The sequence below is a fragment of the Lipophrys pholis genome (genome assembly GCF_963383615.2).
Source record: "Lipophrys pholis genome assembly, chromosome: 8".
Classification (NCBI taxonomy): domain Eukaryota; kingdom Metazoa; phylum Chordata; class Actinopteri; order Blenniiformes; family Blenniidae; genus Lipophrys; species Lipophrys pholis.
The window spans coordinates 2,714,866-2,786,604 of NC_137630.1; the positions used below are offsets into that span (position 1 = coordinate 2,714,866).

The window sequence follows — 71,739 nt, forward strand, 5'->3', positions numbered from 1 at the left end:
GAGGTGCAGTTATTGATGTTTATGAATTGATGTCTCTCTGAGAGATACGACCTGAGCCAGCAGCGAGCGGTACCGGTGATAGAGGGGTGATTCCAGGCGGGAGAGGAGGATGGAGCGAAGGCTGCAGTGAGGTAGAGCGTGATGAGGATGTAGAGGCCAGAGTCGGTGGAGAGGAGGATGTCGTTGGTGACTTCTAGAAGGGCTGTTTCAGTGCTATGTTGTGAGCGGAATCCAGATTAATGAGGGCAGATGGGATCAAGAGCGAAAAACATCTAAAATAATAAAAAATCTAAATGTGTTTAAACCACTTTAGGTCATTTTCAAGGTTAAGCATGTGCCCCTGTTCTCCAGATGGGGGGTGGAGGTCCACTGTGCCCCCACCCACAGAACTCTAATCTGAAAGGAGTTGGGCTCACTTTTCCCTCCAACAACCTGAAACTGTACAACAGCAGCGTGCCGTGGATCTTGAGCAGGAGCGATCTGGGCGTCAGGATGATTCCTTTTATATTTCACAAAATTAATCCTGATGAAAATAACTGGGAGGGTAAAACTGGAACATAGCAAATTAAGACCATTTGAATGTTTTACAGGTGTAATGCAGATTAATTAAAATGATAAAATATGGTTAAAAACTCATCCTCCTGCTATAGATGATGCCGTTACACTGTTGTAAAAAAAAACTAAAAAAAACAAACATAAAAAGCTCCCTGAATGCCAAGTTGATGTTTGATGCAAAACAGAATCTTTTAAAATGGAATTACAGAGATACATTAGGCAGCAGGCTGAAATAAAGCAGAATAATCCTCCTCACTTTCAAGCACGTACTCACAATTCTTTATTTAACACAAAGTTAATCATTAGTGAGCTCTTCCAGGTACAGATGCTCAAAAACCTCAAACACAAAACGTTCACTGGGCATTTCTGGGCGGTTTAGAAATGCTGCGTATTAAATGTCTCCAGAATATATTTGCATGAGTCCAAACAGTCGTGGCTCAAAGTGAAAAAACAAAGCAAACACTGACAACAACAAATTAGTGGGATTTTACTATTTCTTTACTTTTCATTCTTCCGGATAATCACAAAAAAGCTGCTTCTTTTTACACTTCAAGATAGAAAAGGGAAAAGTCCAGTGTTGAAAAAGTTAAAAACCAAACACAAAAATACAACCAGAGACACCACTAGAATCTTGAGCATTGGTCTGGATGGAAAACCTAAAAAAAGTTAAAAAAAACAAAAACCAAAAACCAAAAAACCAACATCACACAGGATGGGTGACTGTGTCTGTCTGGTCGTAACATTTCTGCTGAGTCAAGTCTGTGGACTCCTGAATCGCCGTTATTCACACCAGCTTCTTGGCCTCAAAGAAACTCTTCAAGTGCTTCATCTGCCAGATGCCGGTGATGATGAGGATGAGGGTCTGTGCAATGGACCACCATAGGACGCGCTGGTTGGTGCTCTCGCTCGTCATGCGGAAACGCTCCTCACGATACTGTGGAAGGGAAGAGGCACTTTAATCCCTCACGCTCTGCTTGTGTTGGTTTGTTGTGCTTTACGAACCCTCTGGTAGTTCTGCTCCTTCTGAATCTGCTCCACCTGATCCAGCAGCTGACGCACTCGCAGCTGCAGCTCGCTCAGTTTGTCCTTTGCTGCAATCTCAGGGTAGTTGTTGGTGTGTTCTCCTACCTGAATGTCCAGGTGCACTCTCTGGAACACAGAGGGGCATTTAAAGTCACCGCCCACTCTATAAGTTCAACCAGCCAATCAATCAATCAGCAGGTTCATGATGATCCAACAGCTTTTACGTTATGGTGGCACAGCACAGGCCTGTACTACGAAGTGGGCTTGACATATCTGGGATATATTTCCCTGATCTGGATTGACAATCCTTGATAAGTGGTACTTTGACTATAGGTAATTCAGCTTGGGTGTTTCCAATCAGGATCAGTCCGCGTTCACATATAAGGGGAGGAGTTTGCAGCGTCTGACTAATCGCAAACCCTGCCGAGCAACTTATGTAGAAGAGGTGTAGTCAAAATAAAAAAAAAAGAAAGAAGAGGAATTCATCCAAAGCAACACTGTCGCCGCAGAGAAAGGCAGGAAGGAATGTTGGCAGAAAGTAGCTGATCTGTTATGCGTCATTTTGTGAGCTTATACTATATAAATTCATGGGACATTAAAGACGGAAAGCACTCTGATCACTCTCTCACTTTATGACGGCAGAGATGTTTCAGGCAGAGCTTCTTCACGCCCTTCCTTTAGTTTATATTTTCCATGGAGTTATTTTGAGGCTCACCCTCCTGGGTGAGCGCGTTTCGTGTGGAAAGAATAATTCCTCACCGTGACGGCACGAATAGTCCATAGATTCATGTGTCTGCAGTTATGTCAGGTGTGACCATTATTATTAACTTCAACATTTCAGTTGCAACCAAGCAGACTTGGGAACAAGTACGAAAACACATTTTAAGGCGCTCAGTAATAAATCTTTATTCTATGATGTCAAAAAGATGGAATCCATCTCTAAACTCTGAATGCTCCTCTCACAATCTGTGTACTAATCAGGGTCTTCAAAGAATGGGCAGGTCATTTCCCTGGAAATCTGATTGGTCAGGAGGCGGAGCCGATACATTCACTGTGATCTTATCCAGAACATAACCTGATCTTATCCAGAACATAACCTGCTCCGAAGCAGGTTAGCCTTTCACCATAAAGGCCTCTTCATACTCCATAAGAACAAGACGAAAGTTCGGCAGTGCAGGTCCTGTCGAACAAAATGACGTCATTTCCTTCGGCCAGCTCCTTCTGGCCGAACAAATTAGTTTGGGCTGTGCCAACCATCCTGCCGAACTCTGTAGGAGCCGCACTGCTGAAACTTCTGCACTGCCGTGTGCTGTGCATGCGTGTTCTAGTTCGCTCATGACTATCGATAATATTTTAATCATATTTAGCTTGTAACAGCGCTACTGTACGAGCGCCGCAGCTCGTTAAAATGTCGGAGTGTAGGCTGACGTGATGCACCTGAACGCATCACGAACAGCTGTCAGCTCCTGGAGTTAAAACTGGACTAACATCGCGCTCGGACAAAAACTTTTTTATAACTGAAAAAGTTTAGAGAAATGTATTTCTGAAAGCTCTGGAGGCCAGAAATAAACTGCAGTTGAAAAGTTTAAACACCGCTTCACAGACTTGTGCCTGCTGCGAGGGGGCGTGGCCTGCTGTGAGGGGGCGTGGCCTGCGAGTTCGGCAGCTTCTTATCGGAGTATGAACAGTCCTGCCGAAAAAGCTTTTTTTCCCCGCTGCTGGCGGACGTCACTGCCGAATTTTCTTCTTGTTCTTATGGGTTCAAAAGGGAGTATGCAGGGGCCTTTAGTTACTGTGGAGATTCACCTCAGTAAGAAGTGAACCAGCATCGTGGTACAGAAAGGCCTGGCTTGATTGGTGAAGCTACAAGAGAAACTCCTGCTTCACGTAGGCCTCTGAATAGAGCCACTTCTCATTCTGTATATCTGAAAATGTTTGGGTTTGGTCGCTCATGTAAAAGAGATTTGTGTTTATGAATGAAGCAAGTGGTTTTTGTGTTTGTGGATAGTTGTTTTTTTCTCATTGGAAGTTACAGCTCCTGGAGCTGGTGCACTCACCTCACCTAAGAAAAGAGCTCCACCTTAAAAACACTCTGTTTGAACTGTTTACAGAAACTGTTGACATGTGTCTTCATGCTTGTCAGACTGCTTCAGTCATGAGTGAACCTGAAAGACCTGTCTGGTCCAGCTTGATGTGCATTCACTGTGGACAAATTAGCACGCCAATCTCAATACATACTAAATAATAATTATTTCACCTGTATATCAGCCATAACATTATAACCCCACAGTTGGCATCTTTTACTGTGTCGGACAGGGGTCACCAACCTCTTTGAACCTGAGAGCTGCATCATAGGTACTGAGTCCTACAAAGGTCTATCAGTTTGACACACTCCTCTGAAAGAACAACTCTGCTCACTTTATCAACAATGACTTAACGATGTAGGAAACGGATATCAATATTCAACACTTTATTTCTATTCATCTCAGCCAAAACAACAAAATCAACATTTCATAGAAAACAATGTTCACTCGCCCAGGGGTCGGCAGCCACTAACCACTGGGAGCCGTTTGGACCCGTTTCCCACTGAACAGACCCTCGAGGAGCCACAGAACCCTCAGGACATAAAAATGAAGATCAATTTCAATATTGATTTTAACCTCTGTGCTATGTAAAACTACTGGGGAAGAGCGGATCTAGAACAAAAAGAATAAACAAAACTGCGACTTTAAAATTAACTAAAGATATCTGCATCAATGAATGCACCGAGGAAGACTCGAACCTCCGTCTCCCACACAACAGGTAAGGATCAGAACACTGTGGTGGCATCGTAGATGAAAAGGCTTTCTCCAAAGGTTTTATCACCGCACCACTCAGTCCAATCTTTTCCCTTTACAACAAACCCTACATAAGTGAGGAGGGGCAGACCGGCGGCGGCGGCAGCAGCTCCTTTCCAACCCAGAAGCATCTGACTCACCCCGAACAGACCACCACCCTCTCCGTGTTACGAGTCGTACATCCTCCACTGCAATATTCTTTATTTGGGAGCTATATGTGGGAGTTCAGGGTTTTTAGAACCATGAGTGTGAGCCGTGTGGCTTCAGTGTCATTCAGTTGTTGTGTAGATCCTGATTGTTTAACGTTCAGTGAATAATTGCCGCTGTCTGTGGGGGTGAGGTGAAGAAGTGGAGGACCATCATCAGCGTCGTTTCTCCATACATCTTAACTTTACTTATTAGAAACATATTCTTATTTACTTTATTTTTAAATCTATAAAAATACAAGTGTGATTAAAAAAGAATAGCATCAGAATAAAAATACATTTTATTTTAATAGCGCAACTCATTTGTGAGTTGCGCTATTTATAGACCAGGCCTGCAGGCGAGTCCTGTGGTCCTTGGGGGTGACCTGGTGGCCCGGGCACTGCGTTGGTGACATCTGGTGTAGAATATTTTCAGTATCTGCTTCTAAATGTGCCATTTAGAAGCAAAACATGGCGCAAAAGTTTGAGTTTGGTGCTGCTCTGCAGTGATCAGGATGATCTGGCTCGTCTGTGAGAAGTGAAGGTTCTGTTGCGGAATGCGCAGGAGGGACCGACACCATGTGGGAGTGGTCATAATGTTATGGCTGGCACATTTGCTGAACTGCTCTGTGAACACGTGAATTCCCTTCAGCTCAGTAAATGACAACAATACTTTCTGAAGTGAACAAACAGGCTGAGTGTGAGTTTACAGTTAATGCCGGGCTTTGAGAGCCGTCAGATCCTCAGATTAAATCCCAGTGTAGTATTCGGTTCAGAGTGCACAAAGTGTTCATACCAGCTTTCCTCCAGCAAACAGAGCCATTTTGGTGGAGTTGGAATGTAAACAAATCTGATGTTCCCCGGGAGTGTGCGAGGTGAAGGTGAAGCGTCCGTCTGAGCCGTACTGACGAGACAGGATGATCTGAAACAAGACTTCAGATTACGTTTCTCTTCAATCTGAGGGCTTGTTGAAGGGAGTGTCTCCTCTGAGTTTACCTTGGTGTCTGGATCCTTAATCTCCACATGCATTCCGAGACCAGGAGTGGACGGGAGGAAGGAGCTGGTCTGTTTGTCCCACAGCTGAGTGCGGTACTTCCCTGTCACACATCACAACCACAGAGACACAGAGAGACACAGAGAGACAAAGAGAGACAGAGAGACAAAGAGAGATCACAACCACAGAGACACAGAGAGATCACAACCACAGAGACACACAGAGACACAGAGAGACAGAGAGACACACAGAGACAAAGAGAGATCACAACCACAGAGACACAGAGAGATCACAACCACAGAGACACACAGAGACACAGAGAGACAGAGAGACACACAGAGACAAAGAGAGATCACAACCACAGAGAGACAGAGACAGAGAGAGAGGTCACAACCACAGAGACACAGAGAGACAAAGAGAGACAGAGAGAGGTCACAACCACAGGGAGACACAGAGAGACAAAGAGATATCACAACCACAGAGACAGAGAGAGACAGAGAGAGATCATAACAATGGAGACACTGTCTTTGAGGCACTGAGCAGCCAGCCGTCCAGCCGTCATTTGGATCACTTTTCGAAAAAGGTGCCCCAAAACAAAGTGGCCGTGTTCCTCAAAGCATCTAAAATATGTGTACAATGGCCATCACTACTCTTCAGCGTCTAATTTGGTCTATTTCCATCTTCTTTTGCCAAAATATAGCAAATTATTGTCTCAAGTACACAACTGACATCTCCGGTTTTGCATTACGCCCAGTAACGAGCAACGTTATTGGTCAATTGACGTGGTCTATCCCTTTCTCAAGGCGTCTGATTGGTCAGTAATGCTGTCTCTCATTTTGATGCCTTCCAATGCTGGAGCAGAGAGGAATTTTACTGTCCAGAATCGAATCAAGACACGGCTGCGTTGCCGCTCCTCTATAGAGTGATCTGACCAGCACATTGGACTTTCATTCAGGCGAGTCCCTTTGGAGGGATTTCATTTCCAAGATGCTGTGGAATTATATCTGCAGAATCCAGACATTTTTCATTTCCAAAATGTTGACTTGAATGTTGTTTGGATATCTGTATATCATTCATTTTTTTTATTGAAGAATAAAATGTCTCCTCTTACTAGTTTTTAGATCTTATTTGTTCTCTACAGGCCTCCTATAGAAACTTGTCCAGTCTACAGCCTCTCAGTTTAGGCTGTGATAGAAGCAATGTGAAACTCCAGGGGGAATAAACAAGTACATGTAGTGAAGTTTGGAGTGAGGTGAGTCAGGTACAGGTACAGGTACAGGTGGAAACCATCACCAATGAAAAGAAGCCATTACCTTAAAAGAAACAAAGACAACATTTAAACAAAGCAGGAGAGGATATAGGAAGCATCAGCAAAATGCCAGGCAGAGATGGAAATGTATTACTGTTAAGAAGCAAAATCTACATGTCACAATGTAGTATTCAGTCATCCAGAAAGCATTACAATGCACCATTTAAGGTCTATTTTTTCAAAATATTCTCAGGGGAGGCCCCTCAGACCCCCCGGCGCTGGTTGCACCCCTAATATGTTTTGGACACCCAGATTTTCTGGATTGACACCTGAAACACCACTTTTTGTCTAAAACCATTGTCCGAGGGGACTAATCAGAGGCCTCATTGATAAAACTTTGTGTAGGACTCCTACAAACTATTTACTGGGTCTGACACTGTGGTCAGCAGCACCGGAGCGCCACAGGGGACTGTCCTTTCTCCGGTCCTGTTCACCCTTTACACATCAGACTTCAAATACAACTCGGAGTCCTGCCACGTGCAGAAGTTCACCGATGACACTGCGATTGTGGGGTAGTAGTGGACGGGAGGGGGGGGGACAGGAAAGTGATTGAGGACTTTGTCACATGGAGTGACTCCAACCACCTGACCCTCAACACCACCAAGACCAAAGAAATGGTGGTGGACTTCAGGAGATCGAAATGGCGACTGGTGCCTGTCACCATCAAGGGGGACGAACACCTGGGAGTTTAGTTGGAGGACAGACTGGACTGGACTGGACTGCAAACACAGATGCCCTTTGCAGGAGAGCACAGAGCTGGATGTACTTCCTCAGAAGGCTGGCATCCTTCAACATCTGTAAAACGCTTCTGCAGATGTTTGATGGCTTTGTAGTGGCGAGCTCCTCTTCTACGCTGCCGTGTGCTGGGGGGGGGGGGGGGGCATTAAGAAGAGGGACGCCACATGTCTGGACAAAATAGTGATGAAGGCAGGATCTGTGGTGGACACAGGACTGGACAGTCTTACATCTGTGTCTGAACGACGGGCGCTGGACAGGCTCCTGTCAATCATGGACAACCCACTGCATCCACTGTCCAGCACCATTTCCAGGACAACCCACTGCATCCACTGTCCAGCACCATTTCCAGGACAACCCACTGCATCCACTGTCCAGCACCACCTCCAGGCAAAGGAGCAGCTTCAATGACGGGTCGCTGTCACTGTCCTGCTCCACTGACTGAGGAAATCTTTCCTCCCTCATGCCTGGAGGATGTTTAACTCCTCCGAAGGAGGTACAAGTTCAGAAACTGTGGACAAGGGTACTAGAGGGGACCCTGGTACCCTTGGGTACCAGACCCTATTGTATGTAAAGCTTTTATTTTCTTTATTCCTGTGCAAACCAATTGTTTTGTTGCTGCTGAAACTGTGAATTTCCCCATGAGGATGAATAAAGTATCTACAGTATCTATCTATCTATCTATCTAATCCATCTATCATCGTACGTGCACCACAAAGCTGAAAATGGCGTGCGCCCAAATAGATTTGGATCAATAAAACCATGCATACGCACATCTGCACGCACTTTCCTTTTATAGATCCCAGTCCACCAGGAAGGTTGCGCAGCTCATATCCCTCCTCAACCACCCACTTTCTACCATAAATGGTCAATGCAAAGTGCCTCGTCAATATTTTTGCATCTCAATCAGCTGATCGATGGCATCTGATGCTAAATTCTGACAGAAAAGAGGAGGAAAAGGAATTATACGGAAATAGTTATGGAGGAGGTGGAGGTGAGGAAAATGATCTCATTTGGTGTCACAGTAGTGGAATCACTAATAAAAGAAAAATAAGTGATTGGCAGAAAGATCAGTGTCTGCAGAGGTGGAGAAGAAGTGTTTGATCTGAAGATGGAGGTCAGAGGAGAGTGACCTCAATCTTTCTGCTTTGCTTATTTTCTTTGTGTTTACTCTGACAGACTGACTGTTACACACTTTGTCACAATTGATAATCAATTAGTTCTATCCACCACTCTATCATTTGAAGATGAAAGTTTGACATATGAACATGGTGCTGCTGATTCAGCAGTAACGGCTCACTGAGGAAACGTCTAGAACACTGCAGCTAGAACACTGCAGCTAGAACACTGCAGCTCGCCTGTTTATGATCACGTGGATCAATAAGTCTGAAGATATTAAACGTATGAGATGAATCTGGCTTTAATTCACCACTTCATCATCAGCGCCGCCAGTTTGTGTGAAAGTAACTTTTTTCTCACCGATGGTGCATTAGTGTAGCTCGCCTCTCTCACCATGCAGTGTGTATTGCATTAGTGTAGCTCGCCTCTCTCACCATGCAGTGTGTATTACATTAGTGTAGCTGGCCTCTCTCACCATGCAGTGTGTATTACATTAGTGTAGCTGGCCCCTCTCTCACCATGCAGTGTGTATTACATTAGTGTAGCTGGCCTCTCTCACCATGCAGTGTGTATTGCATTAGTGTAGCGCGCCCCTCTCTCACCATGCAGTGTGTATTGCATTAGTGTAGCTTGCCCCTCTCTCACCATGCAGTGTGTATTGCACTCACTCTACTTTGGCATTCAGTGGTGACACTCCACCAGAAATAAAGTCTTGCCCCACCAAGTATTTACATTTAGAAACGCCACTGGATATCTGGTCTGAAGATTTTATATTGAGGTTGTTTGTGGATACTCTTTAGCCAAGAGCTAACTAGCCTAGCCACCATGGGCTAAATGGGCGGGACTTCCTCTTTCGGTCCATACCAATCAATGAGCCGTGTTTGTTTCAGGCGACAGCACCCCCAAACCAGCAGGTGGTGTAAATGTGTCACATTTTCCAGGCGGTTTGATCTAGTCTATAAAGATAATGTGAACGCCACCGAACCAAATGAAGGGGTGAATATTCCCGGCTCCCCTCCCTCCCAAGTGAACAGAGTACCGGACTATCCCAACGTGAAAGGCCCCTATGTTTTAGGGGGCGGTAACCTGAGCCTTTTAAAGGAAATAGTCTGAATCTTGGGGGGGGGGTCAAAATATAATCAGGGGAGTTACACCAGTCTTTGAGGCAAGTGATCTAAGCACTTGAGGGGAGTAATTTGAGTCTTTGAAAGAAGTAATCTGAGTTTTTGAAAGAAGTAATCTGAGTTGTTGGAATTAGTAATCTGAGTTTTTGAAAAAAGTCCTTTGAGCCTTTGGAATTAGTAATCAAACTTTTTTAGGGCAGTAACCTGGGTATTTTGAGGCGAGTAATCTGAGCTGTTGGGTGAGAAATCTGAGCCTTTGGAGTGAGTAATCTAAGACTTTAAGGGGACTAACCTAAATATTTTGAGGTGCGTAATCTGAGCCTTTGGTAAATGGGTTTTACTTGTAAAATGCTTTCCCACTGCTTGAGCAGTCCCCAAAGCTCTCTACTTTGTTAATCCCATTCACACATATTTGCACACCAGTGGAAGTGGCCACCATGCAAGGCAAATTGGGGTGAGTAATCAGAGTAATTGGGGTGAGTAATCTGAGCCTTTATGATGAGTAACGTATTTTAAAATTTGATAAACTATATTTATAAATATAATATTTTATAAACACAAAGGCAGCAGGTAGGACGAGTTTCTCTCCCTCGCCGTTTGGGTGAGTAATCCGAGTTTATGATTGGAGTAATCTGAGTCTAGTGAGTAATGTGAGCCTTTGGAAAAAGTAACGAGTCTCTGACGGGAGTAATCTGAGTCTTTGAGGGGAGTAATCTGAGTCATTGAGGACATTAATCCGAGTATTTCAGGGGGTAATCTGAGTCTTTGAGGGGAGTAATCTGAGTCTATGAGAACAGCAATCCGAGTATTTCAGGGGGTAATCTGAGTCTATGAGAACAGCAATCCGAGTATTTCAGGGGGTAATCTGAGTCTTTGAGGACAGTAATCTGAGTATCTGGAGCCAGTGCTCGTGCTGTCGCGGTCTCCGGAGCAGCTGGGAGCTCACTGCTCGTCAGCCGCTGGAAGAAGCTAGCTGTGCTCACCGATCACCATCGTCTCATCCGGGATCTCCTCGATGAAGCACTTCTTCTCCGTCTCCCCGATGTGGAAATACAGAGCGCCGTTCGGATAGATCCATGTCAGGAAGAGAAGCACTCCGGCGGCAGGGACTGAGGGCATTGTGGAGCCTCCGACTGGCGTTCACATCAGCAGAGGAGGCGGTGGAGGAGGAGGTGCTGATAGGGGTGCCGGTAGAGGAGGCGGTGGACGCTGCTGCCGCTGACGCGCTCTGTCCGTTGCGGAACCCGGAAGGGGATTTCCTGAAAATTGGGTATAAGACGCCCTGAGCATGGGCTCACAGGCTGACGTTCATGCTCACTACTGAGGAGAGTTCGGCTACACAAAAGTCTTTAAAAAACATTTGGTTGACACTCTATTTGAAAATAGAATAATGACATTATTCTCACAATTTTCATTTAGTTTAAGATTTTTGAGAAATAAAGTAGGAGTGAACGTGTGGTTTATGCCTGCCAGACTGAACTCACGGAAGGAAGAGCTCAGGCATTTCCTGAGCTAACAACAGCCGCCTCGGCTCTGATACTGAAGCTTATCCCTCTCTAACAAACTCACTGTTTGGACTCGAATTACGGAAAGGAGCAGCGTGTCTTTGTGAGGAGTCCACGCTTCATTCACGTAGAGGACTGTTCCTGTCAAGCAGCGAGAGACCGGTGGTTTCTCTGACTTGTAGCTTTGTAGCCCAGCCGCTAGCAGTTAGCAGTTAGCATTAGCCTCCCGTGAGGCTGGATAAACACGGTCAGTGGGGAGAGTGACAGGCAGCTGCCCGGAAAGGACGGCGGCAGAAATAAAGACACAAAGACAGCAGGTAGGACGAGCTTCTCTCTCTAACGGCAGGTGTTTCAATGTGTGCTGAAGAAGTGGGGGGAATACGGGGTGTTTGTGTGATCTGGGGGTGAAATGAGGGCTGCGGCTGCGATACGGGTCTTTGCTGACCCGCAGCCTCTGTGGTCAGGTCCTGTGGTCAGGTCCTGAGGTCAGGTCCTGAGGTCAGGTCCTGTGGTCAGGCCCTGTGTGGAACCTGGGTTCATACACCTGAACTGCGACCTGGACCTAAAGTGAAAGTGAATCCTCAGCTCGCCTCCGAGGCTCAGGACCATCTCTGATGCTCCACCGTTGGTTTGTAACGACGGTACATCAGTGTAACGTGTGCTTGAGAGCTTCACTGTATTAAGGCTGACTGAGCATTCTAACACACCAACATGCAGGGTTACTGCCTCCTCACAGTTTGAAGCATACATTCACCAATGTATGATCAGAAACCACCTCTGAAGTAGGCCAAGTTCTCTGGAAAAGCCACAAGAAAGAGGTTTATTTGAGGCTGACAGGGCTGTCTTCTGCAGTGCCCCTGTGCTCACCCAACCAAACTTCACACAGATATTCAGATAGGAAGTTGATGCCAGTGCGCTCGTGACAGGAGCAGTGCTTCTGCAGGAGGATGAACATGGCATTGATCATCTGGTCTGTTACTTTTTATTAAAGAAACGCCAGCTTCACTACAGCACTGTTGGGGGGGGAGCATTGGCCATGGCGTTTGACGTTGACTTGGGTCCAGTTCAGTGCCAGCCAGTCTTCTCTGATCACAACCCTCTTGCGTTCCTAACTCAAATGCAGAATCGCAACCAACGCCTCATGCGCTGCTCCCTGTTGCTGAAAGATGTCAATATTGTCATTTGGTACGTAAAGGGTCTTGATAATGTCATGGCTGATGCTCTGTCGAGGTCTTGAGTCAAACATTTATTTTTAGGGGTAAATGTTTGATTTTCAGGTGGGGGGGGGGGGTGTGTTATGACCCAGGTCATAATTGTTTTGTGTAGATCTGCTATCTCCTCCTCAGGTTTCCTCTCTCCTCCTAAGGCCACATTTACACGTACCCGGGTATGACAGGACTTTCTTTTTTATTCCAGGATTCTGATTGGCTATCATGGCTTCATGCTTCTCGTTAAACTGCCCCCTACAGGTCTGGCTGCTTATAGCAGCTGTGAACCAGGTGGATATGGTGGTCCGTGTCAATGAAGATTTGTTTGTGAATAATTATAATCACCAGCTGCTAGAAGCCCGTGACTCCCTTCAACATTTCCTCCAGTAAGGCCAGTGTTTAGTGTGTTTGTGATATTTTATGGGTGATTACCAACTAGTTATAGTGTAAGTAGATTTGAGGTACCTGTGTTAATCAAGAGACAGTAGAGTAGTTAAGTTTTCTTTTTTATTGACCACTGTATTTCAAGCATGCGAGCAGTTCTCGTAGGAGTGAGAAATTTGGCACTGCCAGGTTTTTTCTGTCCTGTGTTCGAGAAGGACTTGAGTGAAGAAATGACCTCTTGTTTCTTTTTCTTTTCTCTTGAGAGGTAGCTTCAGGGTCCGAGACTGAATTTATGTTTGTTGTTTTGGGCACTGCTCATCTCTGAAAATAATATAAATTGCTCTTTTTGTTATTTAAAACCTGTGCTGCTGGCCTTCTTGGGTGTGGGAGGAGTGGGGGGCCCACATTGTGTTGTGTCCAGGGGCTCTTAGACCTGGGACATACAGTTGCAAGAAAAAGTATGTGAACCCTTTGTCATTACTTGGATTTCTGCATAAATTGGTCATAAAATGTGTTGTGATCTTCATCAAAGTCACAACAATAGACAAACACATTTGGTTGAGGTTATTGCTGCCAAAAGAGGGTCAACCAGTTATTAAATCCAAAGGTTCACATACTTTTTCCACCCTGCACTGTGAATGTTTACATGTTGTGTTCAATAAAAAGATGAAAACCTATAATTCTTTCGGCGATATTAGTTTAAGCACACTGTGTCTGTCCATTGTTGTGACTTCGATGAATATCAGATCACATTTTATGACCAATTCATGCAGAAATCCAAGTAATCCCAAAGGGTTCACATACTTATTCTTGCAACTGTAACAGCTCAGAAAACGAAACTGAGGCAACACTTCACACGGCCACAAAAACAGGACCAGAGAAGCCTGGGATTGTTATGGTGGCATACCATACTACCAGTTCCCACTCAATGCATTTTTAAATGTTTGTTTGCTTATTTGAAAGATTTCAGTCTGAGTTATTGGAATGAACAGGTAGTTTCTGTCTGGGTAGTTGAATGTCTCAGAGGAGGTTACAGCTCTTTGAACTTCAGCTTCTAAACACAGAATTGTTCAGAGAAATATGAATAAGAATGAAAGATTGTAAAAAATATCGAAAGTTCTGAGGAGTTTCCATTTCTGCTGCCACATTCAGTTTCTGAAGCAGTTTGAACTCTTTTAGGGGCTGTCCACACGAGAACAGAGATTCACGTAAACAAGCTGTGTTTGGCCTATCATCCATACGAGGCGGCGTTTAAGAAGCATGAAAACTGGGTTTTTTGAACACGGGTCCCAGAGTGGGGAAATTCTAAAACCCAGCCGTGTGCCGTTCACACTCCGAGGTGTAGACCAAGGATACGGCAAAGACAATCATCTGTGGAAAAAAGATGATGTAATCGCCCCCCACCGCCGTCCGCAATGTCATCAAAGAACCACAACAGTCATGGACTACAAGCTCTTGTCGAGCTGCAGAAGCTATTGACGCTTGCAGCAGGAGGAGCAGGGCCATAGACCTATATAGTCCACGGGCCAGAGGCCAATATGGAACCATCTGGGTGGGCGAAGGCAACCATATATTTTCTGAAAGCTAACAGTCTCAGGTGTCTGAAAATGCATTAGAACCTTTTCAACGTGGTAGTTTTTAGAAATTACAGTTCGGCAAAGATCAGAAATTGTGAAAAAATATGGCAAACTGTGAAAATGTAAAATTGCAAAAGCTCAGCATACAAAAGTAATATACATTAGCAATATATGCCTACTTATGGGTTATTTGATATGGGGAATTCATTAAAGGTCATGGTCCATGTCAAATAACGTGCACAATTATGGATCTGACTTTATTTAACATGCTCTAGATACCACCACATATATTTTATAGCTTCAAAAGTAATGTAAAGCAAGGCTATGGGCTTTCAGGAAATGTGTAATATGCGGTAATATGTGAAATATTTCCGATCTTTGCCGAGTTGTAATTCCTAAAAACTACCAAGTTGAAAAGGTTATCATGCATTTTCAGACACCTGAGACTGTTTTCAGCTTTCAGAAGATACATGGTCGCCTTCGCCCACCCAGATGGTTCCACTTTGTCAAAAATTGGCCTCTGGTCCATGGACTAATAGTACTCAGAGTTGTATGTGGTTTATGAGCAGGGGTCTACTTCTAAATTTCAATGTGCTCTTTCTCTTCTCCTGCATTTTTGGTTTGTTTGGTGAGTCACAGCGCCCCTAAAGGCCTGGCATATGTACTACATGCCCTGAAAGCTCATATTGAGCTGTGTTCAATAGAATTTCTTTTGAGAACCCCGGCGAGAAAAAAGTGTGTTTTGGCTCATGTGGATGTGGCCTTAGACATTTTGTCAGTCTTTAAATGAAACATCTGTCTCCTTCAACTGAGGGAGTAATTTTTAATGACTGGCGTGTAATTAAAATGTTTATTCAAAGGTGAGTTTCTACTGCAGAGGGGTTGAAGAGCCACATGTGGCTTTCGGTCTGCAGGTTATAACATACTCTATGTGCAACACTTCAGATTTTATCTATGTATATTGCACTGTCCCTGATAAATAAAAAAATAGAACCTAATTTTAAATGTTTGTCCAATGTTAGAGACAACCTGAAACTCATACCTTTTTTTTCACCATCTTCACAAAAACCTTTATTTTGTCCATCTTGTAGCCTGACAGAGTTTGTTCTGTTCATTTATTGAGGAGATATTTTAACACGGAGAGATGATTCAGCCCGTTTTGCTGTGTGTTTCTGCAGGGATGGTGCAGCCGCAGCCTGATGGCCCCATGCCGTGGGGAGAGGACATGTCAGGAGATGACAGTGGTTGGGCCCTCAGAGTGCCGCCGGAGCTGGCTTCCAATGAGGTGGTGACGAAACTGCTGGGAGACAACCAGCAGCTTCGAGGTAGGAGTGCACCAATGTCTTTTAAACCAGCGGTCTCAATGTCCCGGCCTGTGGTTCTCTTCCAGTCTACTCCTTGACAACACGCACACGCACACGCTTGAAAAAATCCAAAACAATTCTACAAAAAAGACAGACTCTGCAAAAGAAGCAGTGAAAGATGAATTTGTGATTCTTCTCTGAATGAAGAAGCAGATTTCACCATAAAAGCAAAGCCAAACTTTTCAGGACCGGCATGGGTCACACTGTTCTGTGACCCCATCTGATTTGAGACGTTTGTGTTCCTGCAGATGCTTTACGGCGCAGTAATCTGGCCCTGCGTCAGCGCTGCGAGGAGATGGAGGGATGGCAGCGAAGGACACGAGAGGAGCGAGAGTTTCTTAGCTGTCGCTTTCAGGAGGCCAGGGCGCTGGTGGAGAGGCTGGCGCAGGAGAATCACTCTTTACAAGGCCTGGTGAATGTGCCGGTCTCCTCCTCCACCTCCTCTTTCAATCACTGCTGCAGCTCGAGCCAGACCGAAGACCCGCAGGCACGGCCAGCAAGGAATGGCCCGCTGGATGGGTCAAAGGTCAGTCCTCTGAACATCCATCCATCCATCCATCCATCCATCCATCCATCCATCAAGTTGAGTAGAGCCGATCAAAAAATAAAACAAAACAAAAGAAAAGGCTCAGGCGGGAGTTGAACCCAAGCCTCTTGCATCAAAGTCGAAAACACTACCATTTGACTACCATTGATGATCATGATTCCGTCTAGGCTTTAGTCACTATGTCACTCAGTTTAATCTTGTCAATAAAACCTTCGGCCCAATTCAAGTTTGAGAGGGAAGAGTGGCAGCTCCTTTCCATTCTTCTGTTATGAGTGCATGTAACTCTTTAAGAAATGTAACCGGTGGAAGTGGAGAGCGAGAGAGACAGTGTTGCATGGGCAGGTGAGAGGCAGTGCAGAGAGGAATGCAGTTGCGATACCACACAACAAACACTGGTAGAGAAGAAACGCATGGTCAAGCTGAGCATGGTCAAGTATGAAGCTGAACTCAGGACATTTCAGTGCAGAGTGGGAAAGTGTTCTTTTTCTTTGTTGAACATATTGGAACATTTCAAAGTATTGTGGCAGAATGTAGTTCTGTTTCAATGGCACACTTTATGTCAGATATTCTTCCTCTTCCACACAGCTCGCCACAATACTTTGAAATGTTCCAATATGTTCAACAAAGAAAAAGAACACTTTCAAAGTATTGTGGCGAGCTGTGTGGAAGAGGAAGAATATCTGACATAAAGTGTGCCATTGAAACAGAACTACATTCTGAATTATTTACTTTTTCTTTTCAAATATAACAAAACAATATAAACACAGAACTTTTACATCAAATTCTCAATAACACCCAACAGTTACTGGACCATCCGTAAGCTTACTAAGCATATTTGTAAACATATTGACGACAAAAAGGAAAATAAAAAATAACAGGTACATAGTCACTTGGGTTATGTTTCAATATTGGCAGCTGCCATGTTTTCTACAAAAGAGATAAATGGTTGCCAGGTAATATAGAATTTTCTGGTGGACCCCCTAATGATATATCTAATGTTTTCTAAATGACTATGACACATGACTTCTCTTATCCATTGGCCACATGTTGGAGGCCGGGCATCCTTCCATTTAAGTAGAATAAGTCTCCTGGCTAGCAGGGTGCAAAAGGCCATCATATTTCTAAAGTGCCCAGGGTGAGGCCTGGCCCCCGGGGCCACACCAAACACTGAGATCATTGGAGGAGGATCTACTGTTGTTCCACATATTATAGAGAACGTCTCAAAAATAGACTGTACATCTTTGGGCATAGCCAGAACATGTGTAGTAATGTGGCTGAAGCTTGTTTGCAACGGTCACATGTAGGATCAATCTCTTTATTAATCCTAGTCAGTCTTTCTTTGGTCCAGTGGAGACGGTGGACTATTTTAAATTGAACCACAGCATGTCTAAGGCATATTGAGGAGGAGGAAATTCTTTGTATTATTTGTTGCCACTTTGCTTCTAGAATGTTTTCATTTAAATCTTTTTCCCATCTGCGTTGGAGAGAGTCCAGATTATCCACATTAGATGTATTTATTATTGGTTTTGTTTTGGCATTACATTTGAAAATGGTTTCTAGTAGAGTTTCAGGTGGACGTAATGGAAATTGAGCAAAGTTAGAGGACACAAAATCTCTGGTTTGTAGGAACCTGAAGAAATGGGACTTGGGGAGGTTACATTTCTGTGATGTTGAAAAGAGGCAAACCTGTTCTCAATGTAGAGGTTAGATATTGCTCTTAATCCTCTTCTTGACCAAATAATATCAATAATATCAAATATCTCATTCATCATTGATGGGGTAAACAAATGGTTTCTTAATATTGGTGCTGAACATGAAACGCCAATGAGGTCAAAAGACTGCCGAAACTGATACCAGATTTTGAGCGAATGAATAACAACTTGATGTGAGGTAAAGGATGAGATAGGCTCATTTAGTGGTAACTTGGAACATAATAAAGCTACTGAGGAAGTAGAACCAGTGGAAGTTCTCTCAGCACCGCCCATTCAGGGTCATTGACATCAATGCCATCATTTTTCACCCAATATAACAATGCTCTTATATTGGCAGCCCAGCAGCAGTACATAAAATTTTGAAGTGCCATACCTCCAGTTGACCAAGAATCAACATGAATATATTACAGAGGCCCCCTCTGTAATATATTCATGTTGATTCTTGGTGGTTTTTTAATGCCATATGAAGGATGATATCTGGCTGTTTAAGTTGTGGAAGAAAGACTTTGTCAGGAAGATGGGTAGACACTGAAATAAATAAAGAAACTTAGGGAGTACATTCATCTTAATTGTGTTGATCCTGCCCCCGAGGGAGAGAGGTGGAGGGTCCCACCGTTCGAAGTCTTGCTTCACATTTAATAGCAGAGGTTGGTAGTTGGCCTTAAACAGATCTTTGTAGTCTGAAGTAACCCATATGCTTAAATATCTGAACTTTTGGGGGCTTATTTTAAAGGGGACTGACACAAAATGCTGTTCCTCCACTTTAGTAATGGGCATAAATTCACTTTTATGGAGGTTTATTTTGTAGCCTGATATTTTTCCAAATTTTGAGAGTAAAGCTAATAGTTTAGGAAAGCTTGATAGAGGGTTTGTGATAAACAATAACATGTCATCTGCATAAAGTGAGACTTTTTGCTCTGAACCTGCCCGATGTATACCCTTGATAGAAGTGCTCTGTCTCAGAGCTAATGCAAGTGGCTCAAGTGCAATAATGAATACTAGTGGTGACAGAGGGCATCCCCGCCTTGTACCTCGTTTGAGCTCAAAGTAGGTGGACAGATTGTTATTCGTGCGCACTTGGTAGAGTATATAGAATTTTAACCCAGGATACGAATTTTGGGCCAAAATTTTAAATTTCCAAAGTCTTGAAAAGGTAGTCCCACTCCACCCGGTCGAACACCTTTTCACCGTCAAGCGCGAGAATTACCTCAATATCATCGGGATCGCGCAGAGTGGGACCATAGAGAATGTTAAATAATCTCCTAATTTTCTAAAAAGGGAATCGGTTCTTTGTGAACCCCGTTTGATCGGGTGCAATAATAGAAGGAATAATCTTTTCAAGGCGACATGCCAGAATTATGGCAAAGATTTTTGTGTCAGTGTTCAACAACGAAATAGGGCCATATGAACTGCACTCCAGGGGATTTTTTCCTGTTTAAGTAGCAAAGAAATAACTGCTTGTCGCATGGTTGGTGGAAGGGACTTGTTAACAAAACATAATTCAAATACCAATAGCAGTAACGGAGAGATCTGATTTGAGAATTGCTCAAAAAACTCATTTGGGAAGCCATCTGGCCCTGGGGCTTTACCACTTTGCATAGCACTAATTGCTGAGTCTACTGAATTAGAAAAAGGGTTTTCAGTCATGGAGATAGATAGTACTGGGTCTACACGGGGCAGATTCAGGGATGTAAAGAAGTCATTCAAAGCAAAGGGGCTGGCAGACGGGTCTGAAATATATAATGATTGATAAAAACTTTTAAAACCTGAATACATTTTCTTTATTGTCAGTGTGTTTTAGACCATTTTCATCATTAATTGCAGGGATGGTTTGGTTAGCAGTTCTTTGGCGTAGCTGATGTGCAAGCGATCGTCCAGCCTTTTCCCCATGTTCGTAGTGTGTATGTTTGGTTTTGGAGAGAAGATATTCAGCCTGTCGCGTAGATAAGATATTAAACTCCATTTGAAGTGACAGACGTTTTTTGATAGTGTCTGCGGTGGGGGAGTGACTGTGCAGCGTGTCCAATTCTAATATTTCATCTGTTAATTTTTTAAGACGTTCAGAGTTTACTCTTTTTTTTATTTGCGCAGTATGAGATTATTTGGCCCCTTAGATATGCCTTTAGTGATTCCCATACTATAGAGGGTGACATTCCTGGTGTTTGATTAATGTCGAGAAACATTTTAATTTCAGCGGATATACAGTAAAAGTGGTGAACTCTTGGTCTGAAAGAAGTAAAGGGTTAAGTCGCCACAGACGACATGTGGTTTGTGTATTCGGAATCTGCATTTTCATAATGACTGGGCCGTGATCTGAGATAACTATGGCTCCATATTGGCAGTCTTTTATAGTATGAAGGATCCTTTAGTCTACGAAGAAGTAGTCAATACGTGAATATGTCCTATGGACAGAGGAAAAGTAGGAATATGCTCTGGTAGTGGGGTTGTGAAATCTGCCACGCCATAGTTTTTTAGGAAGTGCTGAATAGAGTGAGCCGATACTGAGAGGGATGCCCTCCTGGAAACACTCCGATCCATGTTGGAAGAAAGTGTACAGTTAGTGTCACCACCAAGTATGAGGTAGTGTGTTGTCATATCTGGTAAGCTAGAGAAAAGGTTTGTAAAGAATTTGGGATCATCCCAGTTTGGGGCATAGATGCATACTAAAATAACTGGAAGTGTGTATAGTTGTCCCACAACAATGACGTATCGCCCAGAGCTATCTTTCTGTACATCTGATACTGTGAATTGAGTAGTTTTATTAATCAAAATAGCAACACCTTAGATCTTTGAGTGGAAATTGTATTGGTACACTTGACCAGCCCATCCTCTAAGAATCTGAGTACTGTGTCCGGAGCTTATATGCATCTCCTGCAGAAAGGCTATGTCTGTGTCCAGCTGTTTTAGGTGTGAAAGGACTTTTTTCTTCTTAACTGAATGATTCATGGATTTAACGTTCCAACTTATGAAGTTAACAGGGCGGCTGTATCCTCTGAAGTTACTCATGTTGGCCATAGTGTGTATGCAAGGAAATATGCATCACACATGAAACCCAAGGACTGTAAAGTACAGTTACAAATATATTTAAAGAAAAGGTGCAATGGAATGATTTCAGTTTGTAAAATGGTCCTTTCTCACCTCCGTGAACGCGGCCCGAGCCTTGGCCACCCCCGGAGTTTAGTCAGGGAAGATGGTGAGCAGTTCACCTTTAAAACGCAATGGCCCGCGGGTGCGAGCGTGACGCAGGACCTCGGCGCAGTCTTGGTAGTAGTGAAGTTTAGCATCAATGGCGCGCGGTTTTCCAATCCGCTCTCCGCGGGCCCGGGGTCCGGTGTGAGCGGTCGACAAGCGGCTCTTTATCCAGCTGCAGCACCTCCGTTAGCAGCTTCAACACCGTCACTGTGGCGCTGGAGTCAGGTGCTTCCGGGATGCCGATGATTCTTATATTGCACCTCCTCATTCTCCCTTCCATGTCCTCACACTTATCTCGAAGTTTTGCCATCTCTATCTTCATATCACTCACTGTGTTCTGGAGAGTGGCTACTTCCTCCGACCATGTTGAGAGCCCCCCCTCGACCTCTCTGATGTTCACCGTCATTTGGTCGATCTCGGACTTCAGCGCAGTGGTGTTGTTAATTATCTCCGTTTTCACTGCTTTCAGCTCGCTCTTAAGAAAATCAAAATCTTCAGCGAGGGCATTTTTCAGTTCGGACTTTATCACCGCTGAAATATCCGCTTTAAGTGGAAGAAGGATTTCTGACATTGGTCTCGCTATTTCCATCTCTCCGGTATCCGCTGGGGGTGGGGGCTTCTCACCTGGACTCTTGGAAACACTCTGGTCCGAGGAGTTGCTGGGCCTCGTGCTGGCCGGGCCAGAATATTTATAATTCCGCAAATTAGTTTTGCAATTGTCCGTCCCCACTGAGGAAGCCTTCTTTGGAGTTATATTAACAAAGTTGTAGTTGCTGTATACACAGAAATACTCATTAAATATTGCTTTTAGTAGAGGTTCGACAGGAGTTCAAGCTAAACACGGCTTACTGCATCGCGGTCAAGCCATGCCCCCCAGTCTGAATAATTTTTTATTGAACATTATTATTGAATCAATAAGACAAAAACATTTCATACTCTGTTAATGTGACACAGGTATTAGGTATTAAAGTTTTATTTTTGTGTATGGCCTTAATTTTGTAGCACTACGGTCATTTTTGTGGCTCTTTGTGTCTGGCTGGTTGTTATATCCATAGACATATGACTCCAGACCGCACATTGCCCTGTTTGAGACGGCAAATGAGCTCTGACTTCCAGTAGTGGCAAAACAACATCAAGGAGCATGACAAGATGGTGAAGTCCTGCTGTTCTGCTCAAAGAGAGAGAGAAGAGAAGAGAGATTGGGGGGGGGGGGGGACATACAATACCCTTGTTCGTGCCACATATACTATTTGCAGTTATCACACTGATCCAAATACTTTCCAACTGTTATTAGATTAACCAGCCTGAGCAGCTCTATCTAGACAGTAAGATGAAGCAGGACCATGAATTAACAAAGAGGCAACAACAAAAGAGGAACATGATTTTGAGAGTTTGAGCAAATGATGACAGAGAACAAGCAACTTCAGAAGCACCTTTCATGAGGAGTGGAAGTGTGTGTGTGTGTGTGTGTGTGTGTGTGTGTGTCTGGGGGGGGGGGGGGGGGGGGGGACTGTAGTGACACCCCGGAGCCCGAGGCCATCGGGCCTGAACACCGTCACCCTGGCGGACGGCAGCCCCCCAGACCGGGGAGGCCCCAGCGAACCACCCCACAGAGCCATGCCCCACCCCAGGAAGCACCACATGGAAAATGCAGAGAAGCCTCCGCCCCAGGCAATAACAGCCCACAAGAGAAAGATTAAGGGCACAGGGCCCCAGGCCCCGACCCAAGCTGCCAAGCCGAGACCGGCCAGAGCTGGGCCCCCGGGCCGAGCGGGCCAAGAGCCCTCCTATCCCGGCGGCGAAGTGATTCTTTCTTCTTTCATTGTTCTCCTGACACGGCACGTGGTATTGAACCCAAATTTAACCTCTAAACATGCTGCAAAACTCACCAAATTTGGCACGCTTAACATGACTGGCACAGACTATAAACAAATGTAAAAATTAACCCCCAAATTGCCAAAATGTGCTGTCTTGCACCTCCTACAACCACTAAAAAGTTCAATGACCACCACGACCCGTAGGATTGTTGTAGAGGGACCAAACCAAAACTCACTTGTTTGTCTCATCTCGACCTAAAAATCACGCACTGACATCCCTGACATAAACCATACAAGAAGTCTGCAATTTTCCTTTCAAAATAAGATTTTCACCCCAAATTTAAATTGACTCTCGCACAAATCTGCCTCCTCTGAGGGCGAATATCGTATCGGCTTCAATATACAATTAAATGACAGAGGAGACACTTCTGTACAACTTTGTGGTGACTCCAGCGGTTTGGATTTCAGTTGCCATCAAAGCCCCCAACACCGAATCCCACTGTCTACCTCTTCTCATTCAAATGTATTGGAAAACCAAACACCACGGCCCGTAAGAATGTCGTACAGAAATCAAACCAAAACTCACTTGTTCATCTCATCAACATCTAAAAATCACGCACAGACACCCTTTACCTAAAACCAACACAAAGTCCACAATTTGCCTTTATGGCGACACAGCAAACATTAATATTTGCCATCAAACAGGAAGTGTACTGTAAATACCTTCAGCATTGTTCGCTCAGGCTCAAACTTTACATGTTGCATGAGAGTCCACATCTGATCACAGCCATATAACGTTACAACGATCGGGCATAGCACCACCTGCTGGGAATGGGGCCGTGATTGGGCCGGAGGCCATGCACTTCCTCTTTTGACACCTCCCCGCCACCAACACACCTCCCCACGTCACCGACACACCCACTTCATTCTGCTTGAGAGAACCTCCCCCAAGGTGCACACCACACATGTCAAGATGTACAACAAATGTAACATATGATGAGATTGATTTATTGATACATGATATCTGCACAAACTAAACTCATTCAAGCAAATTCTGTACATGATTATTGACATTTCTACACGTGTTTGTTTTATTGTTACATGATTACATATATATGTATGTTGTATAATGTATGCACGTTGTATTTTGGCAAGATAGCGGTGCGCAATAGTGCGGCAGTCAGACTACGTGTTTTTACTTCTTACCACTACGATTGTATGTTTTTCCTCCAAGACATACAGTAGAGAGGAATTACTCCAGCTTGGATTGCGTTATTGTGCGTCGGACTCAAGCCAGAGTTTCAATCAAAACATTCCTTTGGAGATCGCACGACCAGCCAGCAGCCCGTGTTTCACCATTCCTGGGACAAAACAACGGCGGAGGTGGCGCAGGAAGCGGGGCTGCCAAGCCGGCGTCCAGGCCTGGCTGTTGAAGAACCTGCACAGACCAGCATTTCCCAGCATCTTCATCACAAAGGCCAAGTGAATGAACAACAAGCTGGATGAACTATCAGTCACCATCAAGGCTCAGAAGACTGTGTGGGACAGCTGCATCTTGATTTAGATGGAGACCTGGTTTCACTCGGAAGCAAGAGATGAACCTATAATGCTAGTGGGGCGCACAGCACACTGGGTCGACCGAACGAGTGACTCGGGGGGGGGGGAGGGGGGAAGCAGAGGAGGAGGACTGGTCATCTACTCCAAAAACAGGTGGTGTACCAACATTACAATGACTGAAACTCACTGTTCCCCCGATGTGGACTTCATAACACTCAGGTGCCTTCCTTTTCACCTGGCCCGAGAGCACACAGCTGTCATGGTATCAGCTGAGTACATGCCACCAAGTGCTAATGCTAAAGTAGCATGAAAGACCCTGTTAGCAAACAACAGTCTGCCCACCTAGATTGCATATTCATTGTGGCTGGAGACTTTAACCATACTGACCCTAAGAACTGTTCTCCCTAAGTTTTACCAGCATGTCAAATGTGCAACAAGAGGACATTACTTATAAAGCTTATAGCAGCATCAAGGAAGCAAAAAATAAAGTCTCCCCACTCCCCCAACTCGGACAATCAGATCATCTGTCCCTGTTTCTCACCCCAGAGAAACGGATGAAGACAGACCCATGCCTGAGGTGAGACCCATTCGGAAATGGTCTGAAAGTGCCATCCCACAACTCCAGGACTACTTCCTCACAACAAACCGGGACATTTATGCACAACAAGATTTAATGGACAACACATCCACTGTTCTGTTTTATATTAAAACGTGCATGGATGCCGTCATGGTGCAGAAAAAGATAGGACATTATCCAAATAAACAGTGGATGAACAGTGAGGTGAAACAACTGCTGAGGGATCGGGACTCTGCTTTCAGGTCTGGAGAGACAGAACTGTACAGCTCAGCCAGATCCAACCTGAACAAGGGCATCAAGCGGGCAAAAGCAGCATACGCGAAGAGGATTAAGTGGAAATAGCAGCGTTGAGTCATTTGGGCTATGAAAAGCTTTCAAACCTAGAGGTACTGTAAGCTACCGGAAATTGGAAAATAAATTATAATTATATTATAATTAAAACAAATAATCAAAATGAATATTTCATTCATTTTGATTCAGCCTTTGGTAGGCACTGCCTACAATGCCTATATATATATATATCTCTCATTATTATTATCATGGTTGGTTAGGTCTGGAACAGGTACCAAACACGTTTCACTGCAGGGGGCGGGGACACAGGGGAGACACGGGGTGCTAACAAATTGTCCCTTCTTTCTCCTTTCCTATCCCTCTGTTAGGAGACTTCCTAAAGGAGTTAGGGAAAGACGATCACGTTGTTGTAACAATCCAACTGCACTTCCACTAGTTGACATAATAATAATAATAAAAATAATCTGACGGTGGCGCAGGTTAGTGACGTCTGTCATGGTGAAAAATTTTTTTAATTTCATATCACAAAGTTTGAATTGAAATCAAAGGAAAAGAGGCTGCCAGGAACTAAAGTGAAACTGCTGCCAATTGAATAAATAACCAATCAAACTGAGAATAGGCTGCACAAAATGTTCACTTTACTGTGTTCGTTTTACAACATCCGCATAACATTCTTAGTTGGGATCTGGGTTTTCGATTATTTAAAGTTGTTCAAGGCAGATTAATGCTTTGGTAACTTATCATGGTCTGCGTTGAGTCATTGTGAGTTTCCCTGAACGCTTCGATGAGCAGGTCCCTATTAAATGTTGTCGCCGCAAGGAATTGTGGGGCAGCATGATCTGGTCTCCTTTGGTAAAGGAAGCATCAGTGTTTCCGAGGTGGGAAGGAGGTTCTAAAGGAAGCATTAAGCCTCCTTTCCTTAGTTTATAGAGAATTCCAACACTTCTTATCGTGGCCGCCACTTAAACACGTCTGGGGTTAAGGAGAAGTGGATAGGAAAGGAGATAGGAGGGACTATTCGGATGCACCCACGGACTGCTCGGCGAGCCGTTGTACTCTGCCCATTCCCTCATAGCGACAGCGATACAGTTTCCTAATTGGCTGGTTGGGAGGACTTGACCAGTAGAAAAGGAGTGTCAAGTTTCTTTTTATTTTTTTCTGGCACATACTCACATGGCACAGAATCAGCTGTTTTACCATCAATTCCTCCACAAATCGCACATCAGGTTTTTATTATTGTCATAACTCTGGTTTTATTTGGCCTATCAACAACATTTAAAAACTGGTTTCAAGGGGGGGCCACTAGGGGCGCATACCAAGATGGCAGCATAGAGTGGAGCTCCCAAGTCGATTAGGTGAATTATCCCCCAAAACTTAGATAAAACTTGAAAAACACGAATATTTGATCAACGCGAAATGAGCGGGGGACGAGGAAAGAAAGGTTCAAGAAAGAAAGCCATGTCCAATGACCCAAAAGAACCCGACCACGAGGTCAAACTAATGGAAGGGGAAAACGTGAATGTCGAACAGCCTCATTTATTAATGGAGAGTCTCTGTGTTATTACAACAGAAATACGAAACTTGAAGAAAGAGATGAAAGAGGATCTTAGGAAATTCAGAGACGACTTCAGAGCAGAAGTCAGACGAGAATTCGCCGGGTTCAAAGAGGAAATTAATAAAAAAATTGAACGAAACGCCGAAGAAATTAAACAGCAGCGGAAGGATATTGACGAGATGCAGGAGCGGGTGACTGAGTCGGAAGAGTGGAGCGTGGAGGCGAAATATGCAATCCTCACGTTACTACAACAACAAAAGAAACTACAGGAAAAGTTGACCGAGGTGGAGGGACACGGAAGACGCTGCAACTTGAGGATTTATAATGTCACTGAAAAGGACGGTGAATCCGTGCCTGGGCTGGTGGACGCGCTCCTTCACCGGGAACTCGAGTTACCGGAAAGTTCCGAGTTACATATTCAACGAGCGAACAGAAGCTTTGACAGGAAACCACCAGCGGGAGCGTCTCCAAGATCTATTGTGGTCAATTTCCTGAAATACGAGACAAAAGAGGATATTCTGGCCAAAGCATGGAAAAAGAATATTGAAATCGACGGGAGACGCATATTTTTTGACCACGATTATCCGACGGAGGTGATGAAGAAAAGCAAATCATACGTAGCGATTAAAAAGATCCTCCACGGAAAGAAGATCCGCTTCCAAACACCGCTGGATAAGATGAGGGTCCACTGGCCGGAAGGACCAAAGACGTATAACAACACCGAGGACGTGCTACAAGACATGAGGAAGTGAGGGATGGAGACACCTGAAAGACGTGATGGCACATGCGACACCAGAGCGCCGCTCGAGGAGCGCCTCCAGAAGGCGCTTCAATGGCGACGCGTCGGAGAGAAACGTGAAAAGTGGATATTCAGGATTATATGGTGGATATTCAGGATTCAAAATTAATGTTAAAAAAACACAGATTTTGACGATAAATTACTCGGCATCGCAAGAACTAAAGGACGTATATAAGCTCAAATGGGATGCTAAAATAATAAAATACCTGGGAGTCAACATTACGAACAGAATAGACAAGCTATATGAAGCAAATTACACAAAAGTGAACCAAGATATTAGGAGGGACCTGGACATATGGTCGGCTATTTGTTTGGATTTCAGCTCAAGAATAGAGATAATTAAGTTTAACATTTTACCAAGACTTCTGTACCTGTTTCAATCTCTACCGGTGAAAATCCCACAAAAACAGTTCATGGAATGGGATAAGTGGATATCAAGGTTCATATGGGGAGGGAAGAAACCTAGGATTCGTTATAAAACCCTGCAGCTGCCTAAAGAGAAAGGAGGTCTTGCTTTGCCAAACCTGAAAGAATATTTCTATGCAGCACAAATCCGACCTCTGGTGTTTTGGTGCAACAATGCTTTTGTCGCAAGATGGAAAGATATAGAACTGGGCACAATGGGCACAGAGGTACGGAACTTAATAGCAGACAAAGGACTGTTGAGAAAACTGGATAATAGACTGGATATAATAACTAAAACTACAGTAGAAATTTGGAATGTAGTGGTGGAAAAGTATAAATTGGAGGAGGAGAAAAAGACGCTGAGTTGGTTTGCATTTGACCACAGGTTTAAACCAGGGACGATTGATAGAGGATTTGAGCAATGGGCAAACAAAGGAATCACAGCAATATGCACCATAATGGAACGGGGGAAGCTGCAGGGTTTTGAGAGACTCAAGGAAAAATTTGGACTAAAGGAAAATGAACGCTATCGATATCTACAACTAAAACACTATTTCGAGAAGGAGATTAAGATTGACAGAGATAATGGAATAGTGGAGATATTCCAGAAAGCTTATGAAGGGAAAAAGTGTAGAGTGATCTCAGCTTTATACCAAAACCTGGTGTCAAATAGGGACGACTCTATATATTAAAGAAAAATGGGAAAGAGAGCTAAATGAACAAATAACAGAAGAGGAATGGTTTGTTATGTGTAAATCACAGTGCACGGCCACCAGCTCCAGGGTTTGGCGGGAATTTAGCTGGAAAAATCTTGTTAGATTTTTCATAACTCCAAAAATAAGGACAAAAGTGGTGTCGGCACAACAGCCATGTTGGAGATTGTGCGGTCACTTTGATGCAGATCACACACACATATTTTGGTCCTGTCACAAATTACAGGTGTATTGGGAACAAATATGGCAGAGTTTACAAAAAGTAATAGGATATCAGTTCCCCAAAACTTGTAAGATGCTGTATTTGGGAAACATAACTCATAATGTGATACAAAGAGAAGACGTATATCTGTTTAAGATATTACTAACAGCAAGCAAGAAAGTGATTACCAGATTGTGGTACAAAGTGGAGCCGCCGACCCGGGAGCGGTGGTTACGTGTTGTTGAGGAAATATTTGTAATGGAGAGACTCACTCACAAACTAAGATTACAGGAGTCTCAATGTGAAGAAAAGTGGGAAAAATGGACTGACTTCAGGAGGACAGAAGAGGACACCGCCGCCACTGGACAATAGAGACTTTGGTTGATGAATAGATTTTGTATATGTGTTTTGCCCTGACACTGTAACTGTGAAAACTGAAAAAATTTCAATAAAAATTAAGTTTAAAAAAAAAAAAAAATAACTGGTTTCAAGCTTAAAATCCCCACTTTGCTGCCAAGTTGAAACAGACTGAGTGTGACTGCTGCTTCCTGCTACTCATGCAAATTAGCCATGTGTCATTTGTAGCAAATGTGTGTCAATTGACCCAAGGAGGTTAAATAAATAAAACAAACAAATTACCCACTCAAATATAAAACCAAACACACACACAAAACAATAAATAATATTAAATAATAGAAACCCCCCAGCTGGGAAAACTAGGTCGGGTGGTTATGTTTGAGTCCTGGCTGGTCCGTGTCCAGGGGCTCACCTTGCTCATTCAACTTGAAGCCAAAATGTTCCCACATACGGCCGTTACAACGGTGGTTTTTGGCTTTTCTTTTTCTCCTAATTTCTACCAAGGTACCTCGCGCCGCTCCTCAGGAGTGCACTGTGTGTGTGTGTGTGTGTGTGTGTGTGTGTGTGCGTGTGTGCGTGCGTGCGTGCGTGCGTGCGTGCGTGCGTGCGTGCGTGCGTGCGTGCGTGCGTGCGTGCGTGCGTGCGTGCGTGCGTGCGTGCGTGCGTGCGTGCGTGCGTGTGCTCGCAGCCCTGTCTCCTTCAACAGAAACAAAGATTCTAGATTATTGACAAGATGCTTCTCTCCCTTCATTCCACTTTGAAACCAGTGCGCTCGGGTGCTAAAGCCGATGCACAGAGTGAAGCCTCTCGTCAATAAACATGCGTGTTTCTTTTCCTCGTTGTAATATGGCAATATATCGAGGCTGGCAAAATTATAGAGTTCATTTCATTTATCGTTTGATTTTATTATTTATAATATTTATTATCGATGATATTTATTGATTATCATCCCAGGCCTAATTGTACCCATCCCCAAGAAACAGTCAGTCAGGAGTCTGAATGACTACAGGCCTGTGGCTCTTACCTCAACTGTGATGAAGTGCCTAGAAAGACTGGTAATGAAGCACATAAACCCTCACTGCCTCCTCGCCTTGATCAGCACCAGTTCACATACAAAGCCAACAAGTCCACAGGTGATGCCATCAACACGGCCCCCCACACCTTAGCTAAATATCTTGAACAATCTGGCAGAAATGCAAGGATGTCGTTTGTGGACTTAAGTTTAATGCACTTATCTCAAGCAGACTGATGTCCAAAATGCGCAGCCTGGATATCAGTGAACACTCCTGCTGATGGATCAGGGACTTCCTCACCAAACGTCTGCATTCAGTCAGGCTGGGGCTTCATCACTTCTCAGTCCTGACAGTCCAGCGCTGGAGCCCCTCAGGGCTGTCCCTTTTCTATCTTCTCTCCTTCTCTGATTACAGACACAAGCTTAATTAAATCAAGTCCAAACACAATAATAATAATACTTAACAAAAGACTGTCACACTAACGGAGTATGAAATGTGTGTGGCTTACTGGTTCAATAATAGTAATATTCAATACAAAATTATTCTGAATATAATCCTGTATCAATGACAGTTTGTGTCTGATATTCTGTGTTCAACGGTTTGGCTGCTAGTTGCAGTGTGCATAAAAGAAGGAAGCCCTTTCTCTTCCACAAAGCAAAACACAATACTTTGAAATGTCCCATCATTTCTGGCATATCAGACAGAATGACATTCCACTGTGTTTAACAAAGAAAGATATTTCTCTTCCATTCTGCTAGAAATGTCCATTGCTTGACCAGGCGTTTCATCCCGACCATTTTTTGTTGTGCAATATCAACCTGAACTCCACGTCTCCTTGCATGCCCATGCGCGCCGACCCAATTCCGTCGGTACTACAGCCGGAATTGGGTCGGCGTGCATGAGCCGCTACACCTTTCTGTCTCTGTCTCTGTCTCTGTCTCTGTCTCTCTCTCATAGAGCATAGTTTTGTGTCGGATGAAGATGTGTTGTACCATAAGGAACGTGCTGATTCCCTTTTCTGTTGTTTCTCAGACTCTGGACCAGTGGAAGAGTGCTGAAGGTTCAGAGCAGCACACACAGACCACTCCACCGCGCAGCCTGGTGAGATACGTTGGAGTCTTTATTGCTCGTGTTGTGTTGTTGTTCAAACAGGAATGTCGGTTTGTGTTCAGGGTGATTCCTTGTGTAGCTCCATGGGCTACCAAGTTCCCTCCTTCCCCATGTCATTTTCAGAGGAAACGGGAGATGAATTGGGCCGGGACAGCGGCCAGGTGAGAAAGCTCATGCCCAATTCCACCAATCAAACCCCAAACATCTCAACCTCTGATCACACAGGTTCAAGAAACACTGCTTAATGTGGGCGCCGGTCATCTAGAATGACTTAACTTCTTAACATTCTTCCTCCTGGTGCAGAACCCTCACGTCTTTGGTCCACAAACGTCACTCCTTTGTTGCAGAACCCTCGTTGCTGTTTTTACTTTACACTTGGTGTTTCTTCTCTTCTCCAAATCGAGCTCTGACTGCCTCTTTCCTCCCCCCAATTCACCCCTCCCTCCTTTGTGTCTGTCTCCGCAGCCCGTGGAAGGTGCAAATGAGTTCTTACAGTTGCTGAAGAGCCACAAGGAGAAGCTGGAGGAGGGGATGAAGGAGCTGAGGAAGAAAAATGAAGAACTGGAGAAAGAGATGGAGGAGGGAGAGAGAGAGCGAGAGCAAATGCGTCGCTGCATCGATCAGCTCTGCGGCAAACTGGCACAGGCTCAGGTGAGAGAGCTGAGAACTGGTCGCTGGAGAACCTGGAGCAAACATCTCCAGGCCACTAGAGGACTCAGACAGACACAGACACAGTCACACTCACACCGATGAGCATGGTACAGTCCCCAGTCATACTCCGAAGTGAAGGTACTCATTTTTAAAATACTTGAGGAAAAGCATAACGTGTGCTTCTCAAAAACTAGTACAGATATTGTAGTTATTATTTTAACCCTATCCAATAACATTGTCAGTAGTAGTGTCAGGGACCAAACAGTTGAGCAAAGAAGGAAAACAGGAGGTTATTAAAAAAGGGTTTTTTATTTTCCTAAATAGTTTTTAAATACAAACAAGTTTTTCTGCCTGTGAAAAAGGTCAACAAACAAATTCAACTACAAGCAGCATTGAACGGGTCATCGCGCACCCACGCATGTTTGAATGTGGTGCATGTTGGGGTTTGGTGCACGTTAAAGTGTGATGGAAGTGTGGGCTCAATATTACATCGGAGTGTCAAAGATTTCATTTTTGCCACAATTCTGTTGCTCACAGCACTCGACATCCGCAGACACTTAAAAAAGTGACGTTCCTCAACTCAAATGGTGTGATCACTGCAGTCTTGACCACATCCTGGGGATTGACTGGTACCGCCTCTCACCAAATCAACTTTGGTAAAAAATGATTTTCCCCGCCAAATGGACATCAAAATCCTGTATATGTGGAAGTGTGTACTAATCGTTCTTGAGGTGCCGAAAATCACAACAAGGCCTCCAACTTTGTTCAAAGGTGAGGCCCATAGGCTGTTGAAGCGCCGCACAATCCCAGGCTGTTCTATGGTGGTACACTCCTCCTTGGCAATTGCCAGCTTAGAAGTATCTATAGTCTGCAAGGGGTTGCAAAAACCGGCGGTGGCCCAGCCGTGGGGATATTATTAGTCTGCTCCCAATGGAGACACCTCGGAGTCTGACGAGGACTAACTGCAAGGGACTGTATACTGTATGTTTCAAGATGCTTGTAAATATGTCCTCTGACGGTATAAATCAGGGGTCCTCAATAGTTGGCCGGATGCGGCCCGCGGGAGCCAACTGAGAGACGTGTCCAGCTGCCAGAGCGCACCGCACACCAGAGGACATGAGACTCACCGTCTCAGGTGCGTCTGGTGGAGGCGGGTGTTCACCCAGGGCGTAAAACAAGTCAGGTCTACAACTGAGTTTAAAACTATCTGACTCCCCCCCCCCCCAGTTATTCTACCAGAAGCTACTGAACAGTTGACACACTCCAGATCGCTCAGCATTCAGAGAAACTCCATGGAGTTGATCAGAGAGGAGGATGCTGCAGGGAGCGAATGCTGTCACTCTGTAGAACACATCAACACACATCACTACTAATCCACACGCTCAGTTACTAACTTCACCAGTACAGCTGGTTCTTGATATTCTGGAAGATTCATTGGAGCCAAAAAGATTTTCCAGGAATGTCAGGCCCATTCCAGAACCATCTTCAGATGGGTTAGGTCACATTAAGAATGGCAGGAATGTGGCAGGAATGATGGAAATGATATCAGTAACTGTCGGATAATACTGCGAGTAGAAGAGTGGAGGATTGGGTGGAGGAGTGTTCTTCACCTCTGATCACCGACTTAAAGAAACAGAATCAGAAACAGACTTTCTGATGCAACATAAATCAGAGGGATTTCCTCATCTCATCACTTTTCTCACTGATTGGTCAGTCAATTCATTCATTTTTGTTTATTTGGCATCTAACTGGTGTCTTATAACAAAGATTCCAACAATAGTACTAATAAGTCCATTTATATAGCAGTTTTTATACTTCATATGTAACAGATCACAAAATGGATGAATTGAGAACCGAAACCAAAGCAGCACTAAACAACAATTATGGAATTTAAAAAGTAAGACACTGTAAATCCCTCCCTGTATTTCTCTCTGTCTCTCAGTGTGTAAATAATTAGAACGATAGTTGGTTTTGCGAGTCCTTTTTTGGTTTTACACTTTTTTCAAGAGTGCTTTTTTATGTGACCCTCAACGCAAACTTTGAAAATCCCAGGCTTAAATTATTACTACAACCACGTTGACTACTATTACTTATAATAACAATGATGACAACAACAATAATAATAGTAAAAGTTGTTTTATTTGCAAATATCGTGCAAAAATCCTGCGACGGTTCCGGCCCTTGGTTTGGCATGCTGGTCTGATTTTGGCCCTTGGGGGGAATAATTGAGGACCCCTGGTATAAATGTTATCTCAGTATGTACAGTGTGGAGGTTAGATTTGATTTTAAAGCCCAGATAAATTGGGAGCAAAATCTGATATGTTTATTTACTATTTTATTAAAAAAACTATTTTTAAACATCGTTTTGTTGAGTGGTGGGGGGTTGCACAGGGACCATATCTGGCCCATGGCCTTGAGGTACTCTGTAGAGCAGGGGTCTCAAACTCAATGTACCCGGGGGCCGCTGGAGGCAGAGTCTGGGTGAGGCTGGGCCTCATCAGGGATTCCACTAAAAAAGTTGTACAAAAAATTATCAAACGTCATTATTAACAGTTTTGATGATTTCTTCTGAACATGAAGTTTCCTGAACATGAATGGAACATTGAATGAAGGTCATGAACGTTCTTCTGAACATGGTTTCTCTTGCCTACACTTCTTATCACATATCTGAGCCACTTTTGGTTTGAGAGAAGAAGCAGTTGAGACCCTCAGAATGTCTAGAACAGGGTCAGCAACCCACAGTTTTTTGGTCCCTCGAGCTGTGAACCGTCAACTCTCAATACTGATATTTGTGGAAGTCTACTTTCATGATCAATGTTTAGTAGAATATGGCACATCATCTTTAAAGAACAGTAAATCACATCAGTCTCTCATGATCTTTAAACTGTCAAGCAAAGTTAAATAAACACATGTGGAAACTCTTTAATGAAATAAGAGATTGGTATAAGCTTTTACTTTGACACTCACCCATCATCAAGAGCACCATGGCAGGAGGACACCCCACACAAAACCCTCTTCACTCCTAAGTGCTCACCCACAACTAATAAACCAAACCAAACTAAACTAGATGAACTAACTAACAACATGAACAAAGTAACAGAAACACAACACAATCATTACCAAACCTAAAATAACCCCAACAACAGCTAAAACGCAACGTACAGAAACTCCCATGATGCACTGCAGGGATCCGCTCCGTGATCGCGGAGCGGATCCCTGCAGTGAAGAGGGTTTTGTGTGGGGTGTGATGCTGCCATGGTTTGCTGATTGGTTGATGTCATAATAAAAGCTCAACCTTTATGGATTGATTAGTGGAAAAGATGTACTTATAAATCCAATTCCCAATGTTGTCTACTGTAAAAGCGAAACTATTGTCCCCTGAACTTATACTACTTGCACAAGATGTGTTATGTCCCGTGCTTCCAGCCAACAAACCTTTAAAGTACATGAACTTACCCAAGTAAGTAAACACAACGTCACAATGTGCGTTGGCGGTCCACAAAATATCGTCTCGCGGGCTGCAAATGGCCCGCGGGCCACGAGCCTGAGACCCCTGCTGGAGACGTCTGTTGATTCAAAGTAGGTTTGTATTGTGCCATTACCCTCTTGATAATGTACTGCTAAATTACAGTGCTGTGATCTGAAAGTCAGGTGTGAATGTTCACCAGGCGAGTGGTGGTCCTGACGAGGTGGTCCCGCATCGCTCTGAGGCTCAGCACTCCTCCGACTGGTACGAAGCTCATTCCCCTGAACCTCTGCTGTTTGAAATGCATCGTTTGAGACTAACCGCACTGAAGTGACTCCTGTTCACTCCTGCTTCCCTGTTTCCCGTTTCTAGCTCGAGTCTGGCTAAACTCACCGAGCAGCTTCAGGCCACACAGGGCAGGTGAGCCCACAGCTCTGTGTGGCTCTCTCTCTCTCTCTCTCTCTCTCTCTCTCTCTCTCTCTCTCTCTTTCTTTCTCTCTTTCTGTGTCAGTCTGTCTGTCAGCCTCTCTCTTGCTTTGTGTATGTGCATGTCCCTCTGTCTGCACCTGTCTCCCTTCTTTCACCTGTTGCATGCTCACAAGAGTTAATCCGTCCATACACAATAATCCCTGCATAACTGCTCAAATCATTAGAAACCACAACAAAGCAGTGTTCAGCAGCACTGAAAACGTGGCTTCTCTGTGTTGTTAGTTCATCTAAGTGTGGATAAAATCTTAGTGTGTTTCACTCTCAGCATTATTCATCTGTTAAACATCTTTGACAAAGCATGATCATAACAATCCACATTTTTTAATATTAATAATTCCAGCTGATATCCAACACAAAGTTGTAGCTCCACCATTCTGGATGCATGCGCCCTCCACAGCATGGGGCACAGATTCTATCAGGGTTACCTACTTTGGCAGAACCAGGAAAAGCTCAGGCGACTCCTCCCACACCTTGGTGGCACTATATTGTAACGGAGAAGGAGAGAAGGTGGGTTGAGCCGAGCCGAGCAGTGGTACAACTGTCTAATGGAAAAGCACCTTAAGTACTAACTGATAATCAATTAGTTGGTTAGTTTTATGTTATTTCATCGAATAGCTTCTATATTTCTATATTCTATTTTGGAAAAATATGCTCCCATAGTTTTCAGTTTTTCACTATTTTGTGCAGATTTTGAGAGCTAAATATGCAGATGTGGTCTACATGACGTGTGTCAGCAGCTCTGCTTCTTATGACACCTGAACTGTTGATCCATCACAACCTGAAGAAGACAACATCAAAAAGTATGATGGAGAAAATGATCCAGACTGTAAAATCAGCACAATTACATTTTTCTTCTGATTATAGCTTAGCTAACAGATTATTTTCATAGTGGCATAATAGCCTTTTAATTACAGTTATTGGGACATCTCCCAATTTTTTCCTTTTATTTGTTTTATTGCAAAGAATTACTAATGCATGATGAAAATCTTTAGATTTAATTAAATATCCTTTTATGAAAATAAGAGCTGTTATAACAGCATGACATTTTTAACCACGTCTTGGTGCAAAATACTGTAAAATGTCAGAAAAGCACATGGTCCATTTGCAGCTTTCGTGTTTTTACAAACCGTCAGTGTGGCCTCGATGTTAACGTCATGAGCAACACGTTAGCTCGCTTCACTGCTGCATCGCTGCTCTCAGTTTTCAGTTCGGCGATAGATTTGCTACTCTGACTAAAACACTCCCAAGTTTACAAAACCATTCTCGCACATGACTTTTGTAATTGAAGTATTTAATGGGTTTTGCATTTTATAACAAACACAAACAAATTCCAATCAACATAAAACAGTGAGGTTTACTGTCAATTGTTGTATTTAGCTCGGTGCAAAACTGTTCCATTGTTCCACTGAGGCTTCATTTCTTTAATGTAAATCTTCCAAGCATCTTTTCACAAGCAACATTTTCAATCATTGTTTCTTTCCACATTTTAAGCGTTGGGGTATGGGAGTCCTTCCAATATCTCAAGATGAGACGGGTACATGTTACGTCTCATGTTAGCACATGTTAGCACTCTAAAATGATGCTTACTTAACTGTAACAACACTCTTTTGTCTGCCAGAAAACACAGTTTAGGTGATTTGGGCGAATTGCGAGGTGTCCATCGCTGCATGGAATTCAATACACAATTCCAAAAACCCAACGGGCATTCCCAGAGGGCATGCATCAACGTACCTTTAGCTCGTTGGCATTTCCAACACACACCGTTTCTGCCAATGCTCATTTTATAAATCCTTGAAGGAGTATAATAATATCTATTGAGAATTTTGTACTGGATAAATATACCTCTGGCTTCCCTAACATGCAAGCCATTATTCAAGAGAATGGAATCCCATGCATTTTTACTCACTGTACACCCTAAACCTCTTTCCCATGTTTCTTTTAGGCTTTTACTTGTATTGTTTTTAGCCCATGGGCAAATATTATACCATTTTGTGGCCTTGTACTGTAGTGGAGGTAATAGCAAGAAGCTCTCTAGTGGATTTCTCCCATGTAATATTTAAACTTTTCCTTTTAAGCAATTCCTTATTTGTAAGTACTTCCACAAGTGGCCACGACCCTCCAAATGAAACTTTTTTAATATCATCATATGACGTGAAAACATCCCCCTCAAATAGATCACCAACAGTTCTAATACCTTTTCTTAGCCATCGTGCCCAGTAAACAGTCTGTTTGACAATTGTGATTTTAGGATTATGCCACAAGGGGGCATATTTTTGAACATGTGGAACACTTTGTATTTGTTATGCACCTCCAACCATACCATTTTTGAAAATTTAAAAATGGGATTTCGCTTTCACTTTTTGTGATAACATATCAATTGGTGTAAATGGAGACGCAAGCTCGGGTTCTATTAAAATCCAGTCTGTCGAATTTCCCTGCCCATGTTTGGCCAGTCTAGACATTTCAAAAGAGATACTGTAGTGCTTTTTATTGTGCAGGGGCAACCCCCCTTCTTTTTTAGGTAAGTAATATTAATACGAGGTTTACCACCATCCCAAAGAAAGTGTTTTATCATATTATTGTAGCTCTGTAACATCTGATTTACACAGGCAACATTCCTGTATAATAATTGATAAGTGGGGCTATGACCATTTTAACTGTGTTTAGTTTACCCCATAGTGTCAAGTTTTCTCGTATATGACTTTGTAAGTTTTACAACTTGCATGGCATCTCGGGTCAACTCTGACCCTCTCTTAGGCCAGTTTTCAATTAGGCCAGATGTTTGACAGCCGTGCTCCACTGAGCTTGTCTCATAAACACAGGGAGGGAATCAGCAGTTCAATATAGCAGACACACAATATGAATGAATGCATGTTGTTTTTTTGCTTGTGACTCAGCTGCTTAAGTGGACAAACTGTTCCTAATGGGAGAATCAGACGTCAAATTGATTTTCTTCAACTCACAAACTGCTCCAGCCTAATGTGCAATGCTGTATGCAGGTTTGACCTACCTGGACCGTTAGAAATGAGTGTTTCTCTGTAGGTACCGTGAGCTGGAGGAGAAACTGGACTATCTGCAGAAGAGTTCAGTTCAGCGTGACAGAACTGAAGCTCTGCTCAAACAGAAGGACAAGGACTGTGCTCAGGTTTGTCTTCATCCATATGTCAGAGCTCCTAATTGTGTAGCTTTGTAGAATACCTTTTAACTCTTTGTGTTCTTGCAGCTGGCCAAAGACTGTGAGGCCCTGAAGGCGCAGGCCACCTCCCTGTTAGGAGAGCTGAAAGAGAGGCAGAGCTGCTTGGACAAAAGCGAGCACGAGCGCAAAGTGCTGGAGGAGGAGTGAGTGGATGGCAGTGTGGCAGCAAAAGATCGGTGATTCGGACTCTCTGGCCTTAACGGTGTGTGTTTGTCCCCATGCTGGTTGGCAGGCGCAGCAGTAATATAAAAGCCCTACAGGTGACCAAACGGGAGCAAGAGCAGCAGAGGAAGCAGCATCAAGTGACCATGGACACATTGATGCTGCAGAGCCAAAACCTGGAGCAGGCCCTGAAGACCGAGAGGCACGTGGTCACGGAGGAGAAGTGGGTTCAACACAAGACACACAGACACACACACACATTCAGATCTGGCGTTAACTTGTGTTGTCAACACAGGACACTAACGTCTTTAATCCTTAAGTCATACTTACCTCCGTGCTTGTTGTCAAGATGTGAACTTATATTTTACTCTTTGAGAACCGACACGCCTCAGAACACTTAAGACAAACTGTTTTTTCTCCTTGAAGCACAAACATGTATTGGCCTGTATTGTATTGGCCGTGTGCGGTTTCTCGCGGGGGGGTTGTCTGGCGTCGGGTGGAACACGGGTCGGCGCGGGGAACATCTTAATCTGGATATGCACAAGTGCAGAACTACTTCCGTGTCAACAAAGGCACATGTAATTACTTTATTTTATAGAATGTTTGAACCTGCGCTCGCATGTTCCCAATAGACGCACACCCCAAGGCTTGCACTCGTGCAGTGCGTGTCAATTGGGAACAATACCGTATTTATTTTAATACGGTATTTATTTTAGGACAATCAGACCTTTAAGCTCTCGCGGGCCACATAAGATGACGTGGCGGGCCACATTTGGCCCGCGGGCCTAGAGTTTGACACATGTGCCATAAATGAATGAAACATGAGCATGCAATGAAACGCAAACTCTGTCATTTGACAACAGTTTGGTGAATATGAAACAACCTCATGGAGAACATGCAGCTGCTCTGTTCAGTTACCCGCCAGCCATTTTTTATTATTCACTATTTTGCTTTTTAAAAAATATCTATTAGCCAGTTTATATCAGCCCAGTTAAACCTGAACCATGAAATAAATGTGTCAGAGGTTTTAGTAAGTATTCATTTCCTGGCAAACTAAATATGGATTTCTGACCCCCCAACATAAAATTCTTTCTTGAACAAGAACGTGTTGTACATATTCTTTAAATGTGGACATGAACTCATCACGCTATGACGCCACGTCAAACAGTGGATCCACAGCATTAGGCGAGGAACATTTTACTGAGTTTTAATGACATTTTTGTGTCCTTGTTCAAATAAAGATGGATTTTTAAAAGAAATTGAAAAGACAAATGTAAGCTGATCATCACATTGATGACAGAGGACTCAAAAACTTGAGTTTCCAATACGATTCACTTGGTATTATAAAGGTAAAAATGTCATTTGTTTATTGTGTTTTGTATATAAAACAGCACAGTGATGATGGATAACAACTGGCTCGGTCCTTTTTGTGAGCTTCAGGATCTGCCTCCTGTTTTCTTTTCACAGGAAAAAGCTGACACAGTTGCAACATGCGTACACGTGTCTGTTCAGAGACTACGACTCCAAATTGAAGAGTGAGGTAAAACACTTTGCAGGCCTCATCTTCCTCAGTGCCATCAGGTGGCTTCAGGTTTCATTTGGTCTCTCTCTCTCTCTCTCTCTCTCTCTCTCTCTCTCTCTCTCTCTCTCTCTCTCTCTCTCTCAGGGAGGAGATTTGTGCAGCCGCCTGGAGGAGGCGGAGAGGGCGCTGGCCCTGAAGCAGGACCTGATTGATAAGCTGAAGGAGGAAGTCGAACAGCAGAAAGGCTCGCTGGAAACGGTCCCCGTGCTCACCGCACAGGTAAGTGCTCGGGACCCACCCACTTCCACAGGGCGTGTTCACACAGTGAAGATACACCCACTGTTTCAGCTGAAAACACTGACACAGGTCTCCAGAGTTTAGTTTCATCCAGGATAAACCACTCAAGGATTCATGTAAGGTTTATTTTTAATACTGTAAAAAATGAATTCATTAGGAAATTGTTGAAAAATAGAAGAAATAAACTTAAATTGACCAGAAAACAGACACAGTTTATTCAAAACGCTAATTATTAAACTGAGTTTATAATGAAATGATGTGGGCTGTTCACTGAAATTACAGACCATGATCAGTGTTTTCTAATCCCTGTGGAACTGTTCGCACATCATTTCATGCACGTGTTGTTTAGATGAGTGTTGCATAAATGTCAATGAATTATTGTGGACGCTTGGACTTCTGCTTTCAGCCTGTTGCTGTTTTTGAGTCTAATTAAAGGCCAATCCATACTTTCCTGTCCACATGTGGGCAGAGTCCACTTTGGTCCGTGTGACGTCAAAATTGTCATCCACCAATGTGCGTGAGGGTTTGCTCCAACGCCTCTGCGGTTGACCGCATGCAGCCCAATTATTGAGAGCGTGCAGACAGTGATCCGCTGCTCATGCTCTGACTGCTCATGCTCCAGAGCTACTGGGCGCTTGTTTGAGGAGGTCCTCCGTCTCCCCGTCTGGACAATCACGGTTTTAAAGAAAATAAAGAGCCAGAGGCTCAGAACCTGGAGTGAAACATAAACTACTTTAGGAAAGGAGAACGGCGATTGTTGTAGAACGTTATGGAACGTGCACGGAAGTGAACACAGAAGTGTAGTATGGATACACTTGTGTGTGCGAACCCGGGGTCTTTGGACACGCAATGTGCAAAGTATGGAGAGGCCTTAACTGAGACTGACTCGGATCCAGATGATCTGTGCCATTTCTGAAATCAGGCTTGACTGTCCCAGATTGTCTTTGACTCTGTCCAGTGTCTTTATTGCTGCAAAAAGGAAAGTTCTCTCCACATACTCAGAGTTTTCAAGCTTGGTGCTGTGAGAGAGTCTCATCTTAACAGTGTGACATGTCAGAGGCGTTACACACAATTCCATGTAAATACATATAAAACCTTTTGGTCGGCTGGAGACGCTTGTGTCAGATGTCAAGGTTGACTGCGTGTTTGCAGGCTGAGATCTACAAGGCAGATTTCCTGGCTGAGCGAGAAGCTCGAGAGAAGCTAAACCAGAAGAAGGAGGAACTGCAGGACCAGCTGAACCAAGCCATGACTGAGATAGACAGGCTCAAACAGGAGGCCACGTCACGGTAAACGTCCTCTGTGTGTGTGTGTGTGTGCGTGTGTGCGTGATATCGCGGGCTAAAACATGTAGGTTATATTTTGTTTTTCTCAGTGTTCGTATGGAGCAGATGAAGCTGAGACATCTTGAGGATTTCCCAGCACGGCCCTCACACATTGCCCATAACCAAGGTACACACAAACATCAGTTATCATCCACACAGATGAAAACCAGCCCACTGTAATCATTGTACAAAAAGCTCCACTGGCACCGCTGTGAAGGACAAACCAGGACTTCAACAAATACTCCACGTAAGCATATACATACAGTAAACCACATAAGATTTAGGCAAGTTCATTTAATCCAGATTTCACAGTTTTCTGTTAATTGATGAAAAGCAACTATCAACGCTTGACTGTCACATTCTGTAGCACACAATAAAAGTCATTAATACATCAGTAGTGAACATGGGCGGTTGTGTCTGCAGTGTGTCAGAGAATACATGAAATATTTACATCAAAATCATTCTGGAAAGTAAGAGTTAAAAAAAGTTTTGGGGGATGAGGAGTTCTTGGAGGTAAGGGGGGGGGGGGGGGGGTGCGTTGCAGTAGTCCAGCCTTGAGGAGACAAAGGCGTGGACGAGCTCCTCTGCATCAGCCAGACTGAGTGTTGGGAGGAGTGTGATGTTCCTGAGGTGGTAGAAAGAGGTCTTGCAGATGTGTTTGATGTGGGTGTCAAAGGTGAGCTGTGAGTCCATTTTAACTCCCAGGTTGGTGACGGATGTGTAGAGGGCAATGTTCTGGCCAGAGAAGGCGATGGTGGTGATGGTGGAGGAGCAGACCTGATGTGGTGTAACAATGAGGATGGCTTCAGATTTGGAGGAGTTCAACTGAAAGAAGTTGAGCTTCATCCAAGCCTCCATCTCCTCCAGGCAGCTGGTCAGGGTGGATGTTGGCCGGGGAGCGGAGGATGTAGGGAGTGTTCGGAGGTAGAGCTGAGTATCATCGGCGTAGCAATGGAATGGTATTCTATGTCTAGCGAAGACATTTCCCAGGGGGAGTAGGTAGATGGAAAAGAGGGCGGAGCCCAGGGCGGAGCCCTGAGGAACACCGCAGGTGACGTCGTGGGTGTGAGATTGTTTTCCGCCAGGGCAACATACTCAGTTCTATTGGTCAGAAATGAGATGAACCAGTTGAGTTCTGACTCTGAGAGTCCGATGGTGTATTTCAGGCGGTGGAGGAGGATGTTGTGGTCGACCGTGTCGAAGGCAGCTGGTAGGTCCAGGAGGATGAGCACAGATGGAGAGCCGCTGTCTGCAGACATCAGGAGGTCATTGGTGACCCTGACCAGGACCGTTTCTGTGCTCTGGCCGGGGCGGAAGCCAGACTGGAACTTCTCAAACAGGTAGTTGTGTTTGAGGTGGTCCTGAAGTTGTGCTGCCACTGTTTTTTCCAGAACCTTGGACAGGAATGGGAGATTGGAGATGGGTCTGTAGTTTGATGGGATGTTCGGGTCCAGGGTGGGTTTTTTCAGAAGTGGTCTGATGATGGCAGTTTTTAACAGGGGGGGGGGTGTGGCCGGCCGTCAATAATGAAGTCACAATGAATCTACTGTGTTGGTAAAGTCAGAATAAGTGAAAATATTTAATCAGTCAAAGTTCGGAAAAAGGCAAGAAATCGTGACGGAGGCAAGTGCAGAACAGTCTGTCTCTCTGTATATCAAATAACACAGATTGTTTTAACTCACTCTGGTGTTGATCAGTAATTACTAAACCCCGCCTCCTTTGGGCGGCTTTCTGCAGCGCCCCCTGCTGCTCTCACACCACACACACACACACACACACACACACACACACACACTACAATTAAACACATTTGGTTAAATTTAAGCACATTGAATATTTATACTCATATTAGTTCAGATAGTTAATCGTCTAATCAATAATAAATACTACGGATGTCCCGATCCGATCGGTAGATATCGGATAGGGGTCGATATTGGTGATTTGTGAGTGATCGGGAATCGGCAAATCCAGCCGATCACCCCGCCGATCTTTAAAAAAAAAAAAAAAAAACTTTTCACGTCAGCTGCCGTAAAGCGAGCCCCGTGTGCGACCTGCCGTAAACTGAGGTCAGCAGCTTGAAGCCATTGAGAGGATCAAATATCAGCAGTCTGGAGGTATTTTAAGGTTGATAACTAAACCAGTCCAGTACGCTCAGTTTACAACAACAACTAAAGAAAAAGCCGCACCGAAGCAGCAAACTCTCCACTTTATAATAAAGGATCAGTACCACAGGGGAGCGAGATGGTGAAACAAGAACCCAGAAGGTTCCTCTAGTTTGAAGGGAGACTGAGATATTCTGAAGAAGTTTTTGATAGTACTATGTTCAGAATACTTTTGTCAAACAGGTTTTACCACTTTGAAGTAGAATTAAGTGTTTATAATTCACATTGAAATGTAAAAGTTTAGTGACATTCAGGTCAAACCTCTCATACTGCTTTAAGGTAAACTGGAATTTAATACACAAAGAAGTTACATTGGAGCCTGAGAGTATTTATGTTTAAGATTTATTTATTTTTATTATTATTGTATTTGCACTTTTTAAGGACTTATTTTCAACCCAAGCAGTCAAAGACACTTTGAAGTGGAATTGGGTTCTTCTGATTGGTTTTACTGAATACTGTTTATATTGTAGTATTTTATACTTTCTATGTTAGTCAAACTGATTCACTGGGTTTTATTTTTGTTTTTTGTTTTTTTTGCTACAAAATCCAGGTGAAGTTGTTTAAGTTAACATAAATAAGAGAAACAAGACTGCAGAGTGTAACTGGGTTTTTGTTGTTCTGACTGAATAAAGTTTAAATAAGTTCTTAAGTCGTTCTGAGAAGAATTTTGATTCAATAAGTGAGTTTTACAATAATTTCTAGGTAAACAAAGCTTCTGCCAATAGTGCTTTTAGCTTCAGACATCTTAGCTCCAATAATAGACTATTGAGTATATTTGCAATAGCAATGGAAGTATCGGATCGGGAAAGTATCGGTATCGGCCGATACTCAATTCTGAAAAATCGGACCGGTATCGGGGGCCAAGAAGTGTGATCGGGACGTCCCTACTAAAAACCGTTTTGAATTAGTTTCTCTTTTATTCCAAGTTTAGCAGAAACACTGTAGTTTCTCTGAAAAATAAGCTCAGCCTGTGTGTTTACCTTCACATGTATTTCTGGATGTGAGTCTGTCAGTGTTCCTTCAGGTTGGTGGAGGGTTCCCACTGATTTATCCTCCACGAGGTTCCCAGGTCTTCTGGTCCCTATCGTGATATGTGAAGTGGGACCAGATGTCATTTCTGTTGGTGACATGATGCTGCTGCTTTCACTGCACTCAGACCTGCAGGTGCACAGGAGGGTTCATTTTGGCCAGAATTTAAACTTTTAGTAAGTCTTAGTCACCCACCGAGGATCGGATTCAGTTCAAGTCACATTTTAGTCTTTTAGGTTTATGTAGTTTTAGTTCAAAATGAATCCATGGAAATTCTGTTTTAATTTTTGTCTCATCTTTCGCCTCATTTTAGTCTTTTTAAGATTCCGACAGTTTTGTTGTACCATTGTAGATTCAGCAAAAGGATGTTTGTCATGGTAGTAAAGTACCATTGTAAGCTTACCTAAAATAACTGTGTTTAATCATCTACTAACGACATACCATATTACTCTTGTATAATAAAAAAATGTCTAAGTCCTGTTCGACAAAAGTGGAACACATAATTATGTTCTTCACAAGTTCTTGTTTATTTCCTGGATATTTGAACAAATTACTTCACACTTGCAAGAATAAAGCTCCAGTCAAAAGAAGATCATAACAGCTCAACTGTTTTATATAGTATTTTCTTACATGGGCATCAAAACTTAGCCATTTCAGGTCTTTTCCGTCTGGATGGTACTTTATTGTGAAAGTGAACATGTTTGGAATGGTTTTCTGTTTTGGCTGTCGTTTTCCCTTTTCACTGTCCATTTCCTGTAGTACAGGTACAGTCTGAGTCCCCGGGGTCTGAAGGAGGGCGAGGGAGAAAGGGTTTACTTGTACTGCCTGAATTATTTCACAATCATATCTATACATATCTACAGCAATCAGGTTTGAGGCTAAAACATAAAGAACACCGTCATTAAAATAAGATTACAAATATTGACCAGAACACTGGTGCAGGAGTCGCTGAGAATTTTGTAGCCGAGGCCAAAAAGTTGTAGAAGTAAAAAACAGCTGGTACATGTTGCGCCCTCTATAGATCAGCCGCCACTGGCGCAAACGTAAATTGAAACTGGAAGTAAACTGAAGTAAGCTGTGTAACTAAGATTAAAAACAAGTAACTATAATGTAAACAACCTAACTAACTGCAAACTGTGTAAAGTTTAGAAGGGCTCTGCTGCTTCCGCATAGATCAACCCCTCAAGAAGGTTTGCTCTGATTGGCTGTCCTCCCACTTTGTCCCACAACAGGAGCGGCTCTGATTGGGTCTTTTCTCCATTTGTGCTGCCCTCAGATTTTAGTGTCGTTTCGATTGGTTGACTTAGATATCAGTTATATTTCGTCACAGTCTTCGTCTCCATGACTTTTTCGTTTCTTTTTTTTTTTACTTTTTTGGGGGGGTGAGAGCATGATAATACAATAAATATAGTGCTTACTTTCAGACAACATACTGTACAAACGTACATACGTGTACTTCTTCCACTAACAAGTTCTATTTGTTTTTCTCCACAAAATAAGAAACAAAATGCAGAAACTCAAACACATAAACTTTGAACATATCAGGAAAGATGGTCAGACACAAACGAGCAAATAGGAAAAGAAGGGTCTCTCCGGGCGTTTTGAGATCAAGTATAATTGATACCAGACAAATTGTTAAGCTCCAGAGAATATCTAATATATATATATATATATATATATATATACATACTAGGGACGTCCCGATCACACTTTTTTGCCCCCGATTCCCGATCCGATTTTTCAGAATTGAGTATCGGCTGATACCGATACTTTCCCGATCCAATACTCACATTACTATTGCAAAGATACTCAATAGTGTATTTTTGGAGCTAAGATGTCTGAAGCTAAAAGCACTATAGACAGAAGCTTTGTTTACCTAGAAATTATTGTAAAACTCACTTATTGAATCAAAATTCTTCTCTTTCTCTTTAGTTGTTGTTGTAAACTGAGGGTTCATCCACACAACGAATAAACGATCTTTGTCCTCCCTGACCTTCTCCCAACAAACCGTCCACACCTCACTATGAACACGGCTCAACACGAGGCTTCAGGGCATGTAGTACACATGCCAGGCCTTTAGGGGCGCTGTGACTCACCAAACACAATAAAAAAGCAGAAGACAGACCACATAGAAATTTAGAAGTAGACTTCTGTACATAAACACATAACCCACTATATAGAACTCTAGTTTTATAGGTCTATGGCCCCGCTCCGCCTGCCTCTAACTTCTGCAGCTCCACCCGAGCTTCTAGTCCCTGATTGTTCTGGTTATTAGGCGACGTTGCGGGCCGCGTTTTTTTTGTTGTTTTTTTCAGATCAGCGGGGTGATCGGCTGGATTTGCCGATCCCCGATTACTCACCAATCAGTAACATCCCTAATATTTATATATGTATATATATTTGTGCATTGTTTTGTACATATACCAATTGGATACTCTTTCTGACTTGTTCCCACTCTTGTTGTTACAAGTTTTATGTCCAGTGTGTCAAGATTAGTAAATAATTGTAGAATCGTATAGGTTGTGCTGAAAAAAAGACACCAAGCATTTATAAGTATAAAAGTTATTCATGTTGAAATATCGAGGTCAAAGCAAAAGTTGGCAAATTGACCCGGTGACTCCAAACAGTTAACTAACTCATCTGATGTAAAACCTCCCGTTGTTGACGACACACACAGAGTTGCACACACTGGCTGTTATGTTACCTGGTTAATGAAATGTCGGTGCGCGACTCAGCACCGCCGTCTTCCAACAAAGTCTTCCGTAACAGGAGAGGAAGAGATTCAGTGGGAGCAGGACGCTGCTGTTCTGGCAGCAGTTTGACGGAGGATGGAGGCTCACGGCTTGACTCAGTCGCTGTGGAGCTGCAGCTGCAACGGCCGCCTTGTTGCCTGCATCAGGAGGTGCAATATAAATTGTCTGTATGTTGTCAGACCGGAGCCCAACCCTCATCGCAATGACAATCATCAGCTATAGCGCCACCTGCTGTAAAGAGGAAGTACGGTCTCTAGAGCATGAACATGCGCCGATTGAACCCAATAGGGTTGGTCAGCACTCTCAGTGCTTCGACCCTGAAGAACTGAAGGTGTGAAATGAAGCCGGGGAAATGGAAATGTGGAAGAATAAAGTTGGAATTTTGAGATCAAAGTTTTTGTGAAGCCAAAAAGTTGACTTTATAAGAACATTTCAGGTTTTTTTCCTCCTCAGAATGTCTCTAAAGCAGTGACCAGACGTGTTAAGCTGTTTCCTGTGTGTGTGCAGGGTTTTCGGGGGCTGAGTTCAACACAGTTCACCCCGCCCAGCCATTCCGTAATCAAGGTCTGGTTCCAGCTGGAGATCAAGGAGCAGCCGGAGGTCAGGATCTCCCGGATATGTGCTGTCCAAAGTGCCAGTACCTAGCTCCAGATATGGACACGCTGCAGATCCACGTCATGGACTGTATACAGTAACAAGGAAACCCACAAACCTCTTCATATAAAAACATGTACGTTGTGCTCTGTGTGAAGCCTGACAGCCCCTTCTTCTTCCTTTATCCAAACTAACGTGTAAAGTGGATCTCAGACCTTTTTGGGTTTGAATCGAGAAAAAGAAAAAAAAAAACAACTAATGAAGCAGCCGAGCTTCACCGACTTATTCCACCTCCTCTTCATTTCTCCACATCCTGTTCCTGGTCTGTAAGGCCTCGCCCCCACCCACCACACCCCCGAACACCTTCCCTGCATCAACCATCCGACCCATCAATCACTGGACCTAGAGTGGTAATTTTAGTGCTGGATTCCTTTTTACCTCTCTGAGAACAGATCTCTTGTCCATGTGAATATCTTAGTGAGCTTTAAGTACTCAAACACTGCATGTTTTGGTTGTGAATGTAGATATCTGCATTGCCCCAAAACATGTATTATTTAATATTATAATAATGATGATGTATTAGAGATGGGTTTACTCTTGTTGAAAAAAAAAGTAGCCATTCTCTGTTCTGTGCCTGTGTACACATTTGTTTTAGCAAATGAGCCATTGGACAAACCTGAATCTCCTCTTCCTGTCCCCCGCCCCCCCCCCCCCCCGCCCCCCGCCCCCGCCACGTAGCCCTCAGCTTTTTATTGATCTGAATGTAAGCGCGCTGAGCGACTTTCATGTCTGTGTATCCTGTCTGTAATTAAAGCCAATGTCTTGCAAATGATATCAAAGTGTTGGAGATTTACAAAATAAAGCAGTTATATATTATTGTTTGTGTCTTTTTTAAATATATTAAGCTCATGAACAGCATAAATCCAGATCACTAAATCTGACAGAGATAAAATAGTCATACAAAAGCAGGGTCATCAGGAGCTTAATCCAATCCCAGCTCACTGTGGGTGAGGGCACAATACGCCTGAACAGGTCACCAGTTCATCACAGGGCAAACGCACACAAGCCCATCCAGTGTTGCCAAGGCCTCCCTCTTCACACTGGATGGGCTCATCTGTGTCCCATATCTGCAAAACATCTTAAATTAACTTGATTAACTTTTACCATTATGTAAGAAAGTTAAAAAAGAAAATTGGAATTTCTTTACATCACAGATCGTTTGTCATATCAAGATTCCTCCCCTCATTCCATTCATTTCTTTTTCTTAATTTTTCTCCCCATCAGCTGCTACCTGGAATTAAAGCCACATTTAATTCCAGGTAGTTTGGTACGAGTCCCCACTGAGTCGACCCCACACATTCAAAAACATTAAAAGTTTGAAAATCTCAATCATAAAGTACTCATTCAGAAGATTTACATCCAAAAGGAGGCTCTAATCAACTTGCATCTCACTCACACACAAAGGATTAGTCCCCCAAAACTCCCAACCTTTTGTTCTCCGACGGGGCAAGTTCAGTCAACAGATTTTCACACGTTGCCTCATGGCATTAACTCTAAGAAACGGCCACCATTTTGCAACCACATACCTTTTTACCAGTACAGCCATCTTAAAGATCGCTGCTTCCATACATTGTCACATACTCGTCCATCGAATCAACTTACTTTTTCCTGCGACCTCACAGCTGTGCTCTGCTCAGCGCAGCATTCTTTTAGGATTCTCAGCTCAATCTCAATCCATTCTCCAACCATCTCAAAACTGACTCCAATCCTCCTGACCCATCTGACTCACACAACACAGTGATTTAATCACTCGGCACAATAACTTTGCAAGCCGTCCACAGAAAACCATCAAACGTGCAAGAAATCAACACTGTGAACCTCCAATCTGACTCCAAAACCACACGTGCATTACTTCTTATAACGAGTATTATTATTTATCTATGAGTCTCAAACATTACGACTCCACTGCCCAATGGACAAACGCTAAATCCTTAATACTCTACCCACGTCTATGTGATCCTAGGAATCACATCACAGATTTCTCAACCTGTCGGCCGATGATCTCAAATCAACGACTCGTTCGAGTTTTTCCTTTCTATGAACTCACGGTGAAAAACACCAGTTTTTTAAAACATAATGAGAACTCCATCTATGACTTGCATTTTAAAAATGTCGAAAAACCCGGGTAATCACTTCTTGTGTTCCCGGACGCGAACACCAATGTAAAATAAAAAACCCTTGTCTATGAAACTCTAAGAGAAACATCACAGTTAGTTAAAACTGAGGGCCGATTGATCTCAAATCAACAAGTCGTTCATGTTACGGCTGGCTGGGTATTGTACGGTATGATGACAGAGAAACCAGAAGCAGACCAGGAGGCGGAGCGGATGCAGTTCGATGGTATTTTATTTGCTATTAACACAGAAGTAGACTGGTCTTTTCCGGTCTAGCAGTAGAAACAAATCCAATACTTAAAGGGAGACCCTGAGTCTTTGTTGCCGGGATCCATGGCGAGGGTGAAAAAATAAAGGGAAACACAAAAAACCCCAAACCTTGGGACAGCTGCCGCGAGTTCTCGACCCGAGAACCGGTTGAGCGTCCAGCACGGGAGAGGCGGAGTCTGTGAAGGCGAGTCGGGAGGCTCCCGACAAACCCGAGTCGAAAGGCGCCGGCAGCGCAGCGCTGGAGCCCAGGAGGGTGTCGTCGGAGCGGTGCTGGAGGCGGGGAAGACGCCGGCGGAGTGTCTCAAGTAGTAACTGGTACTGATCAGGATCATCTGTCAACTGGGTGGCTTGCTGCTGTGCTTAAGTAGAGGCAGCAATCAGGGTAATCAGCCGTAGCTGCAGCAGAGGAGAAGGACCCAGTTGAGGGAGAGAAACGCCTCCTCTGTGGAGTCGTGAATCCCCACAGTACCCCCCCGCCCCCCCCTCAATGGTCGCCACCTGGCGGCTTACCCGGCTTGCCGTAAAAGTCTGAAATGAGGGTGTCGTCCAGGATGAGCTTCTTCGAAGGCCAGGATCGTTCCTCCGGGTCAAACCCCACCCAGTCCACCAAGTACTGGAAACCATGGCCCCGGTCTAAGATCTTGGACACGGTGAAGGCTGGATGGTTATCGATGATCCGAAGAGGCGGTGGGGGGGTCAGCAGGAAGACTGAGGGGACTGGAAGAGACCAGTTTGACGAGTGAAACGTGAAATGTGGGATGTACCTTCATGGAGTCGGGGAGCCGAAGTCTGGCGGCGGTAGAGTTAACGATTTTGGTGATGGGAAAAGGGCCGATGAATCGGGGAGCCAGCTTAGGTGAGTCCACTTGAAGAGGCAGATCCTGGGAGGACAGCCACACCAGTTGCCCAACCTTATAGTCCGGGATGGGGGTGCAGTGTTGATCCGCCAGGCGCTTATAATTAGGATCCGTCTGAGGTGCTCCTTGACCGAGGATACTGCCACGTCCTGCTCTGGAAACAGGGGAGGTTGAAAGCCGTTACAGACCATGAAGGGGGACATACCTGTCGCCGAGCTGGTGAGCGAGTTATGAGCGTATTCTATCCAGGGCAGGTGGGTACTCCAGGATGCCGGATGCCGGATGCCGGGCAGTCATGTATGGGAGACCCACTGGTGCCTGGTGGGAGGCCTTGCCCCTGGCGCAGACCGAGCAGTCCAACACAAACTCGCTGATGTTCCCGGCCATGCCAGGCCACAAGAAGTGCTGCCGGATGAACGAAAGGGTGCGAGAAATCCCGGGATGGCAGGCCAGTTTGGATTCGTGGCCCCACTGAAGGACCTGGGAGCGCACAGTAACCGGGACGAACGCGCCTCCCGGGACAATCCCTCCTCCCTCGATGAGCTCATCCAGCTCTCCATCCGGCTGGACAATCGGCTGCGGGAGAGGGGGTGGGAGCGCACCGGCAGTCCCCCTGCCGCACCTTGGTTTTCCCGGGCAGCTCCCGGTTTCCCGGCCCCTTTGCCTGATTCCAGGGCTCCGATCGAGGTGCAGGCTGGACGGCCATCTGAGGAACCCATGCAGCTGGGGCTAGATGATTCTGTTACGGCTGGAGGCCGTATGATGACAGAGAACCCAGAAGCAGACCAGGAGGCGGAGCGGATGCAGTTCGATGGTATTTTATTTGCTATTAACACAAAAGTAGACTGGTCTTTTCCGGTCTGGCAGTAGAAACAAATCCAATACTTAAAGGGAGACCCTGAGTCTTTGTTCCCGGGATCCATGGCGAGGGTGAAAAAACAAACGGAAACACAAAAAACCCCAAACCTTGGGACAGCTGCCGCAAGTTGGAGCCCGGGAAGGTGTCTGCGGAGCGGTGCTGGAGGCGAAGTATGAAGTTACACAATTATTTATTAAACAAAGACATTCTCACCACATGGTCAGCTGCACAGGTCACGGCCGTGTATAGTACTGTGTATAGTACTGTGTATATTACAGTGTATTGTACCGTGTATAGTACTGTGTATAGTACTGTGAATATTACAGTGTATAGTAGTGTTACTATTACTTCTACCTCTTATAAGCCTTTATTTTACTCTTCATCTCCTTGGAGTTCAGTAATAATAAAAGCAGCTGATCAGAAATGTTCTACTAATACAAACTATTATTTTATTGTTTTACTGAAGATCCCTGATGTTTATTAAATTATTAACCAGCTTTTCACATTCCTGCTGCTTGTTGTCATGTCATTAATATGTACTCTATTACATTTGTCTAATATACATCCTACAGTAAAGTACTCCAATCATTAGCTCTAATAACTTCTCTTTATAATAAATACATAAATGGCTTATACAGTGTGAGAGTAAATACATAAATACTCACATGGCTTACACTGACGAGCAAAGAAAGATATCAAGCAGAAGATAAAAGAAACTTTATTTAATAAACTTCAGCAGAACCTCCAACAGTAAAAACACAAGTTAGAAACATTATGTACATAGAAATATTACATTGTTGTTAAAAGTTCTAAAGTTCTTTCTTTTATTTCCCAGGAACCCCTGCAGTGATACACAGGTCAATAATGTTCCTATCCTGGAACCTTTCTCTCCTGGAGGTGTCGTGACTCCAGCTTCAGGGTTTCCAGGAGCATCGTTATGTTGATACTGATGCTCCTGCTGGTCATCAGGTATTCTGCTGTACTGCTGGTTGATGGTGTCACATCCTAATTCTTCCTCCTGCTGGTCATCAGACGTTCTGCTGTACTGCTGGTTGATGGTGTCACCTTCTAATTCTTCCTCCTGCTGGTCATCAGGTATTCTGCTGTACTGCTGGTTGATGGTGTCACCTTCTAATTCTTCCTCCTGCTGGTCATCAGGCATTCTGCTGTTCTGCTGGTTGATGGTGTAACCTTCTAATTCTTCCTCCTGCTGGTCATCAGGTATTCTGCTGTACTGCTGGTTGATGGTGTCACCTTCTAATTCTTCCTCCTGCTGGGGTCGTTGATGGTGTCACCTTCTAATTCTTCCTCCTGCTGGGGTCGTTGATGGTATCACCTTCTAATTCTTCCTCCTGCTGGTCATCAGGCATTCTGCTGTACTGCTGATTGATGGTGTCACCTTCTAATTCTTCCTCCTACTGGGGCTGTTGATGGTGTCACGTTCTAATTCTTCCTCCTGCAGAGCTACAGCACATCTGTTACCTAAACAGAAAACCTTTCCCCTCTATCATAGTGGAGTTATTTGTGATGCCAAAGGAGGTTTATTGATAGTTGAATTGTTCATTTTGTCCTTCTAAACATGTATATTACAGACTCTTTTTTAACATCTGGCCGATCACCTGATAAATGCCGACATGTCATCACAACCAGATGAAGCTCTGAGGAAGACTACAGATGCAGCTGAAACATGTAAGCAAGGCAGAAACTTTCCTGCATATACCTGTTGTTAAAAAATACTCTGTAATATATGAGGCTTATTGATGTGTACATTGGCAACTGGGGATCTGTGCAGGATGCTCTTGTCCTGCACAGATCCTCCATGTACCAGCAAGTACTGATACCAGCTTGGTACTTTCTGATGGGTGACGGAGAAAGTACTGCATCTACCAGGTACTATCTGCTGGGTGACAGGGGAAGTACTGTATCCATGCCTGCAGTACACAGTTGTTATTATATCACTGTACTGGCAACCTGCTTTATTTCAATAATCACAATCATGAACATGAAGGGTACACAATAAATTCTGATTCATGATTACATCAAAATATATCAAATGTTTTCATGTGAATTTTAACTGACAGGCAGGATGAAACCCAACAGAACCAGGACAAACCTGCTGCTGCTCCGTCTTTCTGAGAGCCTGGAGAGACGTCCTCTGGTTGCTGTCTGTCTGTGTGGCAGCGGGTGACATCATGGAGGTGAAGGAGGAAGGTCCAGGGAGGAGGAGGAAGGTCCAGGGAGGTGAAGGAGGAAGGTCCAGGGAGGAGGAGGACGGTCCAGGGAGGAGCAGGAGGAAGGTCCAGGGAGGTGGAGGAGGAGGAGGAGGAGGAGGAGGAGGAGAAAGGTCCATCTTTTGTAACACTGCTCTCCTCGCTTTGACAAATTTCACCATTTGACTGTAAATGATTGTTTATGACTGTAAAATATAGAACTTAACATTTCTCTGTTTTATTTGATAAACAATGTAATGTTGCTTTAAAGAAGAAATTGTCTCGGGTGAATTTCAACAATTATGAGGTCTATGAGGAGAACATAGAACAAAAAGAATGACACACTAGAAATTCAATAAGTTATTAACTCATGTATGAATAAAATATATACATGTAATAATTCAAGCATCAAAAACAATCCTCACTCCTCATCTGGAGGAGTTCCTCTTCTCCACTGGACCAGGCTTCAGGTTCCTCAGTAGTCCTGGATTACAATAGTGCATGGTGTTAGTTTGAATCCACAGCATCCTCCAGTAGAACCAGTAGAACCTCCAGTAGAACCAGTAGAACCTCCACTAGAACCAGTAGAACCAGTAGAACCTCCACTAGAACCAGTAGAAGACATTTGTACAACTCAGACAAAACACTATGGCCAGTAGTACCTTCACCTCTCAGTCAAGTTAAATAGTTTTAAACAGGATCTTTCCCCTCAGCAGCAAATATAAATGTACATGAACACTGTTAGATTTACAGTAGAACATTTAGATCTCATGTTGAACCACAGTAGAGAACCACAGCCAGCCTCGTCTCAGTCTGGATCCACAATCTCTGAAAACCTCAGAACAAATGTTGTAGTCAGCGTGATCTGGGAATATCAACCTAACAACATTTTAAACTACTATATTCTGGCCTAAAACACTCTAAAACTACACTTTGTTAAACAATGACGCTAATATTTCAGATCTTTTACTCACCGTTGTGTGTTTCCTCCTCCGGCTTCTCTTGCCAAATGCATTATGGGTAAATTGGCTTCCCAAGCCTGCACAGGTCAGTGTTGATGTATCCTCGATAAAGTGGGCGGAGCGAGAACACATCCGGGTACTCCATGTGTACTCGGTGAGAAACGGCCTAAGAGTTGGAGCAGTACTTGGTCTCCCATAAGCCACAACACACCAACGAAAGCTTCTAAATGTACTTTTTGCCACATAGCTTCATAACACATGGACAAAAATAACAAAAACTACACAATACACATTTTTATAGCATTAGCCAAGTAACACGTCACTTACCGCTATTATTTCAAGACATGAGAACTGTATCATACTTCTATCCAGGAAGTCACCAGAAAAGTAGTCAGAGTCTTTGAGATCTTGAAAAGTATTTATCCAGAACTGTGTGTGCTGTTTCCTTAAATGCCCCCACCAGTGCTCTATTCGTTGGTTATGGTTGTTTGACCCATACAAATAGCATCTCCTCGAAAAGTCATCATCATGATCATGTCTCATAAAAGTCTGCATCTGCTCCAGGTAAGAGTTCTCTGTGCCAAGGTCTGATCTGATTCGAGTAGCAGTTCCCTTCAGTGACAACACCTTATCAATATAGTATCCAGCGATTACTTTAGGATTGCTACTTGTGGAGTATGCATACAACCATATCACCATTCGCGAGAACCCATCTATTGCACCATTGATGCATATCCCATATGGTTTTAGCTTATCATAGGAGTCAACATGCCACAAAAGGTTTGGGCCTGAATTCTGGTACAAACGTCTCTGTAGGCGATTCCGAAGCCTCAGTTGCACTCCATGAGGATCCAGAATTTTCAGCAGCTGCCTGATTGTATCTTGCGCAACCACATAACCTGCCTGAATGCATTTCAGATGCATCATCTTACATCCGTGAAGCATGCCATATCTGCCTGGTTGTTCCTGGAGAAACACTGCAACGGTGAATACATCAGAGCGGTGTTTACGTCTGAACAGCCGCAGATTCCTGCGGTGCCTGCGCATAGTTGATAAACTGATGATAATACCATCAACACTGCTTAAACACAAAAGTATCTTCCAATGTCTCAAACGGAAATATAAGATGCACCTCTGTCCCATTGATTCAGAACAACTGAGCCAATTATTTTTATAATTTAATTTATCTCATAATTCTGAGATAATTATCTTAAAATTCTGAGATACGTATCTAATAATTCTGAGATACTTATCTCAGGATTATGATATAATTTTCTCATAGATTCAGAAAAACAGAACCGATTTTATATTTTTTCAAAAAACAGTATCTCATAAATTCAGAAAAACAGCCATTTTTAAAAATAATTTATTTTATCTCAGAATTATGAGATAATTATGTCATTAATTCAGAAAAACAGAGTAAATTTTTTTTTCATGTGAAAGCAATACGCTTCCGTAGAGTCTGAAGGACAGGCACTGATCCCAGGGTGTTCATAAAACGTATTATTATGAAACAATGAAATCCTGCCGAAAATCAGATTTCCCTAAGCAGTAAACAACACTATATAGTCAGAATTAAGTTATTTGTGTGATTTTTCGGCATCCATGGGCAAATGATGAGGGATGGACAGACTATACACTTTTTATTAAGAAAAAAAAATAACACTTTCTATTTGTCCGTGGAAAAAAAAAATATCGACTTTGATTTTCGACTTTTTTCCGAAGCGCATGTGTTTCGGGTTTTTTTAAACCTCAGATTTTTTTTTTCTTCAGTGGGCCCGCCAGTAGTCATCAGTTAACATGGTAACTAGTAATTCCGGAACACCAGCGCGAGTCATTGGTTGACACGGGAAGCAGTAAGTCCGGGAACCAGTCGAGCCGGAACACGGGCGTGAGCGCCGCGGCTTCATTGTGCGGTAGAAGTGCTTTCTTCCAGCAGACATGTCGGGCTCGACTTCCCCACCTCCCGTGGTGGAGGCTACGGGACCTGGGGGCTGCCTCCCCCCGGGATACAAACCTTTTAAACCCGAGGAGCACGGCTTGGAGCGCGGGTTCCGTCTCACAGCCTACTCCGATTTGAAGGGATGAGGCTGCAAGGTCCCGCAGGAGGCTCTGCTCAAACTCCTGACGGGACTTGAGACGGACCAGGTCGACAGGACGGAAAAGTCCGGGGACCAGCATCCGGAGTTCGGTCAACAGCAGCTGGCTGGCCCGCGGCTCGGTGAGCATCCGTGAAATTTAGCCTTTAGCAGTTAGCATTAGCAGTTAGCTCCCACACGCTATCAAACTGAAGGCGGTTCACGTCAGTTAGCTGTTAGCATGAACTCACTCCCCACTTTTAAACTGTTCATCGAGTAAAACAGTTTGTTTTATTTAAGGTAATTGCGGAAGTTAAGGTGTAACTAGTCATTGTCCATCGGCACTGTCTAAAGATAGAAGAAATAACATCTGTCTGTCAGTGGAGAGAAGTTGAGTTTAATTAGCGGACATGATTCAGCACATTTTGGTCTGAACGTGAAGTTCAGCTAATCATTGGTCAGAAGGTCCTCGAGCGCAGCTGCACTTTGAGCTGCTGGAGCGCTTATTACAGTAGTAACCAAAATATGGGGCGGGTCCCCCGCAGCGGCCGCAGGAGAGCAACAACCAGGTCCCACTGAGTGGGTGGAGGGCAAAGTAATGTTAGAACATTCGTTACTCCCGAAAGTGGATATATTTTCCTTGTGATTTTCAGCCGCTGAGTGTTTTCTGTTTAGATCCATGACAGTGGAATACCCGCTGAAGTAACGACAATAAATTAGGTTTGAAACTGCAGTGTTCTTTCACACAGCTGCATTTCAACTTCTGAAAAATCTCAACCTAAAAAACTAAATAAAACCAAAACCAGGGTGATTATGAAGTTTATCACGGAACATATTCAGTGTCAAGAACATCAATCAGAACTTCATATTGGCCTGAGACCAACACAGATGTTTAATTGTGTGTGTGTGTGTGTGTGTGTGTGTGTGTGTGTGTGTGTGTGTGTGTGTGTGTGTGTGTGTGTGTGTGTGTGTGTGTGTGTGTGTGTGTGTGTGTGTGTGTGTGTGTGTGTGTGTGTGTGTGTGTGTGTGTGTGCAGGTGTAGGCATGGATTGCTGTGTGATTCCTCTGAGACATGGAGGACTGTCACTGGGCCAGACCACAGACTTCTTCTACCCTCTGGTGGAAGATCCCTACATGATGGTGAGTGACCATCAGTTGTTGCACAGTCATGAAAAACCTAGAAAAGTAAAGGAAATCTAAATTGCAACATTAAGGATTTATATATATATATATATTAATGGAAATTGGCCTCCTGAGCTGGGGCAGCTGTCCAAACGGGAAGCACCAGAGCCTCAGCTTCCCTGGCAGTGGCAGAGCAGTGCTGTTGTTTTTCTTGAGGCCACTGATGGTATCCTGCTTGAGTTGTTCCACCTGACGAAGTCTTTATATGATTTGAGATCATTGAGAGTTTATATCGCCGTTTTGAGATAAAATATCTCTATTTGGGCCATATTGCCCAGCCCTACCTGTGTGAGATTTGAGCCATTTTAGGGAAAATGTGGGGGTGTCCTCACCAGAAACGGCCTATTTTTAAAATACATTTTTTCAGAAATTAAGTTTTTTTTTTTAGTAAGTAAAGTTTATCTATAGCCCATTTCACAGATTAAAAAAAAATCACAAAGTGCTGTTCATAAAATGGCAGCACTAAAACAACATAATAATAATGTCATAAAATAAATAACAATTGGAAAACCCATTAACCAAATGCTTTGTTAAATAAGTCTTCCAAGTGCTTTTTTAAAAAATCCGTAGATTCAAGCGTGTAGAGAGACGGGGGCAAGTCATTCCATAGTCTGGGGCAGGGGTCGGCAAGCCGTGGCTCTTAGGTCCTTCTGCTGCAGCTCCTTGAGCCTCGGCTCCACTGCAGTACATCCCTGAGCAGGGCGGGCCGGAGCGGTACGGTAAGGCAAGGCGCAGCCAGACCAACTGTGTTAAGCGGTCCCACTACAGAGAGTGTGGTCAAATGTAGCAGGGGTTGTGAACGACGCAGGGATGTAACGTCCTTACACAACAGTAGTGCGTACGCGTAAGGTGCAGCCACAGCTCACGGCAGCTGTGAGTTTCCTGTATCGGTGACACAGCGGAAATCTTTCTCAATTCGAACTGCAGCTTCGATGGGGTGACATGGCTGCGTCCTTTCCTCTCCCGTTCCTGAAAGGAGCGCCTGAACCTTTTCGGAAGACCGCGGTTCTGTGGAGCGCCGACATTTCAATAAACCCAGTCAACAAAACAACCAGCGTGTGCAAAGCGGCTTATGTGAACAATAACGGTCTTATTGAAGCAAGTGAAAACAGAATTGCAATAGTCAATGCGAGACGAAATGAAAGCATGAATGATTTCAAGGTCTGATTTGGACAACATACTCTGACTTTAGAGATATTTCTCAGGAGGTAAAAGCAGTTTTTGTTCAGCTGTAGGAAGTGACTCTCCAAAGACATGGTCTGATCAAACACAAAGCTGAGGATTATGAAGCTGGTTTTAATGGACAGGCCCAGAACACCAAGGTGGTTTTTGATCAGGGGAATCTTCTTATAAGGAGCCGAGTTTCAGTTTTGTCAGCATTTATCTGGAGGTAATTTGAAGAAAGACAGTTTTTAATGCAAGTCACACAATTTAAAAACATAGATGAGAAATGAAACTCTTGAGACATTGAAGGAGCAATACAACTGAATGTCATCAGCGTATAAGTGATGGGACACATTTTTAAACCCACCAATGAGACAACCAAGATGAAAAGGTCCAACAACAGGCCCCAGGACAGAGCCCTGGACAATTCCACAAGACAGGTTGGACACATTGGTCAATACATTATTAATTGCAACATTGAAAGTTCTTCCTTTTAATATGTGAGGAAAACCTCAACTCAGATTTAAGTCTGTCAATCAGTATATTGTGGTCCAAAGTATCGAACACAGAAGTCAAGTCCACAAAGACCAGAACTGTGCCAGAGAACCAGAGTCTGCAGCAGCATCATATCATTTGAAACCTTTAATGAAGCTGTTTCAGTGGAGTGCATTTTTCAAAACCTTGATTGAAATTTGTTCTAGAAATCATGCTGTCCAAGTATGAGGTTAACTGGATCACTACTTTTCCCAGGATTTTGGAGACAGAGGGAAGTTTTGAAATGGGCCTGTAATCTTTTGGCTCCACAGGATCACGGTTTGGCTTTTGGCTGACAGGGGTGAAGGACGACCAGGAGCACACAGGAGAGGACACACTATTGGAGCGTTCCATAAACGCTTCATCATTCTCACACTTTGTAAATGAAGTGTGATCAAAGAGTACCAATGTAAACGACAGGTGGCCACTTGTTTGAAAATCCTCAACATTCTGCTGGTCAACATTTAGTCCAGGAGAAAAACCAAATGTACAGTGTGGCCTCTTTTATGATGGGACCAGGAGTCCATAAGGGTTAACAGTTCAGCTGCCATGGGACAAGATGGATCGTCACTGTGGGGTGGCTCGGTTGCTAGAGCGGTCGTCTCCCAATCAGAAGGTTGCAGGGTTGATTCCCATCTCTGCCTGTCTACATTCCTAAGTGTCCTTGGGCAAGACGCTGAACCCTCAAATGCAGTGAGAACGTGAGTGGTTGGTGGTGGTAAGAGGGGCCGATGGCACAGATTGGCAGCCTCGCCTCCGTCAGTCTACCCCAGGGCAGCTGTGGCTACCTACATAGTTTACCACCATCGAGTATGGAGTGAATGAATAATGCAATGTAAGAACGCTTTGAGTCTCTTGGAATAAAGAGTTAGGGTTAGCTCAGCTCTGAATAGAACTCATTGCAAACCAATGGAAATTGAAATGCACATTTTCAAAATAAAACCTTTTACTCTTTTTTTTTTTTTAATGCAGCATGGTTTCTAATGATCCAAATCAAATGGCCTGGTGGTTGGTGGTTGGGGACCCCTGCTGTACCTCATATAACGTCTTGTTCACTCATCCCTCACATGTTCACACACCAGTGGTGGCAGCTATGGCACTATGAAACAAGTTCACACACACTGGGAGAAAGTTCATGTTTTATTGTGGACGGGGGGAGACGAGGATCAACCTGTCAGTCTTGGAATTGGAAGGCGACCTGCTGTGATTAAAAGTGTCCTATCTGAATGGGAGTGGGACAACAGATGAAATGAGCCTTGTGCTAAATCTGGCTTATTTGCAGTAACCTGGTGAACATTTGTGAGATTGCTTGTACATTAATATGCACTGTCCCGTCCAACTAAACAAATAAATTAAATTAAATCTGTGTGTGTTGGGCTCAGGGGAGGATAGCGTGTGCGAACGTCCTCAGCGACCTTTACGCCATGGGCATCACAGAGTGTGACAACATGCTGATGCTGCTCAGCGTCAGCCAGAAGATGAACGACAAGGTTGGACGCGCAGTTTTGTGAGTAAAATTCCAGTTGATTTAATGTTGCGTCCTAAAGAGTGTATGTGGAGCAGGACCGTGAGCTGGTGATGCCTCTGATGATTCGAGGCTTTCGTGACGCAGCCGAGGAGGGCGGGACGTCTGTGACGGGCGGCCAGACCGTTATCAACCCCTGGATCATTGTGGGAGGGGTGGCATCAGTGGTCTGCCAGCCCAACGAGTTCATCATGTGAGTCAAAGGGACGCTTCAGCTGAGGAAATCATCCTCATAACATCACAACATACCGATGCAAGGCTGAGATAAAGTGTCACAACACACTGCTGAAACAACAAATAAGAGTGATTGACTACTGAGAGGCATTCCTCTAATCCAGGTCTGTCTCCACGTACCTGGAGGCCACGTTGAGAAAATGCTCATTTATTCCTCTAAATGAGTTTTAAATATTTTATAATACAAAACTGTAAACAGTTGATGCAGATATGCTTTTTTTTTTATTATTAAAAACTTGTTTTTCATCATTTAAATCACACATGAAATGTATTTTAATTGCGGGTCAAAAAAAAACAAAGGATTCAAACTACATTGTATTTCTGACTTCAAATTTCATTCGTTAACAAATCGGGACTAGAAATAGGAAAAAAAGAATAGAGTCAAGAGAGCCGTGATGTAAATGTTGTAAACATTGTTCTCTTAATGAAGTGTTTGTGCTGGTTTGGCTCTCAGGCCTGACGGTGCCGTGCCCGGTGACGTTCTGGTTCTCACCAAACCTCTCGGGACTCAGGTGGCTGTCAATGCTCATCAGTGGCTCGATCAGGTGAGACCCAGCATCACATACTCTGCAGACTGCTGCTCTGTGACAGCTTGCTGCCGTTTCCTTATGAAGCAACTTGCTGTAGACACAAAAACACCCCCAAAATATATTTTAAACATCCTGCTTGCAGTTTCTGATATTTAAGGTCAGAAATAGCAATTAGGAGATTCCAGTTTATTCGAGGTTGAGATGATAGAGGAGTCCACCCTCAGATCCTGCAGAAAGGTACAGAGGCAGGAGAGAAACTACTCTGTCATTTAAAGTAAACTACACTTTGGAAGGAAGTTCCTTCTGGATAGAATGAAAAAGTGAAATACTGCATTTCCTCCATAACAGCAGAGTGGCACGCAGTGTCTTTGTGTTGCGGCTGCTTCCCTCTCCTATTGTACCTATTTGTGTTTTTTTGTATTGTTTGTCTTTCTTTTGTGTTTTATCTATATTGTCTATTTTGATATGTTGTGTTTGTAGAGCCTGGTGGACAGTTGCTGCATTTTATTGCCATACTTGTATGTGTATGTAAAAACTTAAATCTGATCTCAATTTAAAATGTAAAATGTTTGATTTGTCACAAGCCTTAAATCGGATGAATACATTCAAATAAACGCTGTTCAAGATGAGTCCACATCCCATCGGTCCGCATGCAATCTAAATAAAACCAGCAGCAGCTTTAGATTCAACAGTTAAATCAACAATCCACATTCAGTTTACTTCTACTAACTGAGACTCTCAACATCAACCTCCTATGATGTTAATTAGAGCTGATAATCAAACAATTTCAACTAGGGATGTCCCGGTCAGATCGGTAGATATCGGATCAGGGCCAATGTTGGTGATTTGTGAGTAATTGGGAATCGGCAAATCCAGCCGATCACCCCGCCGATCTAAAAAAAACAAAAAAAAAAAAACAACTTTTTTTATGTCTTAGCGGTTTGGCATGGAGACCATCAACCTGTGGAACTGCTCAGGAGTAATGAAGCCCAGGTAGCTTTGATAGCAGCCTTCAGGTCATCTGCATTGTTGGTCTGGTGTCTCTCACCGTCCTCTGGACAATAGCCAGAGATTGTCTCTGGGGTTCAGCTCAGCCCAGTCTGCTGGCCAATCCAGCGCAGTAACACCAGCGTCATTGAAGCAGCTTCTGGTACCTTTGGCAGTGTGGGCAGGTGCCAAGTCCTGCTGGAACATGAACTCAGCGTCTCCATAAAGCTTGCATTTTGCTGGACAATCCTCTCCAGGCTGCGCTCCGCCCTTTTGCTGCTGCACCTTTTCCTCCCACACTTTTTCCTTCCACTCAACTTTCTCTGAACATGCTTGGATTCAGCATTCTGAACAATCAGCTTCTCTATCAAGGACCTTTAGTGGCTGACCCTCCTTGTGGACGGTGTCAATGACTGTCTCCTGGACATCTGTCAAGTCAGCAGTCTTCCACATGAATGTGTCCCCTCCTGACCAAGACTGAGACCATTTAAAGGCTCAGGAAACCTTTGCAGGGGTTTTGAGTTCATTAGCTGATCAGGGTGAGACACCAGGACTTTACAAAATGAACCTTTTCCTCAAGATTCAAATTTTCTGAGACACTGACTTTTGTGTTTTCATTATCTGTAAGCCATAATCATCAACATTTCAAGAAATAAAGGCTTGAAATATTTGTGTCATGAGCCGATATCATATATGGGTTTGACTTTCTGAAATGAGGGACAAAAAATATTGAACATTTTCATGATATCCTAATTTTGTGAGACGTTCCTGTAATCATGGTCATTTCAGGTTTTGTCCTATGTTATGAAATGTTGAACTGTTTAATGTTAAGTTTGTGAAATATTATATCAATATGGTAATGTAAAGTTTTACAGAGGGTTTTGTTTTTCAGAATACTGTGATTGACTCTTTAGGTAATACAAAAACATAATCTTGTTTTTGTATTTATGTCGGGATTTCCTAGCTCATAAGGATCACATTTATATAGTGCAGTCCACACATGGGGCACCAATTATGTTGAGTTTTGGCAGTTTGGCTGTGGATAATGATTAATAATTATCAAAGATAGTTATTAAATATTTTATTGAAAATGTAATCTGATCTCTGTCAGGTACCTCGGGAGCACCACCTGTTTAACAGGAAATGATAGCCAGTTCAGTCTCGTCAGTCTCATAAGATATACTAAAACAGTTGATTTGGAATTTTGAATTAATGGTTTAATTAATTACAATTACCAGAATTAACAGTAAAGCTTGAAGGATTTTGGAGTTCTTGACACAGAAGAGGTCAACATTTCATTTAGGGATGCACCGATCCACGTTTTTTCACTTCCGATCTGATTCCGATACTGGATCAGATCTGCTCCGGCCCTAATTTCATTCACTATTATGCACATTAATAAAACAGCAAGTATGATTCCAAAAATTATATTTATTTACAATGAACACAAATAAAACACAGATTCTAACTACCAATATACAGTGTGTGGGTGAGCGAGAGGTAGAGGTAGAGAGAGAGAGAGGTAGAGATGACCGGGGATGGAACTAGAAAACAAGATGGCGGAAACTCCATTCAGAACGGTGGTTTTCAGAGGAGTTGAGGCCTTGGTTGCAGAACTCTGGTGTCAGCAGGATGCGAACACTGGGTGAGCTGCTGCCAACAGCTCTTCCTTCCTTGAAGAGCTGTTGGCAGCAGCTCTTCCTTCCGTGAAGAGCAGGAGCAAGAAGCACAAAGACAATCTCTCCAAAGGCTTTTGATAAGGTGGGGGCTTTCCAAGGGGTGACATCCTGGGGCCCTAAACCAATTCGGACTGGCCGAGTGCGAGGGGCAGTCGGTGTCCTTAAAGCAGGAGGGTTTGCATGCATGGGGGCCACAGTGGCAACAGGACCCCCCCTGCAGGGACATGCTCAGGCACAAAGTCTTTCCTTAGAACTGAACCAACGTTTCTGTGGTCTTGTGAGATCCTAACAATCTGAAGACAAGAACCAATCCTAAATAAGCCCATTTCACCACCAAAGATCCCAGTTAGAAAGCACTGCCACGTAAACTGTCATTGTTTGTTTGTTTGTTTGTTTTTAAGTGAGATGAAGCAGAAGTTCACCGTTCCATTAATTGAGTCGGTTCTAACAAGGAACATGATTGCATGTTTGTCTGTATTTGTGACTGAGATGTAGGTGTCCTCACATTTCACGAGTGTCTGTGTCTTCAGCCTGAAAGGTGGAACAAGATCAAGCTCGTTGTCACCAAAGAGGAAGTGAAAGAGGGATATCAGGAAGCCATGTTCTCCATGGCAACGCTAAACCGCACAGGTACACTGTCTTCATTGATGTGTGGATCAGATCAGTGACCTCACTCTGACTCTGTCCTCTCCATGTTCTGTGTCCAGCGGCAGGCCTCATGCACAAGTTCCAGGCCCACGCCGCCACAGATGTGACGGGTTTTGGCTTGTTGGGACACGCCAATAATCTGGCAGCACAGCAACGGAACGAGGTGGCCTTCGTGATTCACAACCTGCCAATCATTGCCAAGATGACGGCCATCAGCAAAGCCTGCGGGAATCTGTTCAACCTCGTTCAGGGTACCTCAGCAGAGACTTCTGGTACGAGAACCTACCGAACCTTCTTACCTCCACCTCGACCATGTCAAGTAAATCCAGAATATTAGATTATTTTAGCCAAACTATTTGTCAATGCGTGTAGAGAGTTTTCTGGACAGACGGATTGAAATACAAAGTCGGTGTCAATGTGAACCTGAATCTGCAAAAGTCGTCTTGTAATTTGTCCGTCTGTAATGAGGTATTTCAGTGTGGGATCTGCTCAGCAGTATTAGAATCTGGATATGTAATAAGATTCGTCAATACTTACAAAAATATTTGGAGTTGAAAAGTCTGTTTTCATCTTCAAATGCTGAAAATACAAAGAACTCACCGGTTAGGAGTCGAGCAGTTTCACAATTGGCTGTTGTTGGTTTTTACACGACTTTTGCTACGGTTCTACCATCTGAAGGAGGCAGAGTTGTAAAGCCAGGGTTTTGCTGCCCTGAGCTCAGGCTCACAGGGACAGGTGAATACAGAGCACTTGAGTTTTTTTTTTTATTAACAGCCTCGTAAACAAATACAAGCAGAAGCTTCATTAGGCCCTTCTAGAAAAGGAAAATGTTTTGATGCTGGTTTACTGGAAATGACAGTGAGGGGTGAGTTTAGGGAAAACAAAAGGTATATCAGGTGTATTTTCAAACACATCAATCCATCTTTTAAAGTATTTTAGAATGCGCGTACACAAACCGCTGCAGCGTTATCAGAGGCGCAGGAAAACATGGAGCATTTACAAACGCTGCCCAGACAAAAGCTCTCTTACTCTTGGTTTGTGCCGTGTTGTTCGGCTCCGGTTGTGGGGCTGTGCGGTTCCGTGAGGCTGCGGTAACGTGTTTGTTACCGGGTCTGGATCCTCACCGGGTCTGGATCTTCACCGGGTCTGGATTCGGCGTCCCAAAATCCAGAAAAGCTCCTCGGGTCGCAGCCTTCCTCCCCTCTGTTTTAGGGCCTTTTCCATGGTTCCTGGTGTTTCCTCTCTCTGGGGAACATGAAGTGCATGAGGGGGTTCAATGGAATCTTGAGGCCAACACAGATAATGACATTCTTTATCATTTAAACCCCAGGCCGCTGCAGCCATGGGACACTTCATTCGTGACACGTTTCCATTAAACTGATTTAATCATTAAGAGGAAATCCGAGCATTGTGGTGTTGGTTAAACATTTGTCAACACTTCAAGGAGAGCAGGTCAGGAGAGGTGCAGCAGGTTGGGTATGTGCTGTTTGTATTGAATGATGGATCCTCTCCTCCACCTGCAGGTGGGTTGCTGGTGTGTCTGCCCCGAGAACAGGCCGCCAAGTTCTGCTCCGAGATGAAGAGTCAAAGTGCTGGCGCAGGAGGTCAGGGAGTGGTGGGCGGGGCCTGGATCATCGGCATAGTGGAGAAAGGAGACCGCCACGCCCGCATCATCGACAAGCCACGCATCATCGAGGTCCTGCCCCGAGGGAGCCAGGCGGCCAATCAGGACAACAGCTCCGACCCCAACTCCCACCTGTCATAGTGTGTGTGTGTGTGTGTGTGGGGGTGTGTGGGTGTGTGTGGGTTTGGGTGTGTGTGTGGGGGGGGGTGTCTCTGTGTTGCATGTCAGACGGTGGTATAGACTCAGAATCATTCCTGTTTAAATGTGTGACTGGTTTGATTTACTCTTTATTTACTGTGCTTGGTGCAGTTCTTTTATTTTGTCAGGGTTTTATTTTTTAATGGATGGTGTTGCTGTGTCATCTCGGTGAATGTATTTGCTTCCTGGCTCACCCCCAGCGCTCGAAGGGAAGGCTTGAGCAGCTTCTCTTTGGGACGGGCTGGCTGGCTTCCATTATGTAACCCCCATTACAGCTTTATCGGTCCTCTAATGCCGAGTCCTTCCCACCTTTCCTTACTTATGAAGCGCTGCCCATTAAACCCCATCCCCAGCGGGGCCGGGCCGTGCAGATGTTTGCCTTTGGATCAGGGGGTCGGACTTGAAGCATTGTGGAGGTCACAAGCTCTGTGTGTTTGTAGATTTCTTGCTTTTCACAATCAATAAAACATAAATAAGTTGATATGACGGACTGTTTGGATGTTATACTAGTACAGTGTGAACAAGGGTTACTTTAAAACTTAACACATGATCACAGCGTGGTCCTCAGCAAGCTGAATACACCCACAAAATACTAGATTACTTGTGTAACCCCAGTTCTCTGAGTAACATGAGTCCCACATTGGGAACAGCGACAGCGTGACCTCATCAGAGGCTCCTACTGCTTCCTGCCATTATTGGCTGGAATCCAGTGTGTCAGTGTCCAGGGGGCGGAGTCCCTTTGCCTAAGAGGGCTGGACACTGCGATGCCAGTCAGTCAAACAAACGCACACCTCCTCTCGCTACGAGAGAGCAAGGAGGGCTGTCTGGTGAGACGCTCACTCATGCTACTCTGAACCGGGGTTACGCAAGTAATCCAAAGTTCACTCTCATAGCGTTCGTGTCGTGTCTCACATTGGGAAATCCTGACTCCCGGGTTTCTGGGCAGATGTTACTCTGGGGCCAGCTGGATTAAAACGAGCCTTACTGAGACTTGGCCACACTAAACACGGGATGGGCTAATGTAGGGCCTGTAGAATGGGTGGGCAAGCTGTGGCCCACGGGCCACATCCAGCCGTTTGGGCTTTATAGTCCGACCTGCCGGGGATCGGTACAGAATTGCCCAAATCGAATCATCATAATGACTGCATTCATTTGACCTTGTCCTGTAATGCCTGGCGTTCCACCAGGGGGCGCAGTAGCCGACAACAGCCTCTGGAGACCAGACAGGCTCCACCAGGCCGGGCAAAAGCGCTCGCAGGCGGCGTCCAGAACGCTAACAAGGGACAATTTAGTCTCAGAAGCGGTTATTTGCCATATATATATATATATATAGATATATATATTATGTAATTTTATTTAATTAATGGATTTGAAACGTTGAATTTAATTAAAAAAATTGTATGTAATTAATGCAGTTTTGTTTACTTCAGGGGTTTTAGGTTTTTTTGCTCCCTTACCAGAGCAGCCTCATGTGCAGCGTCTCTGGGCGCATCACCATGACTACAGAGCAACGTAATACCCAGTGGAATAATATTAAGGCAGAAAGTTTCACTTTACAAACTTACCTGATTGACAAAGGGAAGTCATTAGTTTTACTTTGAAAAGCTGAAATGATGGACGACAGAGGTAATTCTGCAGCAAAACAGCAGGTTGCCATGTTGGCTGACCAGGAGCCACCAAACTGCTAAAGCTGGAGGAAATACTGGTAAAATATTAATTTCTCCTCTTTCTCTCTTTCCCTGGCTCTCCTGTATACTGTGTGTGTGTGCGTGCGTGCGTGCTTCATCTCTCTCTCTCTCGCTCTGAGTGTTACTGTGTCTCTCTGTCTCTCATGTGGGTAGTACTACAGTATATTATGGCCTCTTTGTTCATGTAGTAAGTTTACAACTTTGTTTCTAGAACAATTCAAATTCTCAAAGTGGAGGACCTACACGCTCACAAAACCCAGACTTTTGTTAGATGTTTATTAATTGTTTTTATTATTTTGCTGATCTTGGAGGGAAACTGTTTCATGCAAAGCTAAAAGGACGTTATAAAAATAGTCTTTAATTTAAATATAGTCTCTGTGTGTTGAGGTGACATTCATTCTGTGGTTTTCCCGGAATAAATATCTATTAAAAGCTTCAGTCTTCAGTAGAGAAACAATGCGATTAATCGCAATTAATTACAGAAAGTTGTGCAATTAATTAGTTAATTTGTTTAAATCGATTGACAGCACTAATATATATAGATAGACAGACAGACAGATTGAAATGTACACTGTTCAGTGAAAAGCTTACTTTGCTGGTTCGGACCATTGATGTAATGTTTGTATGACTGTTTCCATTTTCCTTGGCTGTAAAGACGGTAATGGTACGAAGCTGAAGGAGAGTCGGGAGTCACTTTATTGCAGGGCTTTTCAATTAATTAGGAATCAGGACAAGTTCATGAAGCTGAGGAACAGTGAGGGGCCGGACAGTTTGAGTAATCACAGTAACAGATAAAGAAAGAATTACAGCAGCTCACTGAAGAAATTAATCAGTTGGATTTTGTAAATAATTAATGCACATTGTGATCAACTGACTCACACGCAGGCCAAACCATTGTTACACTGACATGAGCTCTCGTCACCT

The 71,739-nt window shown here is 43.9% G+C and overlaps 3 protein-coding genes across 6 annotated transcripts; 2 read left to right on the plus strand and 1 right to left on the minus strand.

Moving 5' to 3' along the window:
• Positions 1-1,031: 1,031 nt before the first annotated feature.
• Positions 1,032-11,127, minus strand: tmed4 (transmembrane p24 trafficking protein 4). Its single transcript, XM_080470220.1, has 5 exons — positions 10,865-11,127; positions 5,597-5,697; positions 5,397-5,522; positions 1,558-1,704; positions 1,032-1,489 (listed from the first exon to the last, which is right to left on the minus strand). The coding sequence occupies exons 1-5, from the start codon at positions 10,998-11,000 to the stop codon at positions 1,340-1,342; spliced, it is 660 nt and encodes a 219-aa protein (XP_080326346.1). The 5' UTR covers positions 11,001-11,127; the 3' UTR covers positions 1,032-1,339.
• Positions 11,128-11,149: 22 nt separating this feature from the next.
• Positions 11,150-50,286, plus strand: ikbkg (inhibitor of nuclear factor kappa B kinase regulatory subunit gamma). Of its 4 annotated transcripts, XM_080468938.1 has the most exons (16): positions 11,150-11,703; positions 15,734-15,880; positions 16,168-16,445; positions 31,689-31,757; positions 31,829-31,927; positions 32,232-32,417; positions 36,086-36,147; positions 36,256-36,303; positions 39,415-39,517; positions 39,596-39,711; positions 39,801-39,953; positions 41,198-41,270; positions 41,397-41,531; positions 42,702-42,838; positions 42,925-43,001; positions 49,326-50,286. In XM_080468938.1, exons 2-16 carry the CDS (start codon positions 15,736-15,738, stop codon positions 49,511-49,513), a joined length of 1,869 nt encoding a protein of 622 aa, XP_080325064.1. In that variant the 5' UTR covers positions 11,150-11,703; positions 15,734-15,735; the 3' UTR covers positions 49,514-50,286. The 4 variants fall into 4 exon arrangements, with proteins under 4 accessions (XP_080325064.1, XP_080325065.1, XP_080325066.1 ...); XM_080468939.1 differs by lacking the exon at positions 36,256-36,303; XM_080468940.1 differs by lacking the exon at positions 31,829-31,927.
• An 8,289-nt stretch (positions 50,287-58,575) lies between these two features.
• Positions 58,576-69,618, plus strand: sephs3 (selenophosphate synthetase 3). Its single transcript, XM_080468943.1, has 8 exons — positions 58,576-58,965; positions 59,859-59,962; positions 63,085-63,192; positions 63,266-63,420; positions 63,916-64,006; positions 67,188-67,287; positions 67,365-67,577; positions 68,829-69,618. The coding sequence occupies exons 1-8, from the start codon at positions 58,686-58,688 to the stop codon at positions 69,068-69,070; spliced, it is 1,293 nt and encodes a 430-aa protein (XP_080325069.1). The 5' UTR covers positions 58,576-58,685; the 3' UTR covers positions 69,071-69,618.
• Positions 69,619-71,739: the final 2,121 nt, after the last annotated feature.

Excerpts from the sequence above, each read along its gene's own strand:
- tmed4 (XM_080470220.1), bottom strand. The coding sequence starts at position 11,000 with ATGCCCTCAGTCCCTGCCGCCGGAGTGCTTCTCTTCCTGACATGGATC. Across the intron at positions 5,698-10,864 it reads GGATGAGACGATGGTGATCG|GGAAGTACCGCACTCAGCTG; the intron begins GTGAGCACAGCT and ends GATGTGTGACAG. Across the intron at positions 1,490-1,557 it reads AGGAGCAGAACTACCAGAGG|TATCGTGAGGAGCGTTTCCG; the intron begins GTTCGTAAAGCA and ends TCCCTTCCACAG.
- ikbkg (XM_080468938.1), top strand. The coding sequence starts at position 15,736 with ATGGTGCAGCCGCAGCCTGATGGCCCCATGCCGTGGGGAGAGGACATG. Across the intron at positions 39,518-39,595 it reads AGGACAAGGACTGTGCTCAG|CTGGCCAAAGACTGTGAGGC; the intron begins GTTTGTCTTCAT and ends GTGTTCTTGCAG. Across the intron at positions 41,271-41,396 it reads ACTCCAAATTGAAGAGTGAG|GGAGGAGATTTGTGCAGCCG; the intron begins GTAAAACACTTT and ends TCTCTCTCTCAG.